This window comes from Argentina anserina, chromosome 6 (genome assembly GCF_933775445.1).
Source record: "Argentina anserina chromosome 6, drPotAnse1.1, whole genome shotgun sequence".
NCBI lineage: Eukaryota > Viridiplantae > Streptophyta > Magnoliopsida > Rosales > Rosaceae > Argentina > Argentina anserina.
The window spans coordinates 23,740,191-23,812,279 of NC_065877.1; the positions used below are offsets into that span (position 1 = coordinate 23,740,191).

The following is a 72,089-nucleotide window of genomic DNA, read 5'->3' on the forward strand; positions in this document are numbered from 1 at the left end:
TCTGGATTTTTTTTCGGGGTGAACAATACCCGTGAACAATATCGATCCGAATTTCTGATTTTTCTCTTTAATTCCCCTATTTATACTATTTTCCAAAATTGTCCAAATATCTTTTGATTTGTAACTTCTTCATACGAATTCCGATTTAGACGTGCCACGTGTCCATTAATTCGTATCGACGAGTTCTACTACTTTTATGTAAGAAGTTTCCTAAGAATCCCAATGAGTCAAAAGTCAACTCTTAGACTCGTCAAATTGAAGATTTCCGAACAATTAATATTTCGAACCCTTTCGTTTTCATTCTCGGCTAATAAAATTGGACAATGACCAACTTAATAATATCCGTGAACTCATTGGAAATTAGATATGATTTTTTCTGGTTATTACAAGTAATAGTGATGGTGATTGTGATTTTCTTAATACTTAACGTCAGCAATATAAAGAACAGGCAAGCAAATATAAAGCAAGAATGTAAAGAACAGTAATATAAAGTGCAAGAAAAATAAATGAATACCAGTAAAACAAATGATAAAGATAAACACGTTGAGATTGAAGAACTGTGAATTGTATAATTGTATTGAAAGATAAGTTTGAGTAGCAATTGGCGTTTTTGGTCGAGGACCACTAATAATAAAACCTAAGGTCCTTCTTATAATGAAATAAGAGAAAAGAAAGTAAATGCAATACTGACATTAATTGTCAGGATTTATTACAGAGAAATCCTAGCTAATGATGATCACAGGAAAAACGAAAATCTTGGCAACAGTCTTAAGTTTTTGGTCTCAGTATCTCTGCCTCTAATTTGTCCATCATTAAGGCGTGGCCAATCTACCAAATTTTGACAATGCAAATCACAATTTTGTAACTTTGAACACGCAACAATTTTGGCCGCGGTAACTCTAGTGATGATCGCATACGCGGTCCATCTGTATTACTATGTCACGTGGGTTTTGCCAAATATAGGCTCAAACACAAATTAAACATCACATCATCATTTTTGTTTTAATTTATTTCTCAAGAAACATAATATAATTACTTAAAAAACATAATTTTCAATTTGGGCAGGCATCACGTTGAAAAGGAGTGTAGCAAAGATTGGCAGATCAGTAGAAATCTTGATATGATTACTAAATTAAAACATGATACAAATTGGGATTTGGATTTTGGCGAAGAAAAAAATGCAAAATTGCAGCCATGCAATATGAGTCTTTATCAATGGTCATACACTCATATGACATCTATGCTTGAACAATTGGACGACGTACATTGTGATTTATAAATTTATATGAATCAAACTACAACATAAATTCAGAATAAATTTATATATGTTCCTTGAGGGACATGCGATTAAAATGGAAAGATACAGAGAAGATTAGCATGATCCATGCTCAAGAATGACACACATTTATATATTATATTTCATCAGACTTATGCTATTTCAATTACAACATCATTCACAAACTGTCGGAGTTAGTGGAAATGCCAGTGATTCCTTCCGTAAATCACGGAATAGTTAGTGAAAATTAGTAGGTAGAATAGTGCTAGAATTAGCCTATATAATGGAGTGTAATCTGTAAATGAATTATCAAGCAATATAATCATACCATTTCTAGTTGGTATCAGAGCCTCCTCCTGCTCTGTTTTTTTCCTTTTCCTTTTTCCGGCAGGTCGACCTCCGGCGTCTCTCCGCTGCGTCTGCTTGGCCGCTCTGCACTCGGACTCGCCGCTCGACGTCGCCGTGTGACCTTTCCCGGAGCTAATCGCCCGTTGTCCCTCCGAAGTCGCTCCGTTCTTCCGGCTCCGCCGCTGCCCCTCATTAACCCACAGTCACCGCTGCTCCTCCGGTCGTGCTCTCTCAGTTTCCCGGAGCTGCCTCTCCTCGGTGCTCTTGACAATCCGCCGTTGTTCCCGGAGCCAAGCCTCTCCGACACATCTCGACCCGGCGCGTCCTCGCCGCTCCTGCTCTCTCCGCCGCTGCTACCGATGCTGTCTCTCCCCGCCCCGACGTCGCTCGCCCGCTCCTCAGTTGCCGTTGCTGTCTCCCCACCCCGACGTCAATCGCCCCTCTCCTCTCCGCTCCTCAAATCGCACAAATCATACCCAAATCCGACCTAAATCCTAAATCAGCCACTCGACCCGACCTGCTTTCGTTCACCTGGCCCGGCCCAAACACGACCCGGCCCAGCCCAGACACAAGTAGCCCAGTTCGTTGCAACCCGGTCCAGCCCACCTCAGTGCTACCGGGCCCAGCCCACCTCAGTGCGACCCGGCCCAGCCCAGCTCAGTCCGACCCGATTTGACCTGCTCCGACCCGGTTTGACCTAACCCGACCCGGTTCACCTGACCCGACCCGACCCGGCTCACCTGACCGACCCATAAGTGCATCTTCACCGACAGTTCCAGTGCACCGGCGGCAGATTCTTCTCCATTTTTTCTGTACTTTTGTTCCTGCCTCCTCTACACTTTTTCCTTTTCCATGAGTTCTGGACACGAAGCTGATGGTTCTCAAACCTCTGATATTCCGACCTTCGAAGTATCTGTTAAGGGTTCTGACAGTGGTTCATTTGGAGGCGCCAAACTAAACGGCACCAATTTCCGTAAATGGAAACGACTCATGACTGCTCATCTTCGAGGCATGCATAAAATGAGACATGTCACCGGCGTCACTAAGGCTCCTAGTCCTACGGATATTGTTGCCTACACTAAATGGGACGATGACGATGGTCTTGTCATGTCTGTCTTGTGGAAAGCTATGAATGATGAGATAATTGATCTGGTGGAGGCCTGTCCCACTGCACAGGCAATATGGGAGACACTAGCCGGCTTATATACTAATGACTCTGATTTCATACAGGTTCATGAATTAATGTGCACAGCTTTAGCCATTCACCAGGATGGGTAACTGGTGGCGCACTATTTCACCAAACTGAAGAATATTTGGGTTGAGATTGATGTGAAACGACCTTGCATGATTAAAAATCAAGAGGATATTGTTTGGTACCAAAAGGAGAAGGAGCTTGAACGAGTTCACAATTTCCTAAAAGGTCTTGATGCCAAACATACCAGTGCGAAAGGCGAACTGCTCCGAATGACCGAACCACCTAGCCTAGTCATAGCTTTCACCTATATCCAAAAGGATGAGTCTCAGCAGGAGAGTATTCTTCAGGCACCGGCTGTAGTTTCCAGTCTCACTGTCCATGCTTGTTCTCCAGCACCACCCCTTCTGCAAGTCACCTCCGCTCCCTTTCATCGACAAGGACCACCACCAGGCTTCGGGAATTAGCCCCGCCCTCCTTGCTCCTTTTTTCATGATACCAACCATGCTCGTGCGACCTGTTGGAAATTGTATCCACACCTTAGGACTAAACGGCCTAATCATCGTCCACAGCCAAAGGCCGCTCTTCAATTAGTTCCAAAACCAGATATCTATGGTGTGATTGGGCATGATCATCATACTACTGGAGGAGCACCTACAGCCTCCATCGTTGGCCGTGGTCAAATTGGTATGGCGTTCAATATTTCTCACTCTGTTAGTTTTGATACATGGATTATACCTCCACCATATGGCAAGAAGACTGTAGGATGTCGTTGGGTGTTTATAGTGAAGCATAATCCAGATGGGTCAGTAAGCCGGTATAAAGCACGCCTAGTAGCGAAGGGGTTCACCCAGACATATGGCATAGACTATGATGAGACATTTGCACCTGTTGCGAAGATAAACACTATTCGAATATTGCTCTCTATCGCTGCTAACTTAAACTAGCCATTTAGGCAGTTTGATGTTAAAAATGCATTCCTTCATGGAGAACTAACAGAGGAAGTATACATGGATCTTCCGCCTGAATATGTGGCCGCTTCTCCAACTACCTCTGTATGCAGATTGAGAAAGTCTTTGTATGGTCTTAAACAATCACCTCGTGCTTGGTTCGGAAGATTCTCACAATTCATGAGAAAAATTGGCTACAGACAGAGTAATTCAGACCACACGTTATTTCTCAAACATCAACAAGAGAAGATAACAGCCTTGATTATATATGTTGATGATATGGTAGTTACTGGGAATGATATTGTTGAGGTGGATAAATTACAGAAACAGCTTGCCAAAGAGTTTGAGATGAAGGATCTAGGTACACTCAAGTATTTTTTAGGCATTGAAGTAGCCCGGGGGAATGAAGGTATCTATCTCTGTCAGAGGAAGTACATTCTTGATCTTCTAACAAAGATAGGTATGTTGAACTGCACTCCCATTGATACTCCTATTGAGCAGAACCATCGGTTAGCAGAGTATCCAGATCAAGTCCCTACTGACAAAACTCGTTATCAGAGGCTAGTTGGACGCCTAATTTATCTATCACATACCAGACCAGATGTTGCGTATGCAGTGAGTGTAGTGAGTCAATTCATGCATAATCCCAGTCAGGACCACATGGATGCTGTTGTAAAGATTTTGAGGTATTTAAAATCAGCTCTGGGGAGAGGAGTAATGTTCTCTAATCACAATAATATCCTCGAAATTTGTGGATTCACAGATGCAGACTGGGCTGGAAATATTACAGATTGAAGATCCACATCAGGGTACTTTACCTTTGTTGGAGGTAATCTTCTTACATGGAAGAGTAAGAAACAAAATGTGGTAGCACGATCTAGTGCTGAAGCAGAATACAGAGGTATGGCTCAGGGAGTGTGCGAATTGTTATGGCTTAGAAGTTTGCTATAAGATTTGGGTATTAAGCCTGAATGTGCTATGCAGCTGTACTGTGACAACAAGGCAGCCATTGATATCTCCCATAATCCTGTGCAACATGATCGTACAAAACATGTGGAGGTTGATTGTCACTTTATAAAGGAGAAGCTAGACACGAAGATCATCAGTTTTCCTTTTGTTTCTATAGAAGAGCAACTTGCCGATATGCTCACAAGAGGAGTATCTAAAAAGGCTTTTTATAATTCACTTAGCAAGTTAGGCATGGTTGATATGTATGCACCAACTTGAGGGGGAGTGTCGGAGTTAGTGGAAATTAGTAGGTATAATAGTGCTAGAATTAGCCTATATAATGGAGTGTAATCTGTAAATGAATTATCAAGCAATATAATCATACCATTTCTAGTCAAACTTATAACTTATAGCGGTTGTAATTACTATTGATAGAACTAAGCTCGTATGTAATATGATTCCCTCTAAGTCGAAACTCCCTCTAAGTTGAAACAATGACAACAAATTTATTGTCAAATCTATAAATATATGTATGACATACGAGTATGCATGTACGCATTATACATCTTTTTCTGGAGAGGAAAATTAACCAGTTAATGTCTGAAGAATTGGTTGGCTTTCTAGAGTACCAAAATATCTTCATTTTGTGGTCAATTAAATTTAACCCTTTTCAAGCTATAGTAATTCTTCGTGATCTCTTTTTGGCTGCGTCAACAACTCTTATTTATATGTCAGCCATAGCATTGCCGTCCTTACATAACAGATCGATTGAGTTTTCAAGTTTCTATGTGCTCTTGGATTTCAAATCTGCATTTGGTGGGTTTTTTTTTTTAAGGCTTTTGAACTCCCGCGTTCTGTTTTAGTTCAGAGTTCAAATGTGGTGGCTTCGATTCAATGATACAAGTACTTTGGAAGAGATCTTAACATTTTTTTAGTTTTGTGTGTTTTAGTTTCTCAGAACATAAAATGGAGAGCGGTAATATTCAATTAGGCAGTTCGTCAGTATGGAAGAACCAAGGTCGTATGGAAGCTTTTTCGAGTTCTGCACGCGAAGAAGACGATGAAGAAGCTCTCAAATGGGCTGCCCTAGAGAAGCTTCCAACTTATAATCGTCTCAGGAAAGGTATACTCACCTCGGCCAGTGGAAAAGCTAATGAAATTGATATACCAAATCTTGGGTTTGAAGAGAGAAAGGACCTGGTTGAGAGATTGCTCAAAGGCACTGACGACGGCAATGAAAAGTTCATGATAAAGCTCAAGAATCGTATTGACAGGTGAGATCCTCATCTTAATTTCATTATACATCGAGTGTATATATGGTGAATCTTGGATAATTTTTTATTTTATTTTTCGACTTTGCTGAATGCTGATCAGTTTATTATCGAACAACCTTAGTAATAGATCAGGGAAGGAATTTTCTTTAAATGGTTCGAAGTATACTATGATGGCTTGATTGTTGTGACTCTTACACTTTTGAATGTGTCGTGTATCTCAGCGTTGGAATTGAGCTTCCCACAATTGAAGTTCGGTTTGAGCATCTAAACATAGAAGCAAAGGCTTATGGAGGAACCCGAGCATTGCCTACTCTTTTGAACTGGATTACTAATATAATCGAGGTAAAAATTTATATTTAGATGAGGTCGATACTTTTCATGAATTAATGTTTGAGTTTTTATGTTCTCACAATGTACATTTTGCACTGATGTTGAAGGGTTTCTTGACCAATCTCCGTGTAATTTCAAGTAGAAAGACAAACTTCTCTATCCTTCACAATGTTAGTGGAATTATAAAGCCTGGAAGGTGATGAGCTTAATTACAAATGTTAATGTTTCCCTCACGTGTTTTTCATGAATATCAAAAAATTTGTCAATTTTTCTTAAAGAAAACTGATATTTGATGAGCTACCATTTGTTTTACTGCACATATATATGACTATATATTTCAGAATGACATTACTATTGGGTCCTCCAAGTTCCGGCAAGACCACACTGTTATTGGCTTTAGCCGGAAAGCTTGATCCAGATCTAAAGGTGCAACGGAATCTCACTAACAGAATCAAAAAATTCTACAATTCATTTTCTGAAAATTTCGGCCACATATGAAATTATGGCAAGATATATATATATATTCCCTATTCAGAGTGAAACTTCACTCTAAAATTATAAAGTGAAGTTCCAATTTTGGCACACTTTTTCGGTCAAATGTTTTCACCATAAGCGATTCAACATTTCGGTATGGTATTCAATATCATCTCTACAAAGTTTCATCCAATTTGACAATGGTTTGAGCTTTCAAAATTGAGATTTACACAAACGGTTCACGTTGAACAGTTTTAATTCATTTATTGATTTAATCTACTTTCAATACCTTAACGATGTCCAAATTATATGAAATTTTGTAGAGATGATCTTGAATAGCATACCTAAATATTGAATTACTTATGGTCAAAAAATTTGACCAAAACGTGTGCCAAAATTGAAACTTCACTCTATAATTTCAGAGTGAAGCTTCACTCTGAATAGAGACTATATATATATATATATATAATTTCTCAGCTGCGGACGTCCGCACCGTCTGTACGGTGTGGATTCGGCGATTCCGGCCACCGGTAAAGCGCAACGACGACACCACCAGCACAGTCGTACTCCTCTCCTCCAGGCGCTCCTGTCTGTGCTGGCCGGAGCTGCAACACCGGCCTACGGCAGCCGGTATCTCAAAATCTCCGCACGGTGCCCAGCAATTTGAAATTTTGAGATTCTGACCAGCACACTCCGGTGTTGCAGCTCCGGCCGGCACAGACATGAGTGTTGGGAGGAAGAGAGTGCGGCTGCTGGTCGCCGGAATCGTCAAATCCGCACCGTGAGGACGGTGCGAAGCTGAGAAGCTCTATGTATATATTAAGTTTGTAAACTAACCGAATTAGTTTATGCTTCAGCTGTCGGGAACGGTGACATATAATGGCCATGGAATGAATGAATTTGTACCCCAAAAAACTGCTGCTTACATCAGTCAATATGATTTGCATATTGGAGAAATGACTGTAAGGGAGACATTAGCCTTTTCTGCAAGATGTCAAGGGGTCGGAACTCGTTATGGTCTGTTCATTTGTCGAATCACTTTTATTTCTGGTTTGATTTGACTCACATATATTCAAAATATCTGCACAAAATAAGCAATAAACTTATATTCATTTTGGCCTGTCTAGATATGTTAGCTGAGCTATGCAGAAGAGAGAAAGCAGCTTATATAAAGCCTGATCCTGACATTGATGTGTTCATGAAGGTGAATAAAACTAGCTACCATCTATTGTTGAATATGCAGTAGTCATGAGCATAGATAATACGTAAACACAAAGTTTGGTTAGTTTGTTGCTTGAATGGATTTTAGGGTCAATTAGTAAAGAGTAATGTTTTAAAAAAGCGAAGGCGTACTTTAAGGTGTTTTCTTGAGAGCCTTAAATCTTAAAACTTAAGGCGCATAAGGCGTAAGCCTTATGTTATAAAAAATTAGTAGTTAAATGTGTAAATATAGAATTATACACATACAAAAAGAACAAATATACATAATAATTTACCAATTTATTGTATTTAGATAAAATGAAATTCATAATCCAAACGTTTTAGATAGTTTTCATCAAACTAAACACATTATATAAATAAATATTAAAATATAGCTAAAAAGATTATTTTCTAAGGTGTAGTAAAATGCGTGAAAACCGTAGCATAAGCCATAAGGCGTAAAAGGCGTAAACGTTTTAAGGCTCAGTGCCCAGACCGAAAAATAGATGCGTTATGTAAGTAGCCTTAAATTTTTTAAGCCTCAGTGAGTCTTGAGACGAGTTTTTTAAAAACATTGGTAAAGAACTTGTTTTTTTTTGTCATTCAAACTTGCTTATAGGGTCATCAACACACGTATGCATGTGGTTCTAATTATTGATTGGCTTTTACTATTGTAGGCAACAGCTATAGAGGGCCAAGAAGTGAACGTAGTGACAGATTACATTTTGAAGGTTATAGATACCTCAACTCATTAAGATTATTTCAGAATGCACCATTGCACCATGAATTCATGATATCAGAAGGTTACATAGACTTTCGTCATTCATATAAGCACTACATTTTTTTATTTTCTTAATAGATTTTAGGACTAGAAGCGTGCGCTGATACGTTGGTAGGAAATGATATGTTGAGGGGTATCTCTGGAGGACAAAGAAAGCGTGTTACAACAGGTAAAAAAAATTAATATCTGAGCTATTGCACATACTAATCAATAAAATTTAGCTCAGATCGATGTTAAATCTCCTTCTAATTGCACCGTTAAGTGGTTTTTTCCACTTTTAGGTGATGTTTGCCAAATCATCAACGTAACGGTGCAATTGGAACGAAACTAAACAAAGTGATCAAATTGCTTAAATTTGAATAGTTTGAAGAGTGATTGGTTAAAATTGAAACATCAAGAACTAAGCTGTTGAGTCACTTAAAGTTGAAGGAGTAACCAATATTTTGTTCCTGAATAAACCTATTGTAAATGATCGAGGTATCTGAAAAGGTAGCTATATTTTACATTCAATAAATTAACTTACAGGTGAGATGCTCGTTGGACCTGCAAACGCTTTGTTCATGGATGAGATATCAACTGGCTTGGACAGTTCAACAACATTTCAAATTGTGAATTCAATCAAGCAAAACATCCATATTCTTAATGGAACCGCTGTCATCTCACTTCTTCAGCCAGCACCAGAGACTTTTGACCTCTTTGATGACATTATCCTTCTCTCCGATGGCCAGATTGTGTATCAGGGACCTCACGAGCATGTGCTTGAGTTTTTTCAAATTATGGGATTTAAATGTCCCGATAGGAAAGGCATTGCCGATTTCCTACAGGAGGTACTTGGTTGTGATGAATCTCTCTTATCCATATATAATGATACAAATCTATACAATGAGATGATGAAACTTAATCAAACAATAACACGCGTACGTTTTCGAAGGTGACATCTAGGAAAGATCAGGAGCAATATTGGGAAAGGAAAGAGGAGCCGTATAATTTTGTTACTGTTGAGCAATTTTCCAAAGCATTTGAATCATTCCATGTCGGACAGAAACTTGGGGGGGAACTTTTAGTAACATTTGACAAAAGACAGAACCACCCGGCAGCTTTAACAACTAGAAAGTATAGTGCTAAAATGGGAGAACTTTTGAAAGCTTGCATCTCAAGGGAGATTTTGCTCATGAAGAGGAATTCCTTTTTTTATTACTTTAAGCTAACCCAAGTAAGTTTCAATTACATATCATAAATATGTTCTTTATATTGATATCCTAGGAACACAGTTTTGCGTTTGATTAGTTTCTGATCGCTTCATTTCCTGCTTGCAGATTACATTTCTGGCATTCATTTCGATGACAACGTTTCTACGGACCAAGATGCACCACAACTCAGTAGATGATGCAGTAGTTTTTGCAGGTGCTTTGTTCTTTGCCAATACCGTAGCTATGTTTAATGGGATGGCAGAGCTTTCACTGACTCTTATCAAGCTTCCCGTCTTTTACAAGCAAAGAGATTTTTTCTTCTACCCTGCATGGGTCTATGCTCTTCCAACATGGATTCTCAAGATACCTATATCATTTGTAGAAGTTGCAATTTGGGTGTTCATGACATATTACGTAACCGGATATGATCCAAATCTTGGACGGTAAACAAGTAAATCTTCATTGTTAACTTTCTTGCTATGCATAAAATTAATTTCTGATGCATGGTTGTTGACATATTGCAGGTTCTTGAAGCAATATCTCATATTATTGCTGGTTAACCAAATGGCCTCTGGTTTATTCCGTACTGTTGCAGCATTGTGTAGGGACATGATTATTGCCAACACTTTAGGTGCCTTTGCAAATGTCATGCTTTTTACACTAAGTGGCTTCGTTCTCTCTAGAGGTACAAATAAGTCACCATAAATAAAGGGAAACTTAACACTACTTATTCTTGATAGTTACATTTTAATCTTAGATGATTCTTTAATTGCAGATAAAATTAACAAGTTGTGGAAATGGGGCTACTGGAGCTCACCTCTAATGTACGGTCAAAATGCAGTAGTAGTTAATGAGTTACTTGGGAAGCGTTGGAAACATGTATGCTCGATATGTTTTATCCAATCTCCACATTTTTTTTGTTTAAAATCAAATGATGTTTCTCATTTCTAATTTGTGATTTCTACAAAAGGTATTGCCAAACTCAACAACGTCAATAGGAGTTGCAGCTTTAAAGTATAGAGGCTTCTTTACACACGCATATTGGTACTGGATTGGAGCTGGGGCATTGATTGGATTTGTGTTGCTTCTTAACCTTTGTTATGTTCTGGCGCTCTCCTACCTAAACCGTTAGTATCTCATACCAAACTGATTATCGAATGTTTATAAATTAGGATGGTTTCATAATTTCAAAGAGATGATATGATTATGCAGCAATTGGGAAATTGCAAGCAGCCAAAGCAGATGATGTTGAGGGAATTGCAGAGGAAAGTAAGTCGTGTTCACCAACCATATTAGGTGTAAAATTGCATCGCTTGATGTACTTTCAATAGTTAACACTTCACAGTGTGTGTGTTTTAGTTTGTTCATTATTCCCTAAGTTGACAGTATTATTGTAACAACAATGCAGAGAGTCTCAATACAGAAGTTTCTGGTGATGGTACTAACATAAGGAAACAGGGAATGGTTCTTCCATTTGAACCACATTCCATAACCTTTGATGAAATCACATACTCTGTTGACATGCCACAGGTAACTTCATATAATATAATTATTGGAATTTGAAAGGTTCCATCGCTGAAAATCAGTTAGTCTTAAAATCACTAGCTATTCTCAGTTTCTCACACGTAGACTCGATAGAAGAAAACTGATTGATGAGTGACGGTGTTTTAAAGGAAAATTTAATAAGAATCTATTTTGTAAAATTGTCCTTGTAATTAAATTGGTTCTCAATGTTTTTTAATATGTTAATGTCTTTCTTTCTGTAAAAAGAAATATAATTTTGGCTAGCCGTTTTCCAAAAAACAAAATATATATATATAGACACACACACACACACACATAGTAAGGTAATTTGAATTGGCTAGCATATTGTTATCTAAGTTCATTATGTGGGTGCAAGATGAGTTATTGAACTTTTCTAGTGATATCTCATCAATATATAGGAAATGAAGACAGATGGTGTTGTAGAGGACAAGTTGGTTCTTCTGAAGGGTGTGAGTGGTTCTTTCAGGCCAGGTATTTTAACAGCTCTTATGGGTGTTAGTGGTGCTGGGAAAACGACTCTCATGGATGTATTGGCTGGTAGGAAAACTGGTGGATATATTGAAGGAGATATTAAAATTTCCGGGTATCCAAAGAAGCAGGAAACATTTGCTCGGATTTCTGGATATTGTGAGCAAAATGACATTCACTCCCCTCATGTTACTGTCTCCGAGTCATTGATATACTCAGCATGGCTTCGTTTGCCACCTGAAGTTAAATCCGAAACCAAAAAGGTAAGCATGATGGTAATTAATACCGGAATAAGCTTAACTGCATATGCTCTTACTGAAATGTCCAAACAAATGACAAGCTAGCTTAAATCGCTAACCCTAAATTAATTTAGCATTTCCACATTTACTAGTACAATTGAAGTTTACTAAATTTATAATTAAGTTAGAATTGAACACTCACTTCAAACATTTAATAGAATTTTTATTTTCTACTTTTTTTATTATTAAATTTGTAGAATCTTCCATGTTGTATGTGTTTGGAAAGTACTGCATGAAACTATGTCTCACTTTCAACTTTGAATTGAGTGGAAGGGCTTAACCATTTGGTAGTTGTAGTGATTATGAATTTCTATTGTAAAATTCTATTGCAGATGTTCATAGAGGAGGTGATGAAACTTGTGGAACTCAATCCATTGAGGCAATCACTTGTTGGGTTGCCTGGTATCAATGGTCTTTCAACTGAGCAGCGCAAGAGGCTGACTATAGCAGTTGAGCTAGTAGCCAATCCCTCTATAATATTCATGGATGAACCAACTTCGGGATTAGATGCAAGAGCTGCTGCTATTGTCATGAGAACAGTTAGGAACACAGTGGATACTGGTAGAACTGTTGTGTGCACCATCCATCAACCTAGCATTGACATTTTTGAAGCTTTTGATGAGGTGAGAAATGTTAAAAAAAAAAATACGAAAGCTTAACTCTTTATGTATTCAATTTTTTTCTCAAAAATGAGAACATGGTGAACGAGAACAATGTTGTTGTTGCAGCTACTCCTATTGAAGAGGGGAGGGCAGGAAATTTATGTGGGTCCATTAGGTCACCATTCTTGCAATCTTATCAGTTATTTTGAGGTAAGTTGTAATTGGCCTACAAGATATCCATTACTCATACTTATTCTTATTTATTAAATTTTGTTTATCACTTTCTCAATATTAAGGATATTGAAGGAGTCGGTAAAATAAAAGATGGTTATAATCCAGCGACATGGATGTTAGATGTTTCGACCTTAGCACAAGAATTCGCTTTGGGAATTGATTTCGCTCAAGTTTACAAGCAATCAGCATTATACAGGTCTACTAAATGATTCTTGCATCTATATTATCAATTAATTAGTTTATCACCTATAAGAACAAATTGCTGAAATATATATCTTTCAAATGAATATGATTCAGGAGAAATAAGCAACTCATTGCCGAATATAGCTTGCCTTCTGCTTCCTCAAATGAACTGTCTTTCCCTACTCGATACTCCCAACCATTTATCATGCAATTTATGGCTTGCTTATGGAAACAGCATTGGTCATACTGGCGTAACCCACCGTACAATGCAGTGAGAATTCTTTTCACGATAATCATCGGATTAATGTTTGGGACAATGTTCTGGAATCTTGGCTCCAAAACGTAAGTTGTAACATATTAACAAAGAAATAAATTTGTTGAGATTCATTGGATCTGTATATTAACTTTCATAGTGTATTAAAGTTCACTTCCATATGAGATGCAGGAAAAGAAAACAAGATCTGTTAAATGCAATGGGTTGCATGTACACTGCTGTTCTCTTTCTGGGGGTCCAAAATGCATTTTCGGTGCAACCTGTAGTTTCTGTTGAAAGAACAGTCTTTTACCGAGAAAAAGCAGCAGGGATGTATTCAGCCTTGGCTTATGCATTTGCACAGGTGATATATAGTGTATTCTCAACACATCTTGAATAGCTAATTTTCATCACTATATGATTATTTAAATTTTTCTACTTATTGTTACAGGTTACAATTGAGCTTCCATATGTTTTGGTACAAGCTTTGGTTTATGGGGTTATAACTTATCTAATGATTGGATTTGAGAGGAAGTTTGTTAAGTTTTTCTGGTACATATTCTTCACGTACTTCTCACTGGCGTATTTCACATTTTATGGGATGATGACTGTGGCTGTTACTCCAAACTATCAAATTGCTTCTATTGTTTCCACTTTGTTTTATGGAGCATGGAATCTCTTTGCTGGTTTTATTATTCCACGGCCGGTAAGCATGTGTTAAGTTTTAAAGATTGGAAGCTAAAAATATGCATTAATACAAAAATTAATCATATTTCCTCTTGTCAACTTCATTTTCTTACTCTTGGCCAACAACAGAAGCTTCCCATATGGTGGAGATGGTACTACTGGGCATGTCCAATAGCCTGGACATTGTATGGATTGGTCGTATCACAGTTCGGAGATCTAGATGATTTGCTCGACAGTGATGAAACAGTGAACCAGTTTTTGAGACAGTATTTTGGTTTCAAACATGATTTTTTGGGAGTTGTTGCAGTAGTGGTCGTTGGAATTGCCGTACTATTCGCATTTGTCTTTGCCTTTTCTATTAAAACGTTCAACTTCCAGAAGCGTTAGTATAGTCTTCATTGTTTTAGAAGGAAAAATGGTTGATAACTAAATTGCCTTGTAGCACCAATATATAATCTTTAATATTTTCAAATAGCATATAATGCCAATCTTCAATTTGTCAGAAGTTGTAACGACCCCAAAATTTCGAGCTTAAATGTAACGACCCCAAAATTTCGAGCTTAAAAACTCAAAATTTCAAAGTCGTTAGAACACCAAAACAATCTCAATGAAATCGAAATCATTTAACGTGCACAGCGGATCATCACTGAGTTCTCAATACAACTCAGAAAACCAATTATTACAAACCAAACATATAATTCAACATTATATCAATTGGAAATGTATAATCCTCACAAGATAGTCACACCAAATCCTCACGCAAGCTGGAGATAAATAACTTCAAGTCCTCTGAGCGGTCCGTCAATTCCCGCTAATCCACACCTGCGGAGTTATCCACTACACCATCGTATTGGTGCACCGGGATTGTAAACACAAACCCGGTAAGCATTTACAACTCGTATGAGTAAAATGAAAATATATAACTCGCTTATCAATATATACGAAAATCCACAAATCAAACAAATATAAATGCACTCATGAGTCAGTGGACGGCCCATCTGGTTGTCCCAAAGAAAAAGAAGCGCTCATGAGAAATTAAGTAACCCTTCTGGTTACCCAAATGCATTTATAATACGGGTACCAAGAACGCTGGTACACATCTGTTACCCCTCTCGTAATACACCGCTGATATTGGATAGCCACCCGCTACCCAACATCCAAATAAACTGAGTACCCATGAGCAGATAACCACCCGTTACCTCACATGCAGTACTAAGGCAGACAGACTAGAGCTCTAACTGTATCGTAACTTTCGCCCGGCCAAAGGCTAGGTTCCGACTTGCCAAACACGTACAATAATCTCACATCATATTATACCAAATCACGTCCGAAGACAAATCAACATTTTAACAATCTCAATGTTAAAATCACGTACAATAATCTCACATCATATTGTACCAAAATCACGTCCGAAGACAAATCAACATTTTAACAATCTCAATGTTAAAATCACGTACAATAATCTCACATCATATTGTACAAATCAAAATCACATGCTCGATATTTAAATCTCGTCATCGAAATGACATAAATCACGATAAAATCATAACTGTATATTATATAGCAAACTATATATATATGTACATATTTACCATTTATACAATATATATATAATCCATTATATCATATACATGTCATATTTCATAAACACGTCCGAAGACAAAAACTCGTTCGAAGACAAAACATTTTAACAAACTCATGTTAAAACCACGTACAATAATCACACCTCATATTGTGCAAAAATCAAATCACATGCTCAATATTTAATTCTCGTCATTCGAAATGACCAATTCCAATGAATTCATAACAGTATATAATATAGCAAACTATATATATATGTACTTATTACCATTTATACGATATATATGTAATCTACTATATTGTATACGTGTCGTAATTCAATCTTAAAAACTCTTGCAAAAATTCTTTAATCACCGCAAGGGTAGATTCGTAAATAAGTGAGATTTTACTCACCTTATTGACTTGAGCGTAATCCAACAATTCCCGAAGATAATTCATTTCCTTGATTTAACGATCACCTTGAAAAGATAAGAAAAGAATTTAGAATCGTTTCGTAAACCTTTAAATGCCGAAACAGTAATAATCGGATACTGTTCAGCAATTTTCGGTTTTACGAAGTTACTGTTCACTGTTACTATTCACGGGTACTGTACAAATATACCATTAATACGTATTTCTGTACGTATAAATATTATATACGTATTTTCTGTACGTATAATATTATGTACGTATTTCTGTACGTATAAATATTATGCACGTATTTCTATACGTATAAATATTATATACGTATTTATGTACGTATAAATATTATATACGTATTTCTGTATGTATACATACTGTTTAAATGTAAATACAATCTCAGTAAATAAAATTTACTAATTACCTTTTACAAAATACTTTTTACATTTACTGAAAGTAATTTATATTTACATTTACCGAAGGTAAAATTTAATTACATTTACCGTAGTAAATAAAATTTACATTTACATTTAAGTAAATTACCAAAATACCCTTCTGTCAAAACTGTCCACACTGCCGCACGCGGCGGCGCATGTGTCACACGCGCCGCCTCCGGCAGGCCGCGCGTGGGGCCCACGCGCCGACACTCCCAACGGCGCGTTTCACGCCACCGCCGCCCGAAAACTCATCCTCTCCTCCTCCTCTTTCTTCCTACGGACGCAGACCACCCCTAGACTGCCCCATACCCCTTCACGCGCCGCCTAAGGCGGCGGTGTTCATCATTTCTCCCCTCCTTCCCGATCTCACTCCAATCTCCTCTACAATCAACCAAAACATCCATAATACACACCACAACAATCACCACATCATTTAGAATTGAAACCTCACGTATTATTGGTCTTGGAGGCACCGAAGCTCGTCGGAGAGCTTGGTGCAGTCGTGCGGTCCGGCGAGGCGCGAGAGGGCGAGTCGACCTCGGGGTCGCTGGTGAAGGACGGTGCGACGTCTCCTAGGCTGGCGGTGAGGACCACGTCTCCCTGAGAAGGGAGATCGGTGGTGGACCGAGAGGGTGAGGGAGAAAGCTCGGGAAGAGGAAGAGAGGGTGGAGGCGCTGCGTGACGATCGGGGCTGCTTGCAGGAGATCTTGCGAGGGTGTAGGGTGCGGCGGTGCTAGCCACGAAGGGCTGAGGACGGAGGTCGGGGAGGGAGGCGATTCGGAAGGCAGAGAGGGGAGAGAAGGTCGGGTGGGAGAGAGAGAAGAAAGGAGGCGGGGAGAAAGGAGAGAGGGAGGGTTTCTGATTATGGAAACCCTAATCCCATAAATATCTATTTATACTAGTTTCCAAATCGGAAACTAACTTCCGACGTTAATAACTTTTACGTACGTCGTCCGATTAGAACGCGTCACATATCCACGAACTCGTATCGACGAGCTCTACAACTTTCGTGAAGAAAGTTTTCGCAACCGAGCGACGAAATAAAAGTAGAAAAATACGTTCGGAAACGTAACGTTTTTCGAATTAAACGTTCTAATAACGTTTTCGTTTTCGATTTCCGACGTCACAACACGGAACGAACACAATTTAATATTTCCGAGAACTTAAACACTTAGAAGTAGTCTATTAACTTGTCCCGAAAAATCGGGTTATTACATTAAAAACTCAAATTTCAAGGTCGTAAAACACCAAAACAATCTTAACGAATCGAAATCATTTTAAATGCACATTGGATCATTACTGAATTCACAATACAACTCAGACAACCAATTATTACAACCAAATTTATAATTCGACATTACATAAAATGGGAATGTAATAATCCTCACAATCTCTCACAAAACTCACAAATAAAACCTCACAAGTTCGCACACACAAATCCACACTAGAAACCTCACCACAAGTAGGTTATGTAATGACCCCAAAATTTCAAGTATAAAAACTCAAAATTTCAAAATCGTTAAACACCAAACAATCTCAACGAATCGAAATCATTTAAAATGTCACAGCGGATCATCTCTGAGTTCAAAATACAACTCAGTCAAACCGATTATTACAACCCAAATTATAATTCAATATTATAACAATGGAATTACGTAATCCTCACAACAAACTCAAAAGATAGTCACACAAAATCCTCACACCAGCTGGAGATAAATAACTTCAAGTCCACTGAGCAATACGTCAATTCCCACTAATCTACACCTGCGGAGTTATCCACTACACCATCGAATTGGTGCACCGGGATTGTAAACACAAACCCGGTAAGCTTTACAGCTCGTATGAATAAAATGAAAATATAACTCGCATAACAATATATTCGAAATTCCAGAAATCAAACAAATATAAATGCACTCATGAGTGAATGGACTGCCCATCTGGTTGTCCCAAAGAAATACGAAATGAAACTCTCATGAGAAATTAAGTAACCCATCTGGTTACCCAAATGCATTTATAATATGGGTACCAAGAACGCTGGTACACATCTGTTACCTCTCTCGTAATACACCGCCGATATTGGGCAACCACCCGCTACCCAACATCCAAAAATATGAGTACTCATAAGTAGATAACCACCTGTTACCTCACATGCAGTACTCCGGCAGACAGACTAGAGCTCTAACTGTATCGTAACTTTTGCCCGGCCAAAAGCTAGGTTCTGACTTGCCAAACACGTACAATAATCTCACATCATATTGTACAAAATCAAGTCCGAAGACAAATCAACATTTTAACAATCTCCATGTTAAAATCACGTACAATAATCTCACATCATATTGTACAAAAATCAAGTCCGAAGACAAATCAATATTTTAACAATCTTCATGTTAAAATAACGTACAATAATCTCACATCATATTGTACCAAAAATCAAGTCCGAAGATAAATCAACATTTTAACAATCTCCATGTTAAAATCACGTACAATAATCTCACATCATATTGTACAAATCAAAATCACATGCTCGATATATAAATCTCGTCATCAAAATGACATAATCACGATAAAATCATAACAGTATATTATATAGCAAACTATATATATATGTACACATTTACCATTTATACAATATATATATAATACATTATATCATATACATGTCATATTTCATAAACACGTCCGAAGACAAAAACTCGTCCGAAGACAAAACTCGTCCGAAGACAAAACATTTTAACAAACTCATGTTAAAACCACGTACAATAATCACATCTCATATTATACAAAAATCAAATCACATGCTTAATATTTAATTCTCGTCATTCGAAATGACCAATTCCAATGAATTCATAACAGTATATAACATAGCAAACTATATATATATGTACTTATTCTCATTTATACAATATATATGTAATCCACTATATTGTATACATGTCATAATTCAATATTAAAAACTCTTGTAAAATCTTGAATCACCGTAAGGGTATGTTCGTAAATAAGTGAGATTTTACTCACCTTCTTTCCTGCTGCAACTTCCACGACCCTAAAAGTAATTTCCTTACTCGTTTCGTCAGTCACCTAATAGTACGATAAATGTTTAGAAAATGATACTTAAAATATCAGGTGATAAGTTCAACACAGCTAAATGTTGTTCATAAAACATTGTTCACAGAACACTGTTCATGTTTACTAATCAATGTTTTTACTAAACCATTGTTCACAGTTACTGTTTTTTATCAAAACACTGTTCACAGTTACTATTTTTACCATGCCACTGTTCACATTTACTGTTACAGAGCACTATTCACATGAACTATACATGCGGTGTCACTGTTCACAGTCACTGTTACAGATCACTATTCACAGTTACTATTCATGTGACGGTACTATTCATAATTACTGTTCACCGACCGCCACCAATCATCACCAAATTTCACCACCACAACCTAAACAACATTTCCAACAACTTCCTAGTTGACACCAAGGTCTAAATCCGAGCCTAAACAGTCCAAACAATGAAGAACATAAATTCGGCACTATTCACAAACCCTAGAAATTGAAATTTTGATTCGGGTACTTACACTTCGATTTGGCTCGATTCCTTTTGTGGGAATATTGCTGGGACTGAGACAAGCAAAACCCCCCAAGAATCTCGAGGTATGGTGGCCGGAGGAGGCGGCGCCGATACAGCAGTAACTTCCGGCAGTAGCTACACCGTGTGTGGTTGTCGCCAGAGTGCAAGGCGTAGCCCAAAAGATGGAGATCGTCGAGCCCGTCAGTTTGATAGGTGGCACGACACGAGGCGACGTCGGATGGTGGAGAAATCGGCTGGAGAAGGTTTTTGGGTCGGGTGAACAGTAACCGAGCGGATTTTTGGAAAAAAAACTGATTTTCTGATTTTTAATCTCCTCTCCTTCCTTTTATACTATTTCCAAAATCGGAAACAAACTTCCGACGTTAATAACTTTCGCGTCCGACGTCTGATTCGAACGCGTGACGTGTCCACGAACTCGTATCGATGAGTTCTACGACTTTCGTGAAGGAAATTTTCGCAACTGAGCGACGAAATAAAAGTCGATCTATACATTGCGGTAACGTTACGTTTTCTAATTAAACGATCCGAGAACGTTTCCGTTTTCGTTTCGAAATGTCGCAAACCTCCAATTGTCGTCTTGAATTAATTGCACAAGTTTAACACTTTGAAAATACTCGACATTTAGTTTCTAAAAATTCAGGTTATTACAGGTTAGTGAACAACTTCGAGTCTCCGGAGTCGTCTCTCGCTCTCCACTAATAAAAACCTGCGGAATTATCCCTTCCACCATCGAATTGGTGCACCGGGATTGTAAACACAAACCCGGTAAGCTTATAGCTCGTATGAGTAAAATGAAAATATAACTCGCATATCAATATATACGAAACTCCACAATCAACAATATAAATGTACTCATGAGCCAATGGACGGCCCATCTGGTTGTCCCAAAAATATATGAAATGAAGTGCTCATGAGAAATCGGGCAACCCTTCTGGTTACTCAAATACATTTATAATACGGGTACTAATGAACGCTGGTACACATCTGTTACCCCTCACGTAGTACACCGCCGATATTGGGCAACCACCTGCTACCCAACATCAAAACAATATGAGTACTCATGAGCCGATAACCACCTGTTATCTCACATGTAGTACTCCGGCAGACATACTAGAGCTCTAACTGTATCGTAACTTTCGCCCGGCCAAAGGCTAGGTTCCGACTTGCCAAACACGTACAATAATCTCACATCATATTGTACCAAAAATCAAGTCCTAAGACAATCAACATTTTAACAATCTCCATGTTAAAATCACGTACAATAATCACACCTCATATTCTACAATCAAAATGACAGGTTCTATATATAAATTTCGTCATCAAAATGACATCGTCACGATAAAATCTTAACAGTATATCATATAGCAAACTATATATATATATATGTACATATTTACCTTTTATACAATATATATCTAATCCGCTATATCATATACATGTCATATTTCATAAACACGTCCGAAGACAAAATGTTTAACAAACACCATGAATAAACCACGTACAATAATCTCTCCTTATATTGTACAAATTAAATCACATTCTCAATACATAATTCTCGTCATCGACATGACCTGTTCATAATGAATTCATAACAGTATATAATATAGAAAACTATATATATATGTACTTATTTACCATTTATACAAATATATATATATATATATATATTCCATTATATCATATACATGTCGTATTTCAATATTTAAAACTCTTGCAAAAAATCTGGAAATCACCGCAAGGGTAGATTCGTAATTATGTGAGATTTTACTCACCTTATCCACTCGAGCGTAATTCCACATTTTCCGAAGACAATTCATTTCCTTGATTTATCGATCACCTTGAAAAGATAAGAAAAGAATTTAGAAACGTTTCGTAAACCTTTAAATGCCGAAACAGTAATAATCGGTTATTGTTCAGCAATTTTCGGTTTTACGAATTTACTGTTCAATGAGACTATTCACCGTGTACTATTCATGTATTTACTATTCATGTATTACTGTAAAAAATACACATCCAATACGTATCCATGTACGTGTACATACTGTTTACGTATTTCTGTACGTACGAATACTATTTAAATGCACGTACTGTCTCAGTAAATATTAATTACTGAATTACCCTTCCAAAATTACTTTTTACATTTACTAAAATTTACATTTACATTTACCGTACGTAAATAAAATTTACATTTACCGTACGTAAAATCAATTTACATTTACTGCACGTGAAAGTAAATTACAAAATTACCCTTCGGAAACACTGTTCACGCACCGCCGCACGTGGCGGCGCATGGGGTACACGCGCCACCTCCGGCAGGCCGCGCGTGGGGCACACGCGCCGACACCAACCATGGTGCGTATCACGCCACCGCCGCCCCAAAACCCTTCTCCTTCCTCCCCTCTTCCTTCTCACGGCATCACACCGTGCCTACCCACCTCCACGCGTCCACACGCGCCGCCTAAGGCGGCTGCATCTCCCCCAAAACCCTCCTCCTCCGATCTCCTCCAATACGAATCAAACAACCACAAAAATCACAACAAGGCATCACAACAATCATCCTAGGCTAACCCTCACCACAATCAAGCTTTTGGATCGTCGGATCGTCGCCGGAGAGCTCGAGAAGCCTTCGGTGGAATCGCAGAACCTTGACGTCGTTGGTGGAGCTCCGGCACTGCGTGCGTGGGTGCGTCGACTAAGGAGGGCCGCGCGGTGCTTTCTGTGCCGGCGGTGCGCGACACGCCGGGCTGGAGACGGAGATCGCCGGTGGGAAGTGAGATCGGGGAGGGAGAGAAGAAAAGGGGAAGAGGGAGGCGCGCAGGTGAAGAGAGAGAGAGGGTGAAGGGGTTTCCAATTTTGGAAACCCTAAACTGATTAAATCCCTTTATATACTCGTTTCCAAAATCAGAAACTAACTTCCGACGTTAATAACTTTCACCTCCGACGTCCGATTCGAACGCGTCACATGTCCACGCACTCGTATCGACGAGCTCTACGACTTCTGTGAAGAAAGTTTTCACAAAAGATTGATGGAATAAAAGTCGATATATTCGTTGCGGAAACGTAACGTTTTTCTAATTAAACGTTCCGAGGATGTTTCCGTTTTTGTTTCGTAAAGTCGCAAACCATTAAATTCATTTTGATTGAATCACACAGCTTATAGAATTCAAATCAACATCAAATATTGTTCCGAAAACTAGGGTTATTACAGAAGTTTCTCACATTGTGACATATTATCCAATCAATATATAATGTTAATCTGCTGAATGAAGTGAAGAAAGTTTGTAAGTTCTCATTTCTCAAATAATATACAATTTCAAATAATATAAATGTTTTTCTAACCTATTGATATGTTTTTATAAGTCGTAGAATATGCTTCTTTTTATTTTATTTATGTTTCATTTCGAGGATAATTTTTAAAAAATAGACCTATGCTATGTATTAAATTTGAGTTTCGGCTCAAAACCTCTTGTCTGCTGCACGACAACAACGGATGAGTATATAATAGCTATTCAGACATTCGTTTTATATAAAATCTTAGTAGATTCCATATATAAAAACTCTCAAGTCCCTTGAGACAACACATCTATAAAAACATGTTGTTTGAAGATATATATTAAAGTTTACACAACACATCCGCATCTTATGTCACTTGAAGGGTTTTTTGACATGGGTAGGAAATTAATGTGCTGACGATCACGCAAATAATGCCTAACACCTAGCCAGTAATAGACTCATCTGATATTAGACAGAGTTGTCTATCCAGCTAGTTCATGAACTAATATGTTCTTTTTTTGGTAATAAATTCACTAATATGTAGTCTTGAATATAGTGATGGGGGGACGTTTTCTGTCAAGTTCATTAACTAAAAGAAGAAAAACGTTACATGGAAGCATAAGAGTTGACTACAGACAAAGAACACTAAACTGTGTAGCACTACCAACACCAGGATTGGAGTGTATCATGTGATTACTCACTTATGTAAACTCTATTGGAGGGGATTTCACTAAACGGTATCTTAATTATTGCATATTCTAACTTTAGTACTTCATATTTAAAAACTATCGTATTGATATTTTAAATTTCTATCTCAACTCAATTTTGATTTAGTCCGTCAATTAACAACGTTAGTAGTTTTATCTTTCACTAATTTTCAGGAGTATTTTCATCATTTCATTTTCTTCCAATTTCATTGTAACGACCTCAAAATTTCGAGCTTAAAAACTCAAATTTCAAAGTCGTAAAACACCAAAACAATCTCAACGAATCGAAATAATTTAAATGCACAGCGGATCATTACTGAGTTCACAATACAACTCAGACAACCAATTATTACAACCAAATTTATAATTCGACATTACATAAAATGGAAATGTAATAATCCTCACAATCTCTCACAAAACTCACAAATAAAACCTCACAAGTTCGCAGACACAAATCCACACTAGAAACCTCACCACAAGCAGGTTAGTGAACAACTTCGAGTCTCTCGCTCTCCACTAATCAACACCTGCGGAATTATCCCCTACACCATCGAATTGGTGCACCGGGATTGTAAACAAAAACCCGGTAAGCTTATAGCTCGTATGAGTAAAATGAAAATATAACTCGCATATCAATATATACGAAACTCCACAATCAACAAATATAAATGTACTCATGAGCCAATGGACGGCCCATCTGGTTGTCCCGAATATATATGAAATGAAGTGCTCATGAGAAATCGGGCAACCCTTCTGGTTACTCAAATACATTTATAATACGGGTACTAATGAACGCTGGTACACATCTGTTACCCCTCACGTAGTACACCGCCGATATTGGGCAACCACCTGCTACCCAACATCAAAACAATATGAGTACTCATGAGCCGATAACCACCTGTTACCTCACATGCAGTACTCCAGCAGACATACTAGAGCTCTAACTATATCGTAACTTTCGCCCGGCCAAAGGCTAGGTTCCGATTTGCCAAACACGTACAATAATCTCACATCATATTGTACAAAAATCAAGTCCGAAGACAAATCAATATTTTAACAATCTCCATGTTAAAATCACGTACAATAATCATAACTTATATTGTACAAATCAAAACCACATGCTTGATACATAATCTCGTCATCAAAATGACATCATCACGATAAAATCATAACAGTATATTATATAGCAACCTATATATATTTGCACATATTTACCATTTATACAATATATATATAATCCGCTATATCCTATACATGTCATATTTCCTAAACACATCCGAAGACAAAACGTTTTAACCAACACCATGTTAAAATTATGTACAATAATCACACCTCATATTGTACAAATTAAATCACATGCTTAATATATAATTCTCGTCATCAAAATGACCAATTCCAATGAATTTATAACAGTATATAATATAACAAACTATATATATATGTACTTATTACCATTTATATAATATATATATATAATCCATTATATCGTATAAGTGTCATAATTCAATATTAAAAACTCTTGCAAAAATCTTGAATCTCCGCAAGGGTAGATTCGTAAATATGTGAGATTTTACTCACCTTATCGACTTGAGTGTAATTCCACAATTTCCGAAGATAATTCATTTCCTTGATTTATTGATCACCTTGAAAAGAAAAGAAAAGAATTTAGAAACGTTTCGTAAACCTTTAAATGCCGAAATAGTAATAATAAGTTACTGTTCAGCAATTCTAGTTTTACGAATTTACTGTTCACTGGATTACTGTTGATGTATTGACTATTCAGGTATTTATGTACAAATACTTAAATTACGTATCCTTGTATGTGCACATACTGTTTACGTATTTATGTACGTACGAATACTATTTAAATGTAAATATTGTCTCAGTAAATATTAATTACTGATTTACCCTTTATAAATTACTTTTTACATTTACTGAAAGTAATTTATATTTACATTTATCGTACGTAAATTACTTTTACATTTACCATACGTGAAAATAAATTACAAAATTACCCTTCAGAAACACTGTTCACGCGCCGCCGCACGTGGCGGCGCGTGGGGTACACACGCCCCCTCCGACAGGCCGCGCGTGGCACTCACGCGCCACTCACTATAGCAGCGCGTGGGGCACACGCGCCGACACCAACCACGGCGCGTATCACGTCACCGCCGCCCCAAAACCCTTCTCCTTCCTCCCCTCTTCCTTCCCACGGCATCACACCGTGCCTAGCCACCTCCATGCGTCCACACGCGCCGCCTAAGGCGGCGGCATCTCCCCCAAAACCCTCCTCCTCCGATCTCCTCCAATACGAATCAAACAACCACAAAAATCACAACCAAGCATCACAACAACCTAATTAATCTAACCCTCACCTCAATCGAGCTTAAAAACCACCGGAGATAGCTCGGGTACGGCAGAGAAGAAAATGCAGAAATTGGTGTCGTCGGTGGAGCTCCGGTGTGGCATGAGAGAGAGCGTCGACCTCGGGGTCGCCTGCGGGGGATGGTGCGACGCCTCCTAGGCCGGCGGTGAGGGCCACGTCTCCTTATGAAGGGAGATCGGTGGTGAGGCCGAGAGGAAGAGGGAGAGAGCTCGGGGAGGAAGAGAGAGAAGAGAGAAAGAAAAGAGGGAGGCGGAGAGAAGAGAGAGAGAGAGAATGAGGGGTTTCCACTTTTGGAAACCCTAGTTGATAAAAATCCCTTTTTATACTAGTTTCTAAAATCGGAAACGAACTTCCGACGTTAATAACTTTTGCGTACGAAGTCCGATTCGAACGCGTCACATGTCCACGCACTCGTATCGACGAGCTATACAACTTTCTTGAAGGAAGTTTTCGCAACCGAGCGACGGAAGAAAAGTCGATATATTAGTTCGGAAACGTAACGTTTTTTTTTTAATTAAACGTTCCGCGAACGTTTCCGTTTCCGTTTCGTAAAGTCGCAAACAATCAAATTTATTTTACTTGAATTTCACAACTTTATAGAATTCAAATCAAACCAAACATTGTTTGAAAAATAGAGTTATTACATTCATAGCACATATTTCATATTGTATATGTCCATCAACCAACAATCATATTATTACAATAAAATGCTCAATATCTCTATCATAAGTATTTAAACATTTTAATAGCAAGATTATGATAGAGCTTTTGAGCATTTTATTAGAATAATATGGTTGTTGGTTAATGGACATAAACAATATAAAATAAATGTGGTTTTTTTTGTGATTGTGAACTTTAGCTTTTTATAAAAGTTGTAATAAATGAATGATGTTTATTAATTTTGTTATGAAATGACATATATTAATTAACTTTTTTTTTCTGAGAGCTCACGAGCAACTTCTCAGTGGGTCAACCATCCTGGGATTGCTCTAGTCCGAGTAAGCTTAACTTCGGAGTTCCTATCCCCACCGAAGCCATTGAGTCCCTTAAAGGCCTCGTGTTAGATGAAGGTGGGCATGTACATAAAAGGCAAATCATCCCCTCTCTGTTGACCGATGTGGAATATTATAATACACTCTCCTTAGGAGTTCGACGTCCTCGTCGGCACACTCGCACCACACGGAAGAGTGGTCCTGATACCAAATTGTCACATTACAGGACCGGCTCGGCACAAAAATGGTGACTTTATATTCATATATTTATATCTGTACACGCACAAACATATCTGCAATATCAATCAATGGGATCATATGTCAGTTTCGAGGATCGGCGTACTGTGTTAGAATAATCTTTATAGTATCGTATATCGCATAATGCAACTAAGAGTTTTTTTTTATACATAATGCAACTAAGAGTTGGTAGTGCTAGCTATGAATGTTATTGTCGATCAAGTTTGATCATAAAGAACAAAAGCGTTCCCGCCAATGCGGACGTCGACCAAGCAACTAATCCCTAATCATTAATTTGTATATTAATTTGCACTCTTATGTATATATAATATTAACTGGACCACTTTTCGTTTTAATTTGTACATGTCATTCTTGTGCATGATGTAAATTCATACCCCTAAATGACAGAAATTAATCGATAATCATATACCACTTTTAATTAGAAATCGTACAAGTAATTGATCATCGTTATGAATTTCAACCCTTTTTTAGAGAATATTGGACCACTTTTTCCCTTGTGAATGTTATAATGTGCATAATTTAAGTAATATTAGTTTTCTCTATAATTGACATGGTTTTAATTTGAACAAAAATGTCTGAATCAGTCATTTAAAATAATGCTCGAGCATAAACCGAGAATAAAACAAAAACAATGTATGTATTATTACATGTTTCATTCAAGCATAGAGCGAAACCTAGATCTTTCTAGGGTTTGAATAGGCAGCAGTGGCGGACGGCCGATCGTGATAGGCGCTGGTCTAGCTAGGGCTAGGTACGGTGCGGCGGTTGTTGGACGGGGTTCCGAGCTTCGTTGTTGAAGCCTCGAGAATAGTTGAGGTCCTCATCGAGGATCATAATCCAACTTTTGGCTATGTCGGTTCTTCATCCGCTGGGTTATAGACATGTTTGCCAGCTCGTGGGGTAACAACGTAGCAAGGTCACGAGAGACGTAAGATCAGCAATGATCGAACTCGTGTTGTGGTAGAGAATCAGGCGGTGATTTCGAGCGGTATTGTCATTTGTCAGTGGCAGAGAGGGGTGATGCTCGAGTTGGTCGCGTTTTCCAATTCCCATGGCAGCTACGATTCCAAACGACCGATCGATGTGAAGTTCACGACTTGAAGAACGCTGAGTTTTTCGCTTAGTAAAAGCAAAGTTAATTTTATGGTGCCTCACCTTTCCAAAAAATAGACTTTATGGTTGCCTTCAAAATTTTAATTAATTTATTATATTCACACAATATCGGAGAGTAGTTGATCGAAGAGGAGGCTGAATTGAAGCAATCTCCAAAGAAGCTATGCTTAACTAAGACACTAAGTTAACTAGCGTGTGCATGCTTACGCGCAAATTGAACCTCACTCCTACAAAACAAGCTTAAAAGAGATGATCCAGGAAGTATTGCTCAGGATACGGGAAAAAAACCAGCGGGGACCAACAAAAGAAGAAGAAGCCAACAAATTTAGAGGAACATCCGAACATGTGTTAAACAGTGACAAAACGTGGTTTGTAGACCAATTGTATCGATACTGTCCCAATTTAGCCACCTTACATGTGATGGGTTTTAATCACAAAAGACCTCGATATATTTGGGTATTATCTACCCACTTATAATCTCTATTTTATTTGTCACTTCTTAGATGTAGGATCTCTCCTCTCCAACACGCCCCCTCACGTGCAACCTAATTTTTAGGTCTGCACGTGACAGATTAACATCCCACATACTGGGACGAAATAAACTAAGGTCAAGTAACCAACAACACTTAGTGACCATCCAATCAGAAACCCTCTGATGGCATGATAATGACAGGACCCATGAAAAAGTGGTACTCAACTCGGGCCCACGACAGATTGGAGGCTCGACTTGAGAGGGACCCGCTCTGATACCATGTTAAATAGTAACAAAGTGTGACCCGTAGACCAACTGTACTGATATTGTCCCAACTTAGCCACCTCACATGTGTTGGGTTTTAATTACAAAAGGACTCGATACAATTGGGTATTATCCACCCATTTATAATCTCTATTTTATTTGTCACTTCTTAGATGTGAGATCTCTCATCTCTAATAACATCACTACTGAATTTGAGAAAGTTGATGGTGGTAGCAGCTCCAACTCGGGAGGGAAGGAGCTCGCAGTACGTGATTTAATTGTGCGTTGGACTGCGGTGCAGCTCTTATATATGGGTAATCGACCTCTATAAGTTCTTTATAAAGAGGCTTAATTAAACGTACTTGCACCATAATTTGTTATAGACAAATAGCTGATATAGCATGGATCCATAAGTATGTTGAAGGGCAGCTCTTTTAATCGTATGCTTATTTGCTTGCTTAATTGCGAGCGTACCAATTTGCTTCGCTATAGGTTTATGCTTTTATTCTATATATCATGCATATTCAACTTCTATTAGAAAAAACACAGAGAGAGTGTTTTTGAAACCACGTATTCCTATTAAATGACGGCGAAATTAATAATTAGTTGTATGCATGTATACACTATACTCCATACGTATAGCAAAGACTAGCTAGCTCCAAGACAAGTATACGTAGACAACCTCCAAAGCTACATTATTGTCTAAGAAATGAATTACGTACAACCCACACCACAAGCGTATGAAGTAAGAACAACGCAATTTCAAACTAGGCCAAGTGCATAACGGTTCAAATGCATACAATTAGATATAATTCCAAGCCGGGTTCACCAGCTAAATCTTTTTCAATTCTCATCGATCTCATTGATTTTGTCTTCTTATGACCTAAACGCACCATACATTCCTATAAATCTCTACAAATAATTAATAATATTAGTGAGCCAAAAAATTAATTCCCTCCTTCACAAAAGTTGACAGAGTACGTGAAATTGAAAAGCCTAAACCAGGATATGGGTTCTGATCATCAAGGGCCCCTAAAGCTTCCGGTCCTAGATTTCTCAAACCAGGAAACTCTGAAGCCTGGAACCAACTCATGGCTGTCCGCATGCAAAGATGTTCAACAAGCACTCCAGGAGTTTGGCTGCTTTATAGTTTTGTACGACAGAATCTCGCCGAACTTCCACAACTCTCTTCTAGCTAATTTGGAAGAACTGTTTGATCTCCCTACTGAAACCAAAATGACAAACAAATATGAGGCCAAACCCTTAAATGGGTATGTTGGGCAGATTCTCAAACTCCCTCTCCATGAAAGCATGGGCATCGACAATGCAACTTCGCTGGTGGAAACTCAGAGATTCACAGATCTCATGTGGTCTGGTGGAAATGATAAATTTTGGTAATCTATACTTAAATTTCCATCAATTTTATTCGTAAATTACATAATAGTTGGTCTGTTTTGATGGATAACCATATGTCTCTGATGTTAATGAACTCCTACACTTTTAATATTTTTCAGTGAAAGTGCATATTCGTTTTCAAAAGTAGCAGAAGAGCTAGATGCAATGGTGACCAGAATGATCTTTGAGAGCTATGGCGTGGAGAAGTATTATGACTCATATGTGGGATCCGTCACTTATCTCCTTCGACTGTTGAAAAACAAATTGCCTCAAGAAAACCAGCCTAACCTTGGATTCGTTCCTCACACTGACAAGAGCTTCACAACAGTACTTTATCAGAACAATCAGATTCATGCTTTGGAAGTTGAAACAAGAAACCACGAATGGTTTAGGGTTGAGTTTCCACCTTCATCCTTTGTAGTCATGGCGGGTGATGCCCTAATGGTAACAATCTAGCATGCTATTAATAATGATAAATTTATGTGATCTTTTTTGCGGAACCTTGTGCTTAGTTTCCAATTATAAACAAGAGCCCTGAAGATGAACTTAAGCTTAGTTATTTTGCTGCTTTCTTAATCAGGCATGGAGTAATGACAGAATATTATCCCCGAACCACCGAGTTGTTATGAGCACTGGGTATGAAAACGAAGCAAGATATTCTATGGCACAATTTGCATTTAGCAATGGCGAAATACGAGTACCTGATGAGCTTGTTGATGAGGAACACCCCTTACGCTACAAGCCTTTTGATCATGCCGGGCTACTGCGTTTCTTTCGTACTGCTGAAGACAACTCAAACTCTGCTATAAAAGCGTATTGTGGTGTTTGAATAGCCTGTATATAGCAATCTCATAAGTTACGTGTGCTTATTTCAAGGTTTGCTGAATTGCTGGTTTGTTTTGATCGAATGGTCTGCATGTAATCGTTATTGCTGTGCGGGGCTTTTGCCCTGGCTTGCTGCTTATGTTATCTCCTTATCCATGTAGCTAAGAAAAAAACACACCGGATGAGTGTGGGCGTGTGAGTGTGGGAAGTTAATTATCCAACGAAAGTGGTGCATGTCTTTTTTTTCTTCGTTATTTGTGATTTTACTTGTTCTAGTATTTTTAATATCTTATTAAAGGGTATTTACATAGATAAAGATTGTTGTGGCAAGCTAAGAAAGCCTTTCCTTTCAATAATCTATAGATAAACGAAAATGATATATTAAAATGTCTACATAACTTAAAATCAACTTGGATTATAAGATACGATTTCAAAAAATGATAATTCATATGTTCAGTAGGTGTCTATGTAATAACCCTATTTTTCAAAACAATATTTGGTTTGATTTGAATTGAATACTATAAAGTTATGAAATTCGATTAAAATGAATTTGATTGTCTGCGACCTTCCGAAACGGAAACGGAAACGTTCTTAGAACGTTTAATAAGAAAAATGTTACGTTTCCGAACGAATTTATCGACTTTTATTCTGTCGCTCGGTTGTGAAAACTTCCTTCACAAAAGTTGTAGAGCTCGTCGATGCGAATTCGTGGACACATCACGCGTTCGAATCGGACGTCGGACGTGAAAGTTATTAACGTCGGAAGTTAGTTTCCGATTTTGGAAACGAGTATAAAAAGGGCATTTTTGTGATTAGGGTTTCCATTTCTGGAAACCACACTCTCTCACCTCTCACCCGCCTCCCTCAGCTCTCTCTCCCTGATTCTCTTTTCTCTTCCTCTGAAAAATCCTCTCTTCGATCTGCCGCCTCTGGGCCGCCGTGACGTGCACCGCCTGGCTCGACGTCGTCGCAAGGACTCCTGCAGCCACCCTCCAGATCGCCAGCCTGTGCCCCGCCGTCATGAAGCCGCTCGAACGTCACCAAGTTGCTGCTTTTCTTTCCACCGCATCTAAGCTCGTCTCCAGTGGTTTTCGAGGACGAATCGAGGTGAGGATAGCCTAGGTTGGTTGTTGTGATGATGTTGTTGAATTTTTGTGTCGATTTATGATGTTTTGGTGGAGATCGGAGGTTGGAGATGAGGGGGAGGTACCGCCGCCATTGGCGGCGCGTGTGGGGGGCGTGGGGCAGTCTAAGGGTGGTATGTGACCGTGCGAAGGAAGAGGGAAGGAAAACGAAGGTTTTGGGGCCGGCGATGGCGTCATACGCGCCTTGGTTGGTGTCGGCGCGTAAGCGCCACGCGCGGCCTGCCGGAGGTGCCGAGTGCACACCACGCGCCGCCACGTGCGGCGGCGTGAACAGTGTTTCCGAAAATGGTAATTTTGTAATTTATTTTTACATACGGTAAATGTAAAAAGGTGATTTACGTACGGTAAATGTAAATTTTATTTACATACGGTAAATGTAAATGTAATTTACTTTTAGTAAAGGTAAAAAGTAATTTTGGAAGGGTAATTCGGTAATTATTATTTACTGAGACAGTACGTACATTTGAATAGTTTATACGTACAGAAATACGTAAACGGTATGTACTCGTACAGAGATGCGTATTTGTGCATTAATACATAAATATTAACAGTGAATAGTAACAGTAAATGGTAACAGTGAATAGTAACAGTGAACAGTGGATTCGTAAACCCGAAAATTGCTGAACAGTAACCGATTATTACTGTTTCGGCATTTAAAGGTTTACGACACGTTTCTAAATTCTTTTCTTATCTTTTCAAGGTGATCGATAAATTAAGGAAAAGAATTATCTTCGGAAATTGTGGAATTACGCTCGAGTCGATAAGGTGAGTAAAATCTCACATATTTACGAATCTACCCTTGCGGTGAATTCAAGATTTTTGCAAGAGTTTTAAATATTGAAATACGACATGTATATGATATAGTGGAATATATATATATTCGTATAAATGGTAAATAAGTACATATATATATAGTTTGCTATATTATATACTGTTATGAATTCATTGGAATTGGTCATTTCGATGACGAGAATTAAATATTGAGCATATGATTTAATTTGTACAATAATGAGTAGATTATTGTACATGGTTTTAACGTTGAGAATTGTTAAATCGTTTTGTCTTCGGATTTGTTTAAGAAATATGACATGTATACAATAAAGTGGATTATATATATATATTGTATAAATGGTAAATAGGTACAAATATATATAGTTTGTTATATTATATACTGTAAAGATTTTGTTTGTAAATTATGATCATAGTGGTGATGAGAATTATATATTGAGTATGTGATGAAATTTGTACAATAATGAGTAGATTATTGTACGTGTTTATGTCTTCGGACGTGTTTGGCATCTCGGAACCTAGCTTTTGGCCGGGCGAAAGTTACGATACAGTTAGAGCTCTAGTCTGTCTGCCAGACATCGGGTAACGAGGAGGTTGCCCGATGTCAGACATAGGGTAGCGAGGAGGTTGCCCTATGTCGGGTGTTGGGTAGCGAGGAGGTTGCTAACGTCGACGGTGTACGATGTGAGGGGTAACAGAGGTGTACCAGCGCTCATTAGTACCCGTATTATAAATACATTTGGGCATCATAAGGGTTGCCCAAATTCTCATGAGTACTTTCATATATTTATTTTGGGACAACCAGATGGGCAGTCCATTGACTCATGAGGGCATTTATATTTGTTGATTTGTGATTTTTCGTATATATTGATATGCGAATTATATTTTTATTTTACTCATACGAGCTATAAGCTTACCGGGTTTGTGTTTACAATCCCGGTGCACCAATTCGATGGTGTAGGGGATAATTTCGCAGGTGTTGATTAGTGGAGATTGAGTGACGACTCCGGATACTCGAAGTCGTTCGTATCCTGCTTGTGGTGAGGTTTCTAGCGTGGATTTGTGTGTGAGAATTGGTGTGGATTTATTTGTTAGTTTCGTGAGAGATTGTGAGGATTATTACATTTCCATCATATGTAATATTGAATTATAAATTTGGGTTGTAATAATTGGTTTTCTGAGTTGTATTGAGAACTCAGTAATGATCCGCTATGCATTTTAAGTTATTTCGATTTTATTGAAATTGTTTAGTGTTTAACGATTTTGAAATTTTGAGTTTTTAAGCTTGAAATTTTATGGTCGTTACAGTCTATGTCTATCAAAATTGTGGCTTCGAAGAGTCTTAATTAGGCTTAACGTGGGTCGAGGAGGTTTAGGTTTAGGGTTGCAAATGAGACATTTATTTTGGTGTGGGTCGAGTTGGATAGTATATACAGAATTGAATTTGCGCTCAAACATATATAAACTAATTTGACCATATCATTCACGCGGAGAGACTCATGACATACTTTAATTTTAAGACTGACTTTCAGACTCCACAAATCTGTGAAACCAATCAGCCCTGAACATAAGCAGAGCAGAGGTTGATCAAGGTGGAGTAGCCTTTGCAATTTCAAGCTACCTTATTGCAATTTTGCCCCACGTAACCCCACCTACACTGACTAAACTGTTTCAGTGCTTCTTTGACTTTATCAAGCAAATTTCCTTCCTCACTTGAATCCTCAATACCATCATGGAGAGTTTGTTGAAATGTGTTAAATTTAAGAGATGTCACTAAAATGGGCATAGAGTTTGTTTTTTTTAATTAAATGGACATTTTCTCTTTTATAAATAAATTAAATCAAGGTTGTCAGATTTATACTGTAATACTACTGTATACTATTCGCAACTGCAAGTATGCAAATTGAAAATCTTGTGTCGATCGCTGGATCGACAATAACATAATGAGCTAGTCATAGTTTCACCTTCGGAGCCTTAATCGCGTAGGGCAACAAGCCGATGGACAAGAAGGACATTTTCATGAAATCATCAGATATATCATGTAGTACTTCAAATATTATAAAACAAAAGAAATTGCTGGCACTTGTAGGAATTTTCTTAGGTACAAGGTATATGATACTCCATGTACTGATATCACAACAAATTTATTGTCATTGTGATAAACAAGATGATGTTTTGAGTAAATATAGTTATATTAATTATAATTACTTCACTCATAACATTTTACAAGATTATAACAAATAGTTGTCAATTTGTGAATTTGTTTAGTTATTTGTTATACAAAAAACACATATTGTAACTGTATTCTGAATATTGTAAATTTAATTCAATAAAATTATAATTTTAAGTCAAAAATTGTAAATTGAGGGTATGCTATGTATTGTAGACGACCCGGTACTTGTGCCTCTAACATTCTTTAGAAAGAATCTCATCTAAATCAAAAATAAAAGACAAAAAAGATTATTTAATAATTGGTTCACATCTGGTTCAGGCACCATTATTGTCATAATAATTGTGTAGTTGCATGGAATTCAAACACAACATACAGGGTCACTACGATTGTGATAGGTTAATTTCATACTAGAATAAAACACACCCATCGGTGTGGTGTTAATTATAATTACAATATAAATAAGATTTCATTGCAAGAATGCTATTGGAAATAATAGAGATAGTGTGCAATTATATGGAGGAGGGAAGTTATCTGCAAAGGAAATAATCATTTTTCTTTTCTATTCTGATTTTAGCTTTTAATTTATTGTCTTTGAATTATATGATCTTATTTTAAAATAACATATGATGTAAGGGTGTTCGTGTGTTTTGGCTGACAAAGTGTGTTTGAGTTATTAATAAATATAGATATACGTATCAGTGCAACAATATCACGTCTATATATAAGATAGTTTCGTATCATGAGGGCGATAATTCTCCAACTAAACAAGCGAGCTATATATTGCAATTAAGATCAAAATTTTCTTATCACTCAGATAATTATGGGGTCACAAACTCAGCCAGCTAAGGTTCCTATTGTAGATTTATCAAAAGAGAACTTGAAGCCTGGTACAGATGCATGGCTCTCGGCAAGCAAGGAAATCAAGTATGCTCTTGAAGAGTATGGCTGCTTTGAAGCTATTTACAGTAAAGTTCCTTTGGAACTTCACAACTCAACATTTTCTGTGCTGGAAGAACTTTTCAATCTTCCCTTGGAAACTAAAATGCAGAAGACGAGTGACAGGCCTTATCACAGCTATTTCGGACAATATTCCTTCCTTCCTCTCTACGAATCCTTGGGTGTCGATAACCCGACGACATCAGAAGAAGTTCAACGATTCACAAGTATCATGTGGCCTGAAGGAAATGACAAGTTCCGGTTAGTGCATGTCGTTCATGGCTCACTCTAAAGCAATCTAAATCAAATTTTACTCATTAATCTGATTGCAGCATTTTAATTAATCAAATCCCAGCCTATGTACGTGAATTAGTTGTTGTGAATGCTTAGCTTATTGTTTGAAACTAATTAATGTTTGAAAAATCAGGGATAGTGCTCATTCCTACTCACAGATAGTGGCAGAATTGGATGAAATTGTGACAAAAATGGTGTTTGAGAATTATGGTGTGGAGAGGTTCTATGAGTCTCACAAGGCATCTACAACTTACCTGCTTAGATGCTTCTACTATAGAGAACCTCAACCGAATGAGACTGATATGGGATTGCATCCTCACACAGATAAGACCTTCGTATCCATACTTCATCAATTTGAGATTAATGGCTTGCAGATAAAAACAAAGGACGCACGATGGATTGATGTTGAACCTTCACATTCATCTTTCCTAGTCATGGCAGGCGACGCATTCAAGGTGGGTCGACAACGTCGTTCAGGTTTTTTGTTAATAAATTAGATATTCATCAATTTTAAATGTTTCGACAAATGGTTGTGTACAAATATTACTTAGATCCTCAATTGTAAATTTTAATAATACAACTAAGTATATAACACGTACATAACATTAAGAGAATTACAGATCGACTTAAAACGAAAGATGGTATAAGAATTAACGAAAAATATAATCGGGCAAACATAGACAAATTAATACTTTTGTATCGCCGTTTGCTCAAAACAGTTCTGTGCCTAGTTGAGTGGTATTTTGTATTCGATCACTTTAGAAGGGAAATAGTGAATTAATGATCATACTGGAAATTCATGTCAAACATGTTTCATATTAATTTAAATCACAATTACATGCTTCAATGTCAGTACTGCTTCTTCTATTGATCAATTTATTTTTCACTATTGATATATAGGCATGGAGTAACGACAGGGTACACTCTTGTGAGCACCAAGTAATCATGAAAGAAAAGAAAACCAGATACTCCATGGGTTTATTCGCATTCAATAATGGGATTCTGCAAGTACCTGAAGAGTTAGTCGATGAGAAACACCCCTTAATGTACAAGCCTTTCGATCATATGGGTTTCCTTCTTTATAACAAGACTCCAGAAGGAATGAAATCTAAGTGTCCTATCAAAGACTACTGTGGTGTCTGAGATCTATATCGATCTAAAAGGAGCGTGGTCGCTTGAAATATGGATTATATTAATTACCTGTTGTCTTTCTGGTGTGTGCAATTTTATTTTCAATTAAGGTTGTTGGTCTATATCATATTACATTTTCTTTTTCTTTTTGGCTGCTACTGTTCTTTAAATCAACATAATCATATTGCAAAACAGTTTGGAAAATACTTTCAATATTATGTCAAGCTCCACGTACATAATCTGTGACAGAGGTCACAGACAAACAAGCACCATGACCGATCAGGGGCGGACCCATGTGAAGAGCCGCTTGGGCTATAACCCATAGAACATTTTGGCAAAAAAAAAACCCTAGGTATATATACAAACAGCAGTCTCATACCAAAAAAAAGTAGATTAATAGATCGTCGAATTCAAATATGAGGAAAACTGAGTGACGAACGTCGATCCGCTTTTTCTTGGCAAAAAGAACTCATTGCGATTCTGCTAAGTGATTAGGTACCAACTTGGGCAATATCTTCTTTCCAATCTCACAACTTATTCTTGTTCTTGTTGCTATAGTTGGTTGGTTTTAGCTTTGTATATTCAATTAGCTCAGACGTACACTTGTAATTATTAAATCTTAGCTAGCAACCCAACTACCCAAGTTAATTTATGTGGCATTCTTTCTATTTAAGATTGATTATCATGTGATATTTGGCATGTATTTTGTACCAGAACTGATTCGAATATATATAGTTATCAAGTTTATGTCTTTACTGTTAGATACATCTTATTCATGATCAAAGATCTTTTTTTTTGTTTGGGATATGTGTTTTTCTTAACTATCGAAATGATGGCTGATGGTCTACGTTGAATTGCATGAGCTACATTGTGTGATCAAAGACCAAATCAAATCACAGAGTTCGGGTTTATGTCCCTTCTGTTGTATGTTATTATTGAAAATTATAAAAAGGCGTAAGGATTAGCCTCATGTTTCAAACCTAAAAATAATTATTGTGTCCTTAATTAGCAACTAGCCTAGACAAATTTTGGATATTGGATCCGCCTCTGTGACCGATATATTTATTTTATAATCAGTGGCAAATCCAGGATCCAAAGTTCGTCTAGGATAGATAGTGTGATCTTAATACTCATTGAAGAAATTTTCATTAAGATGATAAAGAACAATTTTTAATTTTAACAAAGTGAAGAACTATATGAAAAAAATTCTAATTTTAATGAAATGCTAATAGAGAAGTGAAAATTTTTATCTATCAAATTATATTAATAAAAAAAGGAAGCTGAAGTAATAAATGAGGAAAGAAGATTTGATGAACCTTAACCAAAAAAGAAAGGAAAGATAAGGAGTGTGCTTAAAGCCCTAAGGAATGTGGGAAATAAACAAATCCAAAGTTGATTTGTAGGGGATTCAAACCCTTGAGAAGAAGGAAAAGGAAGTGATCAAATTGCCAACTGAACCAAAACTGCTATAGTTGTATGTGAGCACATATATATACATATATATATATATATCTATTATATTGGGTGAAATTCTATAGCCTAGCCAGCCTATGTTTGTAATGATAAGCTCGTAGATCACTATAACAAATTAAGAAAAACTGCATTTACCTAGTTGTTATAAAATGTGATATGTGTCGCCTAAAGACCTCAGTTGATATACGACAAAATAAAATTTAAAGTTAGACAACTTAGTGATCAATAAAAAAAAATCTAGTTAAGTAGAGAGAGTGGTACACCTCCCTTGCCCTTAGCATCACCTCCTCCTTCTCAATTCTCACTTGCAGGAAAATACAGTTGTAATAACCCGAAAAATTCATATCTAATTTCCAATGAGTTCACGGATATTATTAAGTTGGTCATTGTCCAATTTTATTAGCCGAGAATGAAAACGAAAGGGTTCGAAATATTAATTGTTCGGAAACGTTCAATTTGACGAGTCTAAGAGTTGACTTTTGACTCATTGGAATTCTTAGGAAACTTCTTACATGAAAGTCGTAGAGCTCGTCGATACGAATTAGTGAACATGTGGCACGCCTAAATCGGAGTTCATATGAAAAAGTTACGAATCAAAAGATATTTGGACAATTTTGGAAAATAGTATAAATATGGGAATTAAAGAGAAAAATGGGAGAAAATCAGAAATTCGGATCAGTATTGTTAACGGGTACTGTTCACCCCGAAACAAATCCAAAAGTTTCCCTCCCGAGAAGCCGACTTTGTGCCACCGAATCTCCGCCGTCCGGCCACCATAGAGCGGCGCACCGGTCACGTTTGAAAGGTTGCTGCATCCCCTGTCGATTGGTGGTAGCGTCACCCGCCATCTCGCCGCCGTTTAGGAGCGGTGAAGCCCAGAAGTTCTCCCAAAAAAACATATTTCGCCGAACTTCAACTCGTCGGATCTCCCTCCTCCGGCAACCAATTGGTACGATTCTTATTTCATTTTGAAGGTCTCATTCCATACTACAAACCCTCCAAAACATTTAACCCCAATCGTTGTGTGCTAGGAGAATCGAAGAAAAAAATTATAGGTTTTTAAATTTGGGCCTTTCGGTTCTTGTTAAATTGAAGTGTTTAGGCTCAGAATTAGATTTTGTGGTGAACTAAGAAGTTGTTAGGAATGTCATTTAGATTGTGGTGGTGAAATTTGGTGATAAGTGGTGGCGGTCGGTGAACAGTGACGCCGCATGAATAGTGTTTCTGTAACAGTACATGTAAACAGTGTTTTGGTAAAGCATTAGTGTGAACAGTGTCGTGATAAAAACAGTGTTTTGATAAAAACGGTAAATGTGAGCAGTGTTTTAGTAAAAACAGTACATTGGAACAGTGATTAGTAAAAACATGAACAATGTTCTGTGAACAATGTTTTATGAACAGCATTTAGCTGTACTGAAATCGTCACCTGATATTTTACGTATCATTTTCTAAGCATTTATCATGCTATTAGGTAACTGACGAAACAAGTGAGGAAATTACTTTCAGTGTCGTGGAAGTTGCACAAAGGAAAGAAGGTGAGTAAAATCTCACATTTACGAATCTACCATTGCGGAGATTCAAGATTATGCAGAATTTTAAAGAATGAAATATGACATGTATATGATATAGTGGAATATATATATTTGTATAAATGGTAAATAGGTACATATATATAGTTTGCTATATTATATACTGTTATGATTTTCGTGGTGAATATGTTCATTTTGATGATGAGATTTATATATCGAACATGTGATTTGAATTGTACAATATGACATGATAATTATTGTACGTGGTTTTAACATTGAGTTTTGGTAAAACTTGATTGTCTTCGAACGAGTTTTGTCTACGGACGTGATTGATGTCTTCAGACGTGTTTATGTCTTCGGACCAGTCTTCGGACGTGTTTGGCATGTCGGAACCTAGCCTTTGGCCGGGCGAAAGTTACGATACAGTTAGAGCTCTAGTCTGTCCGCCGGGGTACTGCATATGAGGTAACATATGGGTTATCGGCTTATAAGTACCCATATGTTTTGATATTGGATGACAAATGGTTGTCCAATGTCGGCGGTGTACTACATGAGGGGTAACAGAGGTGTACCAGCGCTCATGAGTACCCATATTATAAATACATTTGGGTAAACAGAGGGGTTGCCCAATTCTCATGAGTACATATATTTTCACATTATTAGACAACCAGATGGGCCGTCTAATGAGTCACGGGTGCATTTCTATTTGTTGATTTGTGGATTTTTGTATATATTGATATGCGAGTTATATTGTTATTTTACTCAACGAGCTATAAAACTTACCGGGTTTGTGTTTACAATCCCGGTGCACCTATTCGATGGTGTAGGGGATAACACCGCAGGTGTGGATTAGCGGAAATCGACATACCGCTCAGAGGACTTGAAGTTATTTATTTCCATCTTATGGTGAGGACTTTGTGTTGATTTCCTTGTGAGGATTTTGTGTGGATTTATGTGAGGATTTATACATTTCTATTTGTTATAATGTTGAATTATAAATTTGGTTTTGTAATAATCGGTTTGACTGAGTTGTATTTTAAACTCAGAAATGATCCGCTGTGACATTTAAAATGATTTCGATTTATTGAGATTGTTTTAGAGTTTTTCACGACTTCGAAATTAAAATTTCATACTTGAAATTTTAGGATCGTGATAGCAGTGGAGGTGGACTAAAGGTCAAACTACATCACCTTCTTCTCCTTCTTGGTCAAACTGGTCTTGTTCTTGTTCTTGTTGCCTAAAGGTCTACCAGCTTCTTCTTTTTTCAAGCAATGATAGTCTCCTCACCAATTAGAACCTCAATGAAGCCATCAAAATGCTTCAGCCATTTCCCATCATCAAAACAAAAACTCATCAACAAACCTCCTCACACCCAAAATGGGTGCCCAAGAGAGTCTGCAAAACTCTGCCCACCAATCAAATCCACAGCAAGTTTATCAACATATTAAACTATAAGTTTTCATAGTAAGTACATGATCACAAATACGATTATTGAGTTGTTGACTATATCTCATGTATCATTGTGAATGTTTATGTTCACAATTTTTTGTTTCAGACTGTTAATGACCAGAATATATGTAAATAGATGGTTTTCTTTATGCGCAAAGAAAACAAAAATTCAGTAATTAAACCAAAAATCGTAATGACATTTGATTAAAGAAAAATATAATAATTATTGTGTAAAGTGTATATTCATTATGGGCAAAATTAAGTACTAAATTCGATTTACGGCATCATATTCATGGTGAAATTACTGAATCTATTCGTGCATGCAAGTCTCTACATTTTCCAATTACTGTACTCAAATTCTAACCGTCAATTTTGTGATAATGTTGATGTTGATTTCTATTAAACAAGTGATAATCTTGATTAAGGGAGTTTTTTTTTTAATTTTTTGACAAAGTAAAGATGATTGATGAGTGATAACCATTCAACCTTCCCTTCAATAATTTAGTAGTTGGCCAACTGGGCTACAATTGTTATGTAATACGTGCGAAAGAAACGGAACAATCTTGGGTTTTGATTCCGGAGCAAGAAGCATAAGGACATTTCTATTATCCATCTTCTCAGTAGAAGGTACGGTTTGTTTTTGATAAATAAATAAATAATGTACAGTACATGAGTCGTGGGATTTCTTCTCAGTTTAATATATAAAGCCCCCCTATATATTTTAAGCAAGAAATGTACGTAACAACGAATGACATTCGAGAACTAGAGTGATTAACAAATTGAGCTCCTATTTTTAAAACAAAAGGAAGAAAAAAACAACGATTAAGCCCCAGCTTCATGTGTCATGCATGCATGGACCATCAATTTATTAATGGTTTTAAATCTCAATCAGTAATCAGAGAAGGTCTTCACGCTAAGAGTTAATCAACTGGCCCTTTCCCTCTCCAATCCCATTCAGAATCCATGGTCCCTTAATTGATAACTTAAAAACTAAGTATATTACATGATTGGCCGTAACGCGTACCTGCTACCATTTAGAAACTTACGTTCTCGTATCTCCGATGCTTTTATATATCGATTAAGTACTACGTATGCTACTACGGGCAACCTTGTAAAGTTGTAATATATAACTGTACCTTATAAGTTCGCTCATCACTTAAACAAACAAATCTAGTACAAAAATAAAATAAATATGAGGACCACGTAACGAATCATTTGGACAAGTACGTAAATTTGTAAGAACAAACGAACAAACACATAGATCGAATATTAGGTTATGAAATCGTTGGGTGGTTGAGCACTTGAGCTTCGGTAGGCAGGGTGGTGATAGTGCGGCGACGGTTCTTCTGGTAGGCACTAGGCAGGTTTCTATTGTTGGGCCTTTTTTGACATTTCGCGTAGGGTTATTGGGCACCAGCCCCATGCATGGCTCCAACGTCTTTCTTTTTTCTTTTCTTTTTTCGTAATTGTGTAGAGATTATTGTGTATTGATTTCTGTATTGTTTCAAGCATTGAAAAATCTGGGAAATTTCCGACATAGTTCTATTTGAAGTGGCCGATTTAATTCAACAAATAGTACACTAATTATTGTCTATTCTAACATTTAGTACCTTACATTTGGAAACTATCACATTGATACCTCAATTCTCTACTTCAACCTAATATTAGTTTATTTTATCAATTAACACCGTTAACTTCATCTCTCACTAATTTTCAGGAGCATTTTCGTCATTTTATTTCTCTCATATTTCTTTTAATTAAAAAAAACAAGTTGATTGATACATATCATTTTATTACAAAATTAATAAGCATATTTCATTTACCAAAATTATTATAAAGTATAAACAAACTAAAGTTCACAATTACAAAATAAACCAACATATATTTCATATTGTATATGTCTATCAACCATCAACCATCAACCAACAACCATATTGTTATAAGCGGTATTATTGTAACAATAGTTGTTGGTTGATGGACATATATAATATGAAATATATGCTGGTTTATTTTATAATTGCAAACTTTAGTTTGTTTGTAATAGTTGTGGTAAATGAAAAATGCTTATTAATTTTGTAATGAAATAATGTGTTAATTAACTTGTTTTGTTTTTTTGTTTTTAAATAGAAGTTGAAATTGGAGGGAAATGAAAGATGAAATCGGAGCAAATGAAGTGACAAAAATTCGCTTGAAAATTGGTGAGAAATGAAGCCACTAACAATGTTAATTGACTGAATGAACTAAAATTATGCTGAAAATTAAGAAACTTGAGGTACAAATGCGATAGTTTCCAAATGTGAGATACTAAAAATTAGAATAACTAATACATTTATTGGTGTATTGTTTGTTCAAAATAAAATTTCTCAATGTTGATTACTCATGATATATCATATGTTAATTTGAGATATTCTAACCAAAATAAAGATATGTTTGGAAAATTTAACCAAAGAAGAGAAAATTAAAGTTACATGGAGGTACATATAAAATTTAGAAATTATTTTCAATAAGAATTGGAAAACTCCTAATATAGAGCGAACCTGTTTGGATTTATTGGCTCGACGTGAAACCTCTCAAGATAGATTTGATCATTTGAATGAGGATGAACTTGGCAAATGTAGGTGAGGAGAATCTCCTCAAGGCGAATTTAGGTAGGACGTGACGTAGTTTGTTAAAGGCCGGTGAATCTTGTGTGAGGAAAAATACTATCAAGGAGAAATATGAGTGTGAGTAAGAGAATCTGGGTAAAACTATATGCTCTATATTGAGCACATTTTCAACCAGTTTTAGAGCTCCAATTGGCGGATTTCAAATCTTAATATGTGGAGATTCCACACTCGGACTCTTACCAACACAACAGAAATTAAGAGTTACTTATATACTCTCTTTTCTTCTAAAAAAACATATATACTCTCTCTAAATTAAACTTGTTAGGTCACTCTTTACAATCAGAGCCATTGAGTTGTATAAATAGATGGATAAGCGATGACTTAAGAGATCATTCATTAGCACTCAAACAAAGTAGCTTGCATTCTTCCTTTCTAGATCCACGTAGGTATATATAACAATGGGATCAGAAACCCCTCTGAGACTCCCCACCATAGATTTCTCCATACAAAACCTCAAGCCAGGCACCCCCGAATGGGGCTCAGTTAGAGCTCAAGTACGCTTTGCACTCGAAGAGTATGGTTGCTTCGAGGCCTTGTTTAACAAAGTTCCTTCAGACGTCCGAAAAGCCATATTTGAAGCAACACAAGAGCTTTTCGACCTCCCTTTACAAACCAAACTGCGAAATGTTTCTCCAAAGCCCTTTCATGGCTATGTAGGACAATACCCCATGGTGCCACTATATGAGAGCATGGGTATCGATGAAGCAAACGTCTACGGACAAGTTCAGAATTTCACAACCTTGTTTTGGCCTCAACAAAACCCAAAATTTAGGTTAATAATATTACACTCTTTCTCAATCCCAACTCAATATATACAGTGGCTACAAGGAAAGATATTTATATGCCAAAGAGAATGATCAATCCATATTTTCTGAAAGAAAATTATAATTAATTTTCCGGTTGTTACACGCATGACGGTGATCAATTATAAGACCTTACAGTTGATTATCGGATGCTTAATTGTCTAATATTGTTTTTTCATGACAGCAAAACTGTTCATTCCTTCTCGGAGAAACTATCTGAGCTAGATCACATAATAAGGAGAATGGTTTTGGAGAGCTTGGGACTTGAGAAATACCTGGAGGAACACATGGGGTCAACAAAATACCTTCTTCGAGTCATGAAATATAAGGGTCCTCAAACCAGCGAGACTAAGCTGGGATTAAACTCCCACACAGATAAGAATGTTGTCACCATTCTGTACCAAAACCAGGTTGAAGGACTAGAGGTGAAAACCAAAGATGGGAAATGGATCAATGTTAAACCTTCGCCGGACTCTTTTATCGCCATGATTGGTGATTCTCTTTATGTGAGTTGCTTTATATATTCTTCATTGCAAAGATATTATCACGTACAATAATTGCCTAAACGATAGGAAATCAACAATCAGCTAGCGCTTCGTATATGTTCTACTAAATGCATGCTAACATCAACTATATATACATCATGGCCATATATAATCCCAATTTAACTATAGTACAATGGAATCATGATATTTTATTGAATTCAAATCAATTTGACTTAGGATAATAGGGCATCAATCATTTAGCATGGGGAATTAAATCAAAATCATATGAGTATAGACAGGGCCGGCCCTGAGAGATTTGAGGCCCCGTGTGGGTAAAAAAAAGGGCCCTTGTACAATTTTTTTATTTAAAAAAAAACCTTTTTTATTGGCAAAATTAGAAAGAAAAATAGGGAATTATATAAGTTCTAACACCGAAGCCGTTGAATTCAGAATATCAGAATAATTGTGAATGATCACTATTAAGTCTATCCATTTATAGAGGTAGCATATAAATAAATTTTGATTTAGGAGAACATCAATCGGCAACCGAACTTTTTGATTCTTACTATTAGTATTCTTCATAATGAAATGAGAAGATTAACAATTTAAGAGAAAATAAGACGGCGAAAACATGAAAAAAGTGAGATTTTGCTTAAAACAATGCAATTGTGAAAGCCAAAGAAAAAGAAAAAAAGATTAATCGACAAATGAGCAAACAGAAGAAAAAAAACAAATTGGGCCATGGGCTTACCCTCCCTCAGGGCCGGCCATGAGTATAGAAGAGGAAATGTTGACATAATCCTCTATATAAAAAAACAAGCCGAATTATTTACTGAGTTACTTAAAAATAGTTTATATTTGATAAAAATATAAATGAACTAAGTTCAAAAACATATGAGCTAAGTATTTAAATTTGTGATGAACCAATTTTTAAAAATGAATAATTTACACTAAAATTAAGCTACAAAGTTAATTTTTTTTTTTGTTAGAATTAGGGTGGGTGGTGGGTCGTGGTCCGTGTGTAGCTATACCCTTGTATACATTATTTGCGTCTACACTCAATTGATTGACTGTTTAAACTAGAGAATGTCCTAAATTCTGTAGTTTAAACAGAAACAGCTAGCGAGTACGTTTCTTGTGAGATATATACATACTTGATTGTATCCATAAAAGTCAGAACTATACTAATTGCATGCTAAATATATCTCGACCATTTGATGTGCAGGCATGGACAAATGGTCGATTACATTCTCCACATCATCGAGTGATGATGACTGGAAACGAGACTAGATACTCTACAGGATTGTTCTCTATCCCACAAGCAGGTTACATTATAAAAGCACCAGAGGAGATTGTGGACGAAGAGCATCCTCTACTTTTCAAGCCATTCGATCATGTTGAGTTTCTTGGATTTTATTATTCAGAGGCTGGTCAGAGAGCTCAGTCTGCTTTGAAGGCTTATTGTGGTGTCTAGAACTAGATAATATATCGAGCAGGCTTTGTGTGACTAAAATAACATATATGCAATGTGTCATGTGATTTAGTTTGAAGCTTCCACGTTCATGTTATTTGGTCCTCACGTACAGTTCTCTAAAAGTTAATCACGATCCCTTCGAAGAGCAGCCCTTTGTGAAGAATTTGCGCTAAACACAAGCACAATATAAATGAATATGATTATACATGCATGCATTTACTATTATTGAAGAAGCATTTTACTCAAACGCGATTATTTGATTTAAGAGAGAAACATGCATAGGTATGTGGACATTCTTTACACTGCCAAACAAATTGAACTATATCTGTGTGAGCCAAAATGTCTCATATACCTCATGGCTATCATTGATTGCAAAGAAATAAAATCGACTGCATAACATCTAATTTAGGTCGATACCAAATCTCAATTTCCAACAAGTGATCGTTAGTAGAGATTTGTCAAGAAGATACAAAGAAGCATGCATGTGGTTGCAGAAAGGTAGAGCCATATATACCTCCTCTGCAGCTAATGCATGTCTTGCATTTCTTTTCTTCTTCAATACATCACAGGATACACAGTTCAATTTTGGAAACATACAAAGTATGTAAAAAATCATTCCTGACAATAATTATTTCTTCATAAATAACTGCATTTTCGTGCATAAATTGAAATTAACTCGACCACGTACAAAGAGCAGACACATAATGCTAGCGACAACCATGGCCTGATATTCCTGAGATATCAACCTGACAATCATTGCAAATTCATAGCCTCATGTTTCTATTCTAACTTATCATTGATTGATGAAAAGTGGGGTTTAATACAAGTCCAATATATACATGTTTTTGGTACTTTTCATTATTGTGGTTTTCATCATTTCGAAGCTCCATCAAATTGTGATGGCTTATCCTTTTTTAACTTGAACAATGTCGTATTCATTGGAGGGGAGATCTTCCTTCCTATCCGGGGCTAAAACATGTCGGTGTATGTCTTTTACTGTAAATCTTCAAGTTGAGGGATTTTCCTTCCGTCCCTTTCAGAACAAGAACCAAAGGACACCAGCAGCCCGCAGAAACTTTTGTTTTCATCCTTCTTGTTCAAAGCTTTACATGATTAATGTATATAAATTATTTACCTTTGCCCTTTGGGCATTTCTTTTATAATTTTGTTATGTTTCGTACAATTTTGTTTGAATAAGATCTAGATCTTTCGTTCCAACCCGCAGTATTTCTTCGACAACATAAGTGTCCCCATGAACAGACCATACCAATTGTTAAATGCGTTTGGATAGGAAATAATATGTGTACAACATAAGGACTTATTTATGCTCTTATGGCCATTTACATAGATTAATCAATCTGGTCCTTTAGAGGATCATAAACCCTAATAGAAGAAAGTGCCTTGTTGTATAGTTTTCCTTTGATTCCAAGGTACTCTTTCCAAGTCACAGGGCGATAAAGAGAAGGGTGACTTGGAGTGATCAGTTCGGAATGAGGTGAAATTTGAACATTAATCGGTGGCCCATATAAGTAAGCAACTGATAAACGTTGTTGAGTCCGGTTAACTATCGCTCGATGAAGAATATTGCGGTACATCCCATTGGACATGATATGAGTGAGGTCGCCGATGTTCACTACCAAAGCTCCTTGGATGGGCGGAACTGTGAGCCATCCGGCGTCCTCTCGAAGAACTTGCAAGCCACTTGTGTTGGTTTGGTGGATGATGGTGAGGAGGGTGGAGTCCGTATGCTCGGCCAAACCCATTGCCCTAATCGGATCCGGGCAAGCCGGGTAGGAATTCAATTGTAGAGCATTGGTTGCGTCTTGAAAGTCACATTTCGGCCCGGCCCAATCAACGTCTTCCATCGGTATGCCTAGTGAACCAAATATTAGCCACATCAGCCTCCCTGCCAGCCTTTTCATATGTGTCTCGTATTCCTCTACCATACAACTGGAAGAAATAGGACAACTAAACACTGTTACCAAATTGCTATTTTGATGGATATTTTAATAAATAAACAGTAATAACAAGAAGATATTGATATGTGTTTTGGACATATCAGACCAAATCTTCTATGTGGGTCCTTGGTTTAACACTATCATTATGCTAATTGCGTAATCAGTTTATGGCTATAGTACTTTCAGCACCCAAAACAATCCAACTATCCAAGTCTTACAAAAATAATGAGCTAGCTAGCTTATTAGTTCTACTTGCAAAATGACCCAGTGACCGTTACCAGAATTTGTTGTAATCTTGGGGCCAGAGTTGTCGGAAATGTTCAAGTGGTGAGCCAACAATAGTGAAGCCCTCCGACCACATGAGTTTTTGGAAAAACGAAGATATCCGATGGATTCCATAACCAGAAGTTCCGTCCGCCGGTCGAGCGGCCTTGAGCTTCTGCTGGACTGGGAAAGAGAAGAGGCTTCGACAGGTTGATTCAATGTCATGAAGAAGCTTTTGTGGGATTGCATGGTTTGTGACTTGGAACACACCCCAAGTTTTACATGCATGTCCTATGAGTTTAAGGACATTTTGATCGTTTAGATCGATCACCGGAACACACAGCTCAGAGCCGAATGACGAGTCCAGAGATGGGTACTGGTCGGGTTGATCAGTCCATGCATACGAGTCCGGTAACTCGTGCAGTGAGCTGAAGTCTGCAGGGTAGTGTTTATGGGGGTGGGATTGAAAGGCATCGGAGATTCTTACAGGCATAGTGAGAATGTTGCTGTGTTGGTCAAGAAATTAAACTCGTTCAGGTGGAAGAGAACAGGGAAGTAGTTTTTGAGAACTCGGTGCAGCTATAAAGCAAATATTGGATGACAGAGAGATATAAGAAAGAAAGAGCAACAGAGAGAGTGAGAGAGAGCGAGATGAGGTTTGATATGAAGTTGAATGCACTATAGAGTGTGTATATATAGCTAGATATAGCAGACAAGATTGTGACAAGTTTCCCCAAACACCCCCTCCCTCTAAGGCTCTAACTCAATCAAATTTCCTCTTGGTTTGTATTTGTTCTCTCAAACTATTAGTGTTAATCCTCTGTTCCATGTGTCCTCTTACGTTGCATTGCGTTGAGAGAGAGATCCCGTAGCCGTATTATATCATTCATTTAATTTGAAGGGTCAATGAGCTTAAATGTTAAAAAAACAATCTACAGTATTAACTCTGGAACCATGGTTTGGCTGGATAGCTAGCCCAACTGATATTGTTGTAGTCATGAATTTAAATCACACCAACATCACATTACAATGTGGGTCAAAGAACCATTTTAGTTAATAAATTGCGCAAAGAAAACTAATAAAATAACTTTAAATGCAAAAAATTTTGGAAATTTTAAAGTGGCATTTGGTAATGTTTTCATACTCATAGTAGCAAAACGCAAAACCTTTTCTCAAAACGCTAAAAATGAGAATTGAAAATATTGCGAACTTGTACAACAGAAAATTGGAATTATCAATTTATCATTCACACTTTTTTTTTTCATTTTCATTATAAAACTCAGTTTTAAAAACTCTTAAAAGCTCCACACTAACATTTTTTGCATTAGTTGAATCTCATTTTCGACGTTCTCCCAACTAAACCCTATACTTTAGACTTTTTTATGAAGATATGTTGCTTTTGTTTAATCTAGGTGTGCTTTAGTTCCTATGGTTGCTTAGGTTTGCCATATATGGCATAATATTGACGAATGCAGAGTCTCCTGGTGAGTCATACTTACTATATACTGTAATTTTTATTCAATGGGTTTACACCCACTGATTGTTTTTCTTAAAATATATATATACCTTAGGAAAAGATGCATAAATAATTTACTACAACTAATGACGAGTCTAATCATAATGAGTGAATACTATATTTGCTCAACTAACTTAGCATTGGCAATGGGGAGGGTAAAGACATGAGATTGAAATATCATACTCATACCGAATTTCAATTACATTCTCGTAAGCTCTCCAATCTCTGTTATAAAGTACAGGCTATTCCCCATCCTCATCCATGTTGGGGATCAAGGTTACATGCCCTCTCTAATTTCCGTTAACGATATTTTATTATATTATTAGAAATCTATATAAAGTATTTAAAACATAAAAATCTAAAATAACAATTAAATATCAAGATAAAATCAGTTCTTTAATTACTTTAATTAATAAAAATAAAAGTCTCTAATTAAAAAATATATTTTTTATTCATTAATGTTAGTATATATAATATATATTTTATTGGGTGGGGATAGCTAGGGACGGAGATCAAAATATCATCCCCACCCATTACCGATTTCCAATTAATATTAGGAATCCTCATACCAATTCCCCGAATTTCCCCATTTTATTGCCTCGATAGGGTTGAATAATAGGTACCCCACCGGATGGGGAATTTTGGCATCCCCTACTAACCTCATAATAACTTATTATAATATATATACTTGAGTAACTTGACTAATAAGAAACGTTTGATGATATACTTTAAAAAAAAAAACATTTAATGATATACTTAACCTTCAGGAGTTGAATAAAATACAAAAACATAAAATTTACATAAAAAACTTTAACTGTAAAAGTTTGTTGCCTCAATATGTGTTACCGTCGTACCGATGCATGTCTTGTTTAGAATAAGAAACTATAACTACAAGGAATATAATACTATCTAGGAAAAAGATTGGTACCTAACTATGAGTAACATTTAGCGTAAGTATAAAGTACTAACCATATCCTTTTTATATATCTTGATCATCTCATATCTTCCAACCTTTTCTTCTCTTAAAATAACATTTCTTCAATTATGACTAGGAGATACAGACGAGAAGTATTGTGTATGAATACACTCGTCTTGCAACTCTCAAATGCGGTAACATTTGGTCTTATTGAGAAGAAAATATATATAATTCATTCACAAGATACTACCTACACACATGATAGATAAAAACTACAGTTTTGTGTTAGAAATTAAATGAGCATATATATATATAGAATGTGTGTTCATGTTAGTAACATAAAATAAGAATTATTGAAGGAAATAAAATCGATTAGTCATAACTACTTCTCTGGAAGTTTTTTTTCATCCAAAAGGGCAAAAAATTGAATCCAGCCAAAATGAATTGTATTCTTTATAGAAAAAAAAAACCTATAAGAAAGGTTGAAATAATTTATTTGGGTGTAGGGCCAAATCACAAAAAAGAAAAAGAGAAATATAAGATGGTCTCTTCACTACTTCCTTCGTCTTCTTCATTTCTTCGGTCCTTTATTTTTTGTTCTTCTTGCTCATCTAGATGGATTATACAATGGCTACGAAGAAGCTCACCCAAGAGAATGAGGAACACACTTATGTACTCAATGAGTCAGTCGTTATAAAAAAGTGTGATAAGAACGCAGATATTTCAGCTTGTTGTGAGGATTTGTTGGAGAATGTGGCTGTTACGAATTCTAAAGCGAAGCATGTTCCCCTTCACGTTCTGGTTGACTTGAAAATAAATTTACTTAACATTGTTCAGGTTTACAAAGAACAAGGCTTCAGTGAAAATGCAAGTCAGCTTCGTAAGAAATTGTGCAACAATATGAAAAAACATGACAACTTATGCAATAGTTCGTGCTAGCAAATCAAGCGTGCAATGTAATACTAACTACATGCAGGAAGTGAGGCTTGAGCACCTTATTCCACTGCTTCAATGGGTTGCATAGATTATGTGTGATATTTGGAGGAAAATTGAACCCCATACTGAATCTCTCTAAAGCAAGAGATCTGCATGTTTGAGATTGCTCAGCTTCATAAAAGGCTGGACATGGAGCAGAATGTGTTACACATCAGGATGAGCTTATTGAAATTATCTTCATAGTCTTTTATCGTGGATTTTGATTTATTGTATAGAAATTTCCCAAATGATACCTCTAGTAACCTTCTAGTGGCCGACATTGGTTTTTTTTTTTGTGGATTCTATATTTCTATGGAACTCATATATTATATTATAATTAGTTCATTGTTTAGGGTCGTTGTATGAGCGTTCTATTAAAAGTTGACATGAATTAGGAGTGAATTTGATGAATAAAAAAATTGGGTGTAGATTTAAGTATCATTTAGGTGTGGGTTTAACTTCAAATGGGAGCTTCAAAAATGGATTCATGTCTAGTTTTCTTTAAATTATATGTATGAATGTCTTGATAATTTTCAATTTAGATGAATATTTTACGGATGATCTAGTCATATATATCTTACTAAACAGTTGACATATGAGTATGTGATCGAAAAGTGGGAGAAACAAAAGAAATCCTCAACTTTCAATACAATGGTTCTCATAAAGTTACTATATGTGTTACTAGTTTATGTCATTAGACCAAGAAGCAAAATTTCAATTTTGTTAAAAAAATAGATAAAGGACCATTTTGTCCTCTACTATTAGTGTAAACTACAAACAATATTAGGAACATAATAACAAACTTAGAGGAGATCTTAAACTAATTAAGTAGTAACAGTCTCGTTCACACAGTCAGTAGCTGACCATGGAACTCATGTTTAATTCAATTTTAAAAAGATTCTTCTCACTATTAGATGTAAATCAAATGGTATTTAAGCATAAGTTCCATGGTCAATTACTGACCGTATAAACGAGATTGTAGATAGTAATACTATATTAAAGGAGATCGAGAATCTCTCCATGTGCCTTTTTTCTTGTCCTCGAGTAAAAACCATCTAGTTTTCCTCCACAATCCCCAGTCTCATGATCAAATCTTTGATAATTTGCTTTAATGCTAAATATGTCCCTCCTTTTATCATTTCCTTTTGAGCTATGACTCCTATTGTAAAATTAGTTGATGCAATCCATTTAAAAAACAAATGTGTGCAATAGTAGTTACTACTAGTTATGTTTTTTTTTTCTAGTTATGGTATGCTAGTACAAATAATCAACTTCGATTATGTACTTAATTCAAATCAAGTACGTAACAATATTGTAGCCTCATTATTTAGTCAATTCATATAGGTGAAGTTTCTTAGTTTGACTTAGGTCTTTGAATGAGATGTTTTGCTTGATTCATTTATTACATAGCACCGAGGAGTAGATCGTTGTAAGTCGTAACTTGTTCTTTTTTAAAGTTATGTATAAAGACATTGTTGTTGAGTTTTTTTTTAAAAAAAAATTTATCATATAATAAATTTCATTTATGGTGAGTCAAACTTACAACTTAATTATACGTAGAAAAAATCTGACAGCAAGTAAGAATCAAAATATTAGATATTATGTAGTAATCCATCGTACTCACGGAAACTTTAAATATAAAAATTCTCCCCCGATACTAAAAAATACACAATTTTTGGCAGGCATGTGAAAGGCAAAATGTGGCTGCAACTACAATTAGAGGTAGAACGAGTGCCCCATGCTTTAACTTATACAATTGGCCATTTCCCAGAAAAGTAGTAAAGTCTCTTTTGGTTTTAGTGGTTAGATATATTTGAAGGTTGTTTGTCCAATATGACCGCAATGGGGCTCCCGAATAGCCACCACCTCTCCTAACACTAAAGTAATCTACAGTTGTATCCAAAAAAAATTAAGTAATCTACAGTTTTCGGGTGATTTGATTCCAAAACATTAGACTAATTGTTCTTCGACTTTTCCTCCATATAGACAAGAAGCCCTTTATTTCCACTTAATTTGTTTCTTTCTCTCTTATATATTGTAGTTGTCAGCACAAGGTTCTAAAAGATGGTAGGTTCTAATCGGGCGGAAATTTGGGGACTAACACCTAGAAGACTAATGGGGACTAGACGGTTTTATATTTTTTTTCTTTTAATTTATAATACATAAAATTATATACATTAATAAATATTAGATGTATTATAATATATGAAATGATTAACAATAATGAGACAACAAATTCTTATAACTTAGAAGTTAGTAAACATAAACATATAAAAGCAAAGTGCATAATTGGCCGACCGCCTAAACGTCAATTAGGCAGACTAGTCGGTAGATTAGGTGAACCAATTGGTCAATTACGCGGATTAATCAGTCGATTTTCAGCATAATGCCTAGTTTCGGGGACTGTGTCATAATCGGAACGGTGAGGCACCGCCTACCGCCTAAGTAGGGATTAATCTGCGCTAGGCGGGGTTTTTTAGAACCATGGTCATGCAGCACAACAGAAGCCATTAGCCATCACAGGAGTCATGCACATTGCAATTCCTCATCTAATTAGCTAGATCGACCTCCCATGAGACATGACCATCAATAGTACCATACATGGGACATGTTCCTGTAAAAGCTCCCACACATGTAACTTATCTTGTATCCATGTTCATTTCACGTGCCACAAACATGGCAAAGATCAAGCCAGGTCGACTCGGGGTCAGGTTAAGATCGGATAATCATTATAAATGCCCCTCATTATATGGTGGACAACAATGAATGAAATGATTGTGGATTAGAACTTTCTTAATCGTTATCTTGTATATCATGTACAGATAGGAGAAGATATGACATATGATGCTTTGCTACAGATATTTCCCTCTAGACTAGTCTATGCTACAGTACTTTCCAGGAAAGACCTTAAGTCTGCTACAGAAGTCAGAGAGCGTTAAATCCGTTGATGCTTTCGGTCGGTAACGACGTCGTACCTCATAATCCTAATTAAGTAAACGTTGTATGTATAATGATGTAATCCCAAAAACTAACTCGGGCGATCGTTATCTTTTTTATTGTGAACAAATCATATATATTCTCTTAATTAACAATATTATTTAATTATTGAATAATCATATTATCCTCTCAAATATTATGAAAGTCAATCTTCCAAGTTCATCTCTTTACACTGGCTGACTGATCCATAACCCAACATATTATCATTTAGTTACGTATTAGTTAAAAACTGCATATAAGAATTCTGCTTCGAGTTCATGAGAACTGTGTGCGTGTGTGTCCAGATAAAGCTGTCATTTGTTTCGTCTGTATATTGTATATATGCATGGTTTCTTCAATCCTATTACCTAGAACAACTCAAATAACAGGAAATATATCAATACTATGTCCACATTACTTCTATATTCAATGATCAATGTATATATACTTCCTGCATAAGAAACACCGTACCGCACAGCTCCAATTTACAAGGCTTTGTTTTACGCATGCAGCCTTCGTTAATTAGTCTTATCTCTGTATACTAGCAAACGGCGGTTTACTTTTCGTGTTTTGTTTCCAAGCCAAATTTAGGAGGAAAAGATCATGATTGATTTCCGTCTTTCTGTATACAGAGAACAGTTTCTGAAGAAAAAATCATGGCCTTGGTTTTTCAATCTTTTTTTAAAGAGCGAAATATTATTGTCCATGCTGCGACTTTGTCTCTTAGTAGGGTAAAGGCCAAGCCGCAATTTAAATCGAAACAAGGATTGGGCGGCAAATACTCTATAAGAGGGTTCCCAACGCAATAAAATACTCACTGTATTTTATCTAGGGTTTTAATTTACAGCACTTACCATCCCCAACGAAATTAGGGTTTCCGTTTACCCGGGAGCTGATTAATTTTTTTAGAACAATCTTAGCCTCAATCTTTCGGTATGTTGAATATGATCGATGGGAATATATATATATATATATATAGTCACTATCCAGAGTGAAGCTTCACTCTGAAATTACAGAGTGAAGTTCCAATTTTGACACATTTTTCGGTCAAATGTTTTCACCATAAGCGATTCAATATTTAGGTATGTTATTCAAGATCATCTTTACAAAGTTTCATCTAATTCGGACATCGTTAAGGTATTGAAATTAGATTAAATTAATGAATTAATTAAAACTGTTCAACGTGAACCGTTCGTGTAAATTTCAATTTCGAAAGCTTAAACCATTGTCAAATTAGATGAAATTTTGTTGAGATGATCTTAAATAGCATATCTAAATATTGAATCGCTTATGGTGAAAACATTTAACCGAAAAATGTGCTAAAATTGAAACTTCACTTTGTAATTTCATAGTGAAGTTTCACTATGGATAGGAATTATATATATATATATATATATATATATTCATTCTGAATTCGGAACTTACTAATTTGAACTTGCATGATTAATTTATTACGTATAGGGCTGTTCCATCCCGGAAGCAACTCAAGCAAGATTCCCTTTACTTCAAGCTTGATTTGTTTGATGGCATCAGTTTCAGCAGACAGTGAACCTTTGTCTTAGCAGAAAGGGGATGACATTGAAAAAGTAAGGAGGATAGTGAAACAACGTACGATTTCCATAAAGATTATGGCAATACCTTTAATTAATGGGGGTAAAAGATATACACAAAAAAAGTCCATCTTTTAGATAAACTCACCACTTCAAATTACACCCAAATTTATCTATTAGGCTGATTTTTAATTTTTTTAAATTATCTTATTAACCTAGTAAACATAACCCCATTTTGCAATAATTTACTAACCATGCTACAAACCCAAAACCCAAAACCAAAAACAACCCATATTACACGTGATTGAAGCTCTATTCCGAAACTCCTACATAAAAGATCATAATCATGATTCTGCATGATTGAAGCTCTGCGTTTCTTATCTCCTTCATTAGTCAACTCATATACTCAATACATGGGGTTTCAATTTCAATATCAGCAACTTTAATTCTCGATATCCGATGGTTTTTTTTCTTGGGTATAAATGGATAGCTCAATATGTCAAATAGTTTTATGCTTGTGTTATTTATGAAAGTTGTGTTGCGCCATTGGTTTATGTTATTTTTCCTTATTCCGGTATGTAAAACTATCTACATGTTAGATAGTTCCTTGCATGTGGGTGCGTGTGAGGGGAGGTGTTTGTTCGGTGTTATAGGAAGGAGCTACGTATTAGAGAGAGAGAGAGAGAGAGAGAGAGAGAGAGAGAGAGAGAGAGAGAGAGTGTGTGTGTGTGTGTGTGTGTGTGTGTTGATATAGGAAGGAGTTGCCGGTTAGATAGAGAGTGTTGGTTCTTAAGGTTTAAATTTCAGGTTGGATAAAGTGTTCTACCGTTGTGATAGGATTTGCCTATGTGTGATAGGAAGGAGTTGCCTATTGCATAAATAGTGTTGATTCTTGAGGTTTTAATTTGTAGTTGGGTTAGGGTGTTTTACCTATGTCATAGTATTTGCATGTGTGATAAGAAGGAGTTGCCTTTTAGGTAGTGTTGAGTTTTGAGGTTTTAATTTCTCTTTGGGTAGGGTGTTCTACCTATGTGATAGTATTTACCTGTGATATAAGGTTTAAGTGATTGCGTGTAATGTATAACATGCATGATTTATGTTTATGCTTACGTTTTTGGAAATTAGATACGATCAAGACATAAAACTATGCTTTTGTTTCTAACCTGACTATAATGAGTAACATCATTAAATAACGAGGTTGGAGGTAGGGGAAAACACTTTTATTGCTGTTAATCAAATGTAATGTAAACAGACATAAAAAATGCATCAACTTAAAAGGTTTTGTTTTGACTTTTTCATATAATTTACTCATTTTTCTCAAGCATATAACTCCTCTAGAGTAACACCTATAGTTTTCTTTTAAAAAAAACTTTCTATTTTCCCAACTTTCCATAATTTTCAATAACTTGATTGAACCTATTAACTTGATTTAGGGAGATAATTTCTAGAGTTAATTTCCTTTTTTAATTGGAAGGACAAAAATGTGAACTCGAATAAACAATCTGAATATATTCATAATAGAAAAAAACTCTATAAGGAAGTTTTGGGTGTAGATTAAAAAAGGAAAATGGTGTGGGTGTATTTGAAAAGGGGGCTTGAAAAATGAGTGTATCTCTAATTTTCTATTTTGTAGGGCATTACCTTTCAACAAAAAAATCTGGCTCTACTTTTATTATCTTTTACTCTCTTAAGCAAAAAATTTTGAATGCAAGAAATTATTTAATGTGTACAAGTGTACAACATTTTGCAAATGGTAAAGTGTAGACAGTTCTAGCTGCTCGAACATTGTTGCATTTTACCTTGAATATAAGTTGTCTCAAACTCATAGAATAATCAAAGTTAGGGTTTGGATTCCTTTGCATCTGTACAGTTGATAAACTAGCAAGTAACCTGTTCCATCACAAAAAATAATTAAATGTGTCATTGTGATCATACAAAACATGTACAACCTCCCTTTCAAAAGCAAAAAAAAAACGTACACCTTATGCTATCCTACAAGAGAAACCCGTGTACGATTTCCACTTAAGTAATTAACTTGATATATAGGGCTGGTCCGGCGTCCTAGTGATTGCGGTAAAATCAATCAAAAGGACAAATTAATTAACCAAGCAAAAAGAATATATTTGACTATAAAAAATTAAGTCAAATATTTTTCTATATCTAGGTTTAGACGAAGACATTGATAAGTACATTTCGATGAAACAGAGTTACTTGAATGAACTATTCATGATGTAATTTTCAGTGTTGACTAGACATATATAGATGGCTAGCTAGGTGCAAGTCTTAGTTTTATCTAGCTGGGGCACTGTTTTTCTGTGTTACGTTATAAAAACTTGTTTAATTGATCGAGTTGAGTAGTATGCTAAGTTTGAGCTTGAATAATGTTCCTCGCCTTAATCGGTTATAAAAGTATAACTTACGGTTAAGTAAAACAAGAGAGAAGAAAGTTAGTTATTCTAGAACATTATAACAATTCAGGTTGTACCGAATCGATTTACCGGCCACCACACACATTATACAAAAAAAATTTCAACCACTATGATCAAAGTCCGAATTAAGCCTATACAGAAGTTGCAGAAAGAAGACGGTACCCCAGAGGTAAAATCTTTAACTTTCTGGAAAGCTAGCAGGTTTTACCATATATGAAGGATCCTAGGGAGTGTGAGAAGACACAAGGGTCTTTGCCAGTGAAGTCGATTCAATTGACATCACACATACAACAGACGTGCATGCACGGGGTCTAGCTAGTTGATCTGCAAAACTAGTGAACAAGATAAATTAGATCATTAGAAACCTAAAATGCTTAGCCTCTTCGTTGTGATATAAAGCTGTCTTCCTAAATACTTGACATGATTAAAAGGATTTAGAGGTAAAGTCTGGTGACTTTGGCATACAAGCAAGCTATCTATATATAGGGTCGATTTGTAAGCTTCCTAGTTTCGGTTCTAGGTGCTTAAAAAAGGCATGTCTGGCCGACTCGGGTGTCTGCTGCAATGAAATATGCAATTCACCAAAAAAGCTAGTTCTATTCGCTTGGACTAGTGCTCATCATCTTTGCATAGGTTCACATTGGCGTCGGATGACACACTTCACTCAAACCTGTAGTTATATTGCTTGGACTAGCACGGTGCTCATCATCTTTGCATAGGTTCATGAGAACAGAAAACATAACCAAAAAATAAATATATAAATAAAGATATCATTTCACTAATATGTGACAATACAAATCCCCCAAAAGTGAGAGGCAATTCAGCTGTTTAAGTACCAGTACACTTTTAGCTTCAAGCATGTGTTTAGGGAAGCTAACTTGGTTACATATGCCATTTGCGAATATGAGACATTCCTCTCCAGCCTGTTGGATTGAGGGAATTCCAAGAGAAGCATCTAACGCTCTGCTATTTGACATTGTTAACTCTGGTTGTCCCAGAGGTTTTAACCTCTAATAGATTTCCTATTTTGAAGTACCATTACACTTTTATAGTTTCAGCTCTCTTATTAAAAAGCCTTGCATAATTAGTATCTACCCTAAGTTAAAGATGTATCGAACAAACTTATAGTTTACAATCATGAAACCAGACCAACATAATCCTAGTATAGTTAAGTTTAAACTCCTGTTTAGAATAATTTGAGCTAATATAAAAAATCACTGTAATAATAATCAATATACTCAACTTGGCACAAACTAGCAGAAACGCTCTCATAGTGTATTTATTTACAATAAAATAGTGGTAACATACGGAAATAATAACTCAACATAATGTTGCGGAGCATAATTATTAATTGTACAACTTTCCCACTATATTGCCACCAAAAAATATATTTAATGATACTTAGTTTCACTCTATCACCTGAACTCAACATAATGTTGCCGAGCATAATTATTAATTGTACAACTTTCCCACTATATTGCCACCAAAAATATATATTTAATGATACTTAGTTTCCCTCTATCACCGGGAGGCAGCGCCTGTTTGACAATATAAGGAACTCATCACCAAAAAGATTGTTACTATTGTGAACTTGGGACCGACTCTCATTTACACCCGATGCTAATTCTACTAATTCAAGTCTCTACTAATTTAAGCATTGCTTCTATGTCGATCATACTAGCTTTTAAAAGTAACTACGAGAATTCAAAAGTTAAGAAGATCGTGCATGCAAAGAGGATTATGGCGATGATTGATTATAACTTCTCTAAATATAATATATAATGAAACCAGATTGGGTTTGTTAGTGTCGTCCTCGTATTCTCCTCTTCAAATAATTATTTGGCAATTATTTTGAATTTTTAGCCCGTTGGACTGGTTATTTGGGAAAGTATTTAGCAGAGAAGATTTTCATTCATTATGGGAATAGAGGATATTCAAGAATCCAAATCTGGGTTGATAAATGAATTGTTATCCTGATCAACTCAGGGGTTTTAATGACTTGATCAGCAAGAAAGAACAATTTGTGTTCTCTATATAAATGAGTCTTTAACACAAAATCACACACACAACTCAACCAAACTTTTGTGCAACCACAAAAACAAATCCTCCCAACGGAGCATCGCTACCGTGTACACCTTTACTGCATGTAGCACAAATCCGACTTACCTCGGCACAGATCAAGTCTATCGAGTCGCTATCTTAGCTTATAGCAAACTTAAAGTCTGCACTAGTCAGCAACAATCAGTACAACGTCCCTGGAATCTTGATATTTAGTTCTGCTTATTCCCAAATGGTTTAACTAAGAACCGGCCATCTTACAGAGAGGTGGAAAAAAATCCTAGCAGTCATCTACCGCAGGTCTTATTCGAACTTAGTTACAGGTTTAGTCAACACTTGCACTCAGTTGTTAGAGAAGAAGGAAGTACATGAGCGCATTCAACAAGCGGAAGCAAGTTGTACCTGACTCATAGGTATTGGCACGCCAACGTATACATAATCAAGAACGAGACAAACCGCAAGGATTCGCCGCCGCGTGCTAACTGTTCGCCGGAAGTGAAATTCCGAACCGAACAATTCCATTAACGGAAGAGGTTAATATTGGTTGTTCAAGGGTGAAGCTGTGCTAGCAGTCCGTCTGAGTGTCTAACGACGACGTCTTAAGGACGCGTTGTGGAACAAGGCACGACCGCCATGACGTTAAGGTTCTTCCATACAGATTGGCTTTTGTTTTTGATGACCCTAGCTTGGGCGGAGCTACACTAGGGCCAAGAGTGGCCATGGCACCCCCCAAATCATTGTTCTCAATGTAAATCTTCTATATAACCTACTTTAAATGAGTTTAAGGAAAGAAGTAATCATATAGTGGCACCCTTAATTCATATATTGTGATTGGCTCCGGCCGCCACTGCTAGCTTTTCATATTATTATCTTCATTTCGCCTCCGTAAACTTAATTCTTGAAACCGGTTGAGCTACAAATTTATAATTTGATCATATGGCTAGGACCTTTTTACTCCATGCATGGGTCTACCCGATCAAGGACATGTTTTAGCTTCAGCCATATAAAGAGTGTGTTTCTTCACTTTCTTGCGTACGTGACCCAAGGCCAAACACTAGAAATGGCCGGATTAGATTATAATTGGCTAGTAATATTGATCAAGTGGGTGACAAAATAGCATAATATTTCATCATATTTTGAACCTTTGAGGCATAAACGAAATTTTAAATTTAGGACGGGGAAACGATATATTGTATTCATATGACATAAATCTCAGAACATTGTAGCATATATTTCTTTGTTTCTTGTAGTGATTGGGGCATAGACATTCTGCAGAAGATAATTAAGATTCCTATGTATAGAAGCAGGCAATTATATATTTTAAGTTTCATATCGATATCTTCCCTTGTTCCTTCTCCAAGTTGAGTAGTGCAACTGTGCAACCATATTTTACTTGCTCGATCTTTTTTGGATTTCAAGCATTTGATCATTACAAGAAAACGATGAGTGATCTAAAATTCTAAATAGCGAATCATGCTCAACGGACAAAAGAATGAAATCGACATTTCCAAGGATAATGCAGATCGATATCTAATAAATAATGGATATAGATATATGAGAATATGACATAATGACAGACAAGAATGGCCACAAGAGTTTGCAGTGCCCTAACCACACACATGCATATTCCAGAATTCCCATCTTTACTCATTTATCATCTGCTGTGTTTATCGCATTGTGCTCCCAAATGGACCCAATTAATAAAGCTGCGAATCGTACATTTGCTCAAAACTTTAGTTTACCCACGCAAATAAAAATTCTTACTGATAGAGTTCCGTCTTGGTTTACCAGTGTACGCTCTTAACTTATAGCTTTATCTTAGTGTCTGTGCATGAGTTCACCATTTATACTATGGATCTTTAATTAACTATGGAAGTTGTTTGCTTAATCATTTAGTTAGAAAGACTAATTCTAGTTGTTGTATTGAAGGACGCAAAAACATATATGCATGCATCAATTTTCCTTAATTGCTTCGAAGAAATATATGATTCCACCTCTCAAATCTTGTTCTGCTTTCTGAAATCTTTCACAGTAGCCACAATTAATGCGCATATTTCGATCAAAGAATTTATGTTATTCACTGATCATATATGCCTTCTTCATGACCTAACTACAATCTCGAATAATCTTGTTTTGTTTGAGCGATGAATCTAGGGATAATATCTTATACAGAAGTAGTCGATCGCGACCGAAAGGGAGATGACAATAGAAAGCACAAAGAAACAAAGAGACACACTGAACATGCAATATATGAAATAATACGTTTTTATATTTATGCATAGAGATCTTCCTTGGACATATGCATGCCTTGTCCTCTTGTCAAGGAAAGCAATAGGACATGATATAACTGGTCACTGCTCCTATACCTCTTGGCTCTAATAAGTTCTTTGGCCGATTCATAAAGTGGTAAGAAGTGAATATATTGAAAAGTACAAGTGTAAGGTAGTGTAAGGGTTACTCATTTGTTTCAAGTGAAGTAATGCTTGGAACAGTTTCTGTCAATTATGATCGAAAATGCTGAACAGAACCATTCTTGGAGCTGGCTCATTCTATTTCTCATCGTGCAGTACTATGTGTCGATGGTCTATGCTGTTTATTTCCTATATAACTTTCGTTGATGAGATCAACAGGGAATAAGGGAGAAATCAACTAACCTAATTTGGAAAATGTTTTACTTGACGATCTAACTTATCCTGGATAAATAGACCGTCATTTCTCTTTAGAAATTAACTGCTAAAGTGTGGCCGGAAAACTGCTGACTGTTAGCATGATCAAACATCAGGAGGATATTATTTGGTACCAACGTGAGAAGGAGCTTGAGCGAGTTCACCATTTCCTGAAAGGTCTTGATACTAAACATAACAATGCGAAAGGGGAATTGCTCCGCCAAACCGAGCCACCTAGCTTAATTACAGCTTTCACATATATCCGTAAGGATGAATCTCAGCAGAACAGCCTTCATCAGACACAAGTTGAAGTTTCCAGCCTTACTATTCGTGCTAGATCTTCAGCAGGCCACTTCATCTTCACTTCATCACCGAGGACCACCACCAGGCTTCGGGAATTAGCCCCGCCCTCCTTGCTCTTATTGTCAAGATACAAACCATGCTCGTGCAACCTGTTGGAAGTTGTATCCACCCCTTAGGCCCCAAAGGCCTAATTATCGTCCTAAAGCAAAAGCAGCTATTCAACTGGTCCAGGAACCAGATATTTATGGTGTGGTTGGACACGATCATCATTCAGCAGGAGGAGTAACACCCACAACATCAATAGCTGGTCGTGGTAAGATTGGTATGGCTTTACATATTTCTCACTTTGGTGGTTTTGATACATGGATTATTGATTCTGGTGCGTCCGATCATATGCCTTATGACAAATCTTATTTTAGCATATTATCTCCTCCACCAGTACCATATGTTACTAATGCTAATGGTGAAGCCTTCCCCGTATTAGGAAAAGGGTCCGTTCGTATTACTCCCACAATAGAGCTTCACAATGTGTTATATGTACCTGCTTTATCTCATCATTTGATATATGTCCCACAATTAAACACTGAAGCTAAGTGCTCTGTGACATTTTTTCCCATGTATGTGATATTTCAGGATCTTCTCACCGGGGAGTTAATTGGTCGGGGGTATCTACGGGGCAGGTTGTTTCATCTGGATCAGACATATGCGGGGGAGAAACCAGGGGCACAGTCCCGGATCACTTTACTCTCCACTTCTGATAAGCTAAGTGAAGTTTGGTTATGGCATCGTCGCTTGGGGCATCCTCCATTTAGTGTTATGAAAAAATCCATGCCTACTTTGTTTATTGGTGTGGATGAGTCAGTTTTTCGTTGTAAAACATGTGTTTTGGGCAAGAGTCATCGGTCTACTTATTCCCCTAGTACTTCTAATAAAAGTTTTATTCCTTTTGAATTAATTCATTCCGATGTTTGGGGACCCTCCCAAGAGTCTACTTTGTCGGGAATGCGGTATTATGTGTCATTTATTGATGATAGCACACGTCTTTCATGGATTGTTCTTCTAAAAACCAAAAATGAGGTTTTTTCAGCTTTCCAAGCCTTCTATACCACTGTCCAAACACAATATAATACCACAATTAAAATTCTTCGCTCAGATAATGGGGGGGGGAATATGTGAATCGTGTCTTTCAGGAGTTTTTTAACGCACGCGGAATTGTTCATCAAACAACGTGTCCTTACACACCTGAGCAGAATGGAGTTTCTGAAAGAAAGAATCGTCATTTACTTGATATGGCTCGGTGTATTCTCTTTAGTGCCCATATGCCTAAATACCTTTGGGGTGATGCTGTCGTCACTTCTGCCCACCTCATTAATCGTCTTCCATCTCGTGTCCTTGATGGCAAAGTTCCATATGAGGTGCTTGCATCCCATGTTTCCTTACCCTCTTTTCATAATCTTCCCGCCCGTGTTTTCGGTTGTGTTGCTTTTGTCCATCTCCCTAAACATCAGAGGTCTAATTTGGATGCCCGAGCAGTTAAATGTGTGTTTGTTGGATATGGAGGACATCAGAAAGGGTACAAATGCTATCATCCACCTACCAGAAAGTATTATGTTACTATGGATGTTACTTTCTTTGAGGACATGAGCTATTTCACGTCTTCTGATACTGCTCTTCAGGGGGAGATTTATTTTGAAGAGCTGTATCATGGACAGGGGGAGACAAGTCAGCCAGAAAATATGGTGACAGGTTCAGATGAGATTACTGATGTGTCAGCTACACATGCACCTCCCAATGAGTCTGGTATAGTCACTCCAGAGATTCAGGTACCAGAAGCTGACAGCACAACTGCCCCTCCTGCCTCCCCTACTGTTGTTTATACCCCTGACCAACGTTCCCCTGGTACAGAAGATCACTCATCTGAGGTTAGTCATTCTATTGGGGCTAATACTAGTGAAGCTAATAGTAGACAATATGTCTTACCAACTATGTCTACTCGGGGTCAGCCAACAAAAAAATATGAACCTACCATTCAGGCTAAAGCTAAATATCATGTGGCAAATTTTATGTCTACTAAAAGATTGTCTAAGTCATATGAATCATTTGTGAATCAAATTTCTGCTGTATCAATACCTAACAAAGTGCAGGATGCATTGGGAGATCCAAAATGGAAGAAAGCAATGGAGGAAGAGATGGAAGCATTACAAAAGAACAATACTTGGGAGCTTGTATCTCCACCACATGAAAAGAAGGTCGTAGGATGTCGTTGGGTGTTTACAGTAAAGCATAATCCAGATGGGTCAGTGAGCCGGTATAAAGCACGCCTAGTAGCAAAAGGGTTCACCCAAACATATGGCATAGACTATGATGAGACATTTGCACCTGTTGCAAAGATGAACACTATTCGGGTATTGCTCTCTTTTGCTGCTACTTTAAACTGGTCGCTTAGACAGTTTGATGTTAAGAATGCATTCCTTCATGGAGAACTTACAGAGGAAGTATATATGGATCTTCCTCCTGGATATGTGGCAGCTTCTCCAGATAACTTCGTATGCAGATTGAGAAAGTCTTTGTATGGTCTTAAACAATCTCCTCGTGCTTGGTTTGGAAGATTCTCACAATTCATGAGGAAAATTGGCTACAGACAGAGTAATTCAGACCACACATTATTTCTCAAACACCAACAAGGAAAAGTAACAGCCCTAATTATATATGTTGACGATATGGTAGTTACTGGTAATGATACTATTGAGGTGGATAAATTGCAGAAGCAGCTAGCCACAGAATTTGAGATGAAGGACCTAGGTACACTCAAGTATTTCTTAGGCATTAAGGTAGCCCGGGGAAGTGATGGTATCTATCTGTGTCAGAGGAAGTACATCATTGATCTACTAACAGAGACAGGTATGTTGGATTGCACTCCAATTGATACTCCTATTGAGCAAAACCATCGGTTAGCAGAGTACCCAGATCAGGTGCCTACTGACAAAACTCGTTACCAGAGGCTAGTTAGACGCCTGATTTATTTGTCACACACCAGACCAGATCTTGCGTATGCAGTAAGTGTAGTAAGTCAGTTCATGCATAATCCCAGTATGGATCACATGGATGCTGTTGTGAGGATTTTGAGGTATTTGAAGTCAGCTCCAGGGAGAGGAGTAATGTTTTCTAATCACAACAATATCATTGAGGTTTGCGGTTTCACAGATGCAGACTGGGCTGGAAATATTACAGATCAGAGGTCCACATCAGGATACTTTACATTTGTTGGAGGTAATCTTGTTACATGGAAGAGTAAGAAACAAAAGGTGGTAGCTCGATCTAGTGTTGAAGCAGAATACAGAGGTATGGCCCATGGAGTATGCGAGTTGTTATGGCTTAGAAATTTGCTGCAAGATTTGGGTGTTAAGCCTAAGTATGCTATGCAGCTGTACTGTGACAACAAGGCAGCTGTTGATATTTCACATAATCCTGTACAACATGATCGTACAAAGCATGTGGAGGTTGATCGTCACTTTATAAAAGAGAAGCTAGATGGTGAGATCATTAGCTTTCCTTTTGTGCATTCGGAAGAGCAACTTGCAGATATACTCACAAAAGGAGTGTCTAAGAAGGCATTTTATGACTCACTTAGCAAATTGGGCATGGTCGATGTGTATGCACCAACTTGAGGGGGAGTGTTAGCATGAGTCAAATATACACACCGGATCTCACCAACCAAATCTCTAAGCCGTAGTAATTGACAAATTATCTTTGGTTTCATACTTGTTAATTGGTAGCCTAGAATCCTATAAATACCTTGTAATTATTCATATCAAATATAAGAGATTGTAGCTAATTCTACTCTGACACTCATCTGATAAACAATATATATTGCAAGATGAGTTCAATCTCTGCCGTAGATATAACAATACATGGGAACAATGAACAATTCTTTTATAAATCGTAATTCATGATCTATTTGTTATAATTAAGTAAGAAAACTGTTGTTGCAGCCAAAGTTTATAAACGAAAGAAAACAAAAGAAAGCCCAAAAAAAAGAAAGACCGAATGCTCAAATCATGGCCGGCCTGGCATCATGTGAGCATATAACATTAATTTCCAAAAAAAAGATTAAAAATTTTCGTGCTTCATTATCCCTAGCTTTCTCAAATCCATGTAAGGAAGATTGATGTCAACAGTATCATAGTTACTGCAAGGAGATTCCTTGAGCAATTCAGTACACATGTGGCAGTGGAACCTATCATAACACGAAGACAAAATTTTAAGAAGAGTACATGATTATGAGAGTTAGGATTATATTACCCTCATTTGAAAACTAAAACATAAGTACATCAATTATTTAATTCTATTCAGTTTCGATACATATGTTAACTACTCTGTTACTGCCTATGTTATTTTCAAACAAATGAAGGGTATAATTGTACTTATATTGTCAGTTTGAGTCAAATTGTTCATCTTCCTTATAGCATGGACTTTGGATTGTGAAGGATATACTGATAAAAATATTTGCAATGATCAATATATATATATATATATATATATATATATATATATATATATAGTCTCTATCCAAAGTGAAGCTTCACTCTGAAATTACAGAGTGAAGTTCCAAATTAGGCACACTTTTCAGTCAAATTTTTTCACCATAAGTGATTCAATATTTAGGTATGATATTCAAGATCATCTCTACAAAATTTCATCCAATTTGACAATGGTTTGAGCTTTCAAAATTGGGATTTACACGAACGGTTCACGTTGAACAGTTTTAATTCATTCATTGATTTAATCTAATTTCAATACCTTAATGATATCCGAATCAGATGAAATTTTGTATAGATGATCTTGAATATCATACCTAAATATTGAATCATTTATGGTGAAAAACTTTGACCGAAAAGTGTGCCAAAATTGGAACTTCACTCTGGATAGAGACTGTATATATATATATATATATATATATATATATATATAGTTTCTATCCAGAGTGAAGGTTCACTCTGAAATTACAGAGTGAAGTTCCAATTTTAGCACACTTTTAGGTCAAATTTTTTCACCACAAGCGATTCAATATTTAGATATGTTATTAAAGATCATCTCTACAAAGTTTCATCCAATTTGACAATGGTTTGAGCTTTTAAAATTGAAATTTACACGAACGGTTCACGTTGAATAGTTTTAATTCATTCATTGATTTAATCTAATTTCAATACCTTAATGATGTCCGAATTAGATGAAATTTTGTAGAGATGATCTTGAATAGCATACATAAATATTGAATCGCTTATGGTGAAAAAAATTGACCGAAAAGTGTGCCAAAATTGGAACTTCACTCTGTAATTTCAAAGTGAAGTTTCACTCTGTATATAACACTCTGGATAAAGACTATATACAGAGTGAAGTTCCAATTTTGGCACACTTTTCAGTTAATTTTTTTCACCATAAGCGATTCAATATTTAGGTATGCTATTCAAGATCATCTCTACAAAATTTCATCTAATTTAACAATGGTTTGAGCTTTTAAAATCGAGATTTACACGAACGGTTCACGTTGAACATCTTTAATTCGTTCATTGATTTAATCTAATTTCAATACCTTAGCAATGTCTGAATTAGATGAAATTTTGTAGAGATGATTTTGAATAACATACTTAAATATTGAATTACTTATGATGAAAAAATATGACCGAAAAGTGTGCCAAAATTAGAACTTCACTCTGTAATTTTTAGAATGAATGTTCACTCTGGATAGAGACTATATATAGGTAAGCTTTCGCCTACACGACTTACTAGTTTTTGTAGAGCTTGGAGCATCAGATTTGTCAGAAGGAAAGCCAAGCTTGTTGCAATCTCCTCCAAAAGAGCCTAGTTGAAAAGCACATATAAATAGTGGAAAAGTTAATTGTGATAATTAAGAGAACTAAAACAAAAAATTTGGTGAAGCATTCCCGCTGAATAAGTAAATAATGTATGAGCTATAGTTATGTACACACGTATGTGTCTAATGTGATGAACTAACTTACATGTTTTAAAGCATGGTAACAGTGGATTATCCAACAAGTTCAATGAGCCTTCAAGGCATTGGCATTTGTATCCAGTTCCATCAGCAATGCAGGTTCCCTCTCCACACCAAACAAGTCCACATTCTGCAGATAGATGCATTACGTATCAAAAGTCCGTAGATACTGAGAAATTTTCAGTGG

General features: G+C 36.6%; 6 protein-coding genes, 1 long non-coding RNA gene and 1 other non-coding gene across 10 annotated transcripts in view; 5 read left to right on the top strand and 3 right to left on the bottom strand.

The window, feature by feature from the left end:
• Window positions 1-1,327: 1,327 nt before the first annotated feature.
• Window positions 1,328-1,432, top strand: LOC126801321 (U6 spliceosomal RNA). Its single transcript, XR_007672814.1, has one exon. It is a non-coding gene; the product is annotated as a U6 spliceosomal RNA (small nuclear RNA).
• A 4,248-nt stretch (window positions 1,433-5,680) lies between these two features.
• LOC126801253 (pleiotropic drug resistance protein 1-like) lies at window positions 5,681-14,621 on the top strand. 3 transcript variants are annotated; one of them, XM_050528748.1, is made up of 24 exons: window positions 5,681-5,988; window positions 6,210-6,330; window positions 6,426-6,514; window positions 6,660-6,744; window positions 7,650-7,809; window positions 7,920-7,996; window positions 8,670-8,723; window positions 8,852-8,942; window positions 9,299-9,600; window positions 9,705-9,986; window positions 10,090-10,406; window positions 10,488-10,648; window positions 10,739-10,842; window positions 10,934-11,090; window positions 11,176-11,259; window positions 11,372-11,493; window positions 11,907-12,239; window positions 12,608-12,898; window positions 13,004-13,087; window positions 13,174-13,307; window positions 13,409-13,636; window positions 13,740-13,911; window positions 13,999-14,253; window positions 14,364-14,621. In XM_050528748.1, exons 1-24 carry the CDS (start codon window positions 5,681-5,683, stop codon window positions 14,619-14,621), a joined length of 4,269 nt encoding a protein of 1,422 aa, XP_050384705.1. The 3 variants fall into 3 exon arrangements, with proteins under 3 accessions (XP_050384705.1, XP_050384706.1, XP_050384707.1); XM_050528749.1 differs by having other exon boundaries at window positions 11,387-11,493; XM_050528750.1 differs by having other exon boundaries at window positions 11,176-11,210; window positions 11,350-11,493.
• A 214-nt stretch (window positions 14,622-14,835) lies between these two features.
• LOC126801277 (uncharacterized) lies at window positions 14,836-20,264 on the bottom strand. The gene is made up of 2 exons (XR_007672779.1): window positions 20,233-20,264; window positions 14,836-15,071 (listed from the first exon to the last, which is right to left on the bottom strand). It is a non-coding gene; the product is annotated as an uncharacterized LOC126801277 (long non-coding RNA).
• Window positions 20,265-30,624: 10,360 nt separating this feature from the next.
• On the top strand, window positions 30,625-32,068 carry LOC126801270 (2-oxoglutarate-dependent dioxygenase AOP2-like). Its single transcript, XM_050528779.1, has 3 exons — window positions 30,625-31,105; window positions 31,226-31,550; window positions 31,687-32,068. The coding sequence occupies exons 1-3, from the start codon at window positions 30,720-30,722 to the stop codon at window positions 31,933-31,935; spliced, it is 960 nt and encodes a 319-aa protein (XP_050384736.1). The 5' UTR covers window positions 30,625-30,719; the 3' UTR covers window positions 31,936-32,068.
• Window positions 32,069-36,814: 4,746 nt separating this feature from the next.
• On the top strand, window positions 36,815-38,536 carry LOC126801272 (probable 2-oxoglutarate-dependent dioxygenase AOP1). Its single transcript, XM_050528781.1, has 3 exons — window positions 36,815-37,235; window positions 37,402-37,723; window positions 38,169-38,536. The coding sequence occupies exons 1-3, from the start codon at window positions 36,859-36,861 to the stop codon at window positions 38,409-38,411; spliced, it is 942 nt and encodes a 313-aa protein (XP_050384738.1). The 5' UTR covers window positions 36,815-36,858; the 3' UTR covers window positions 38,412-38,536.
• A 7,332-nt stretch (window positions 38,537-45,868) lies between these two features.
• LOC126801271 (probable 2-oxoglutarate-dependent dioxygenase AOP1) lies at window positions 45,869-48,314 on the top strand. Its single transcript, XM_050528780.1, has 3 exons — window positions 45,869-46,288; window positions 46,504-46,825; window positions 48,030-48,314. Exons 1-3 carry the CDS (start codon window positions 45,915-45,917, stop codon window positions 48,276-48,278), a joined length of 945 nt encoding a protein of 314 aa, XP_050384737.1. The 5' UTR covers window positions 45,869-45,914; the 3' UTR covers window positions 48,279-48,314.
• Window positions 48,315-49,548: 1,234 nt separating this feature from the next.
• LOC126801267 (gibberellin 3-beta-dioxygenase 1-like) lies at window positions 49,549-51,149 on the bottom strand. The gene is made up of 2 exons (XM_050528776.1): window positions 50,515-51,149; window positions 49,549-50,228 (listed from the first exon to the last, which is right to left on the bottom strand). Exons 1-2 carry the CDS (start codon window positions 50,991-50,993, stop codon window positions 49,628-49,630), a joined length of 1,080 nt encoding a protein of 359 aa, XP_050384733.1. The 5' UTR covers window positions 50,994-51,149; the 3' UTR covers window positions 49,549-49,627.
• An 18,660-nt stretch (window positions 51,150-69,809) lies between these two features.
• LOC126797119 (uncharacterized) overlaps window positions 69,810-72,089 on the bottom strand; it is a 2,980-nt gene continuing 700 nt past the window's right edge. Inside the window, exons 3-5 of the mRNA XM_050523794.1 lie at window positions 71,910-72,032; window positions 71,677-71,751; window positions 69,810-70,126 (exon numbers count right to left, since the gene is read on the bottom strand). Coding sequence (XP_050379751.1) covers window positions 70,035-70,126; window positions 71,677-71,751; window positions 71,910-72,032 — 290 coding nt within the window. The 3' untranslated portion in view covers window positions 69,810-70,034. The remainder of the gene's footprint in view (window positions 70,127-71,676; window positions 71,752-71,909; window positions 72,033-72,089) is intronic.

Coding starts and splice junctions, on each gene's coding strand:
- LOC126801253 (XM_050528748.1), top strand. CDS start 5,681: ATGGAGAGCGGTAATATTCAATTAGGCAGTTCGTCAGTATGGAAGAAC. Junction 6,331..6,425: donor GGATTACTAATATAATCGAG/GTAAAAATTTAT, acceptor CTGATGTTGAAG/GGTTTCTTGACCAATCTCCG. Junction 7,810..7,919: donor AGGGGTCGGAACTCGTTATG/GTCTGTTCATTT, acceptor TGGCCTGTCTAG/ATATGTTAGCTGAGCTATGC.
- LOC126801270 (XM_050528779.1), top strand. CDS start 30,720: ATGGGTTCTGATCATCAAGGGCCCCTAAAGCTTCCGGTCCTAGATTTC. Junction 31,106..31,225: donor GGTGGAAATGATAAATTTTG/GTAATCTATACT, acceptor AATATTTTTCAG/TGAAAGTGCATATTCGTTTT. Junction 31,551..31,686: donor TGGCGGGTGATGCCCTAATG/GTAACAATCTAG, acceptor TTTCTTAATCAG/GCATGGAGTAATGACAGAAT.
- LOC126801272 (XM_050528781.1), top strand. CDS start 36,859: ATGGGGTCACAAACTCAGCCAGCTAAGGTTCCTATTGTAGATTTATCA. Junction 37,236..37,401: donor GAAGGAAATGACAAGTTCCG/GTTAGTGCATGT, acceptor TTGAAAAATCAG/GGATAGTGCTCATTCCTACT. Junction 37,724..38,168: donor TGGCAGGCGACGCATTCAAG/GTGGGTCGACAA, acceptor ATTGATATATAG/GCATGGAGTAACGACAGGGT.
- LOC126801271 (XM_050528780.1), top strand. CDS start 45,915: ATGGGATCAGAAACCCCTCTGAGACTCCCCACCATAGATTTCTCCATA. Junction 46,289..46,503: donor CAACAAAACCCAAAATTTAG/GTTAATAATATT, acceptor TTTTCATGACAG/CAAAACTGTTCATTCCTTCT. Junction 46,826..48,029: donor TGATTGGTGATTCTCTTTAT/GTGAGTTGCTTT, acceptor TTTGATGTGCAG/GCATGGACAAATGGTCGATT.
- LOC126801267 (XM_050528776.1), bottom strand. CDS start 50,993: ATGCCTGTAAGAATCTCCGATGCCTTTCAATCCCACCCCCATAAACAC. Junction 50,229..50,514: donor CAAGATTACAACAAATTCTG/GTAACGGTCACT, acceptor TATTTCTTCCAG/TTGTATGGTAGAGGAATACG.